This window comes from Triticum aestivum, chromosome 5B (genome assembly GCF_018294505.1).
Source record: "Triticum aestivum cultivar Chinese Spring chromosome 5B, IWGSC CS RefSeq v2.1, whole genome shotgun sequence".
Lineage (NCBI taxonomy): Eukaryota > Viridiplantae > Streptophyta > Magnoliopsida > Poales > Poaceae > Triticum > Triticum aestivum.
Window position 1 is genome coordinate 574641968 of NC_057807.1, and position 63386 is coordinate 574705353.

Below are 63386 nucleotides of genomic sequence, written 5' to 3' on the forward strand. Positions count from 1 at the left end.
GTCGTTGTTGCTAAACGGCTAGCCCTTAATCGTACAAAAGGCCCCATATGTGGAGGTATCTATGCCGCATGTCTTGCTAGACATTTTCAGATACCCATTAGGCACCATGAGGAAAAGGAGACAATATTGCCTCCTCACATTTTAGATTACAAGAGCATGGTAGCACATAAGTTTATTGTTGACAACGAAGATAGGATGCTCTTGTATAAACTTAGATTCAATAAGAAACACTTTGAGATTATTATTTTGCTTGCGCCTCTATTGTTTGATTTGCTTGCAGAAAAATTTCTCGTTACACCGGAGGCGGTGAACAAGCATCGAGCTCAGGCCACTCTAGAACCCGAACCTGAGCCGGAACCTAAGCTGGACCCTTATCGTGCATCATCTGTCCAGTGGGATCCGGAGATGACCAACCAGTGGTATCCTTATTATACCTCTCATTACACCGGAGAGAGTAGCGGCGGTCCTTGGTATTAAACCAACTTAGGCGAAAAGCCTAAGCTTGGGGGAGTACGTATTTCTCACCGACTTTACATTCATGTTCACACATTAGTCGTCGGTGCTCATACTCTTTCATTGTATTATCCATGCTAGTTTAAATTTCTTTTTCTAGTCTTCTTCTTGTGTGCTTGATAAACCTTGAGAAAAACCAAAAAAATTAGTTAGTTTAATTTCCATGCTTGTAGTAGAAATTAAAATGAAAATCCAAAAAGATTTCTAGTTCTTCTTCTTGCTTGTTGGGAGCTTTCCCGTGTAAATAGTTTTATTTTCTTTTCTTTCCTTTGGGGGTCGAGAAGACCATATTGAAAATGTTTAGTGGCTCTCATATGCATGATTGTTTATTTAACTTAGAGCCCATATTACTTGTCTTCTCTTTTGAGTTGAATGCTTGCAGATTCCAGCTTAGTCCAATGCACGTGCACTCTTATTATTATACACATCGTTCAGTCGTGCGAGTGAAAGGCAATAATGACGATATATGATGGACTTATTGGGATGAGAAAAGTTGGTATGAACTTGACCTATCTTGTTTTTGTAAATATGATGAGTTCATCGTTGCTGAGTCAGCTATTATGAAGTAAACATATTTGCAATGACATTTAGAGATTATAGTTACTTGTGCCATGCTTGATTAGCTATGAGTTATAATGGTTTACCTTGCGTGCCAACATGCTATTAGAATGATTATGATGTGGTATGATGGGATGGTATCCTCCTTTGAATGAATCGAGTGACTCGACTTGGCACATGTTCACGCATGTAGTTGAATCAAATCAACATAGCCTTCACGATATTTATGTTCATGGTGGATTATATCCTACTCATGCTTGTACTCGATGTGAATTAATTTTAGTGCATGCTTACGACTGTTGTCGCTCTCTCAGTTGGTCGCTTCCCAGTCTTTTGCTAGCCTTCACCTGTACTAAGCGGGAATACTGCTTGTGCATCCAAACTCCTTAAACCCCAAAGTTGTTCCATATGAGTCCACTATACCTACCTATATGCGGTATTTACCTGCCGTTCCAAGTAAATTTGTATGTGCCAAACTCCAAACCTTCAAATGAAATTTTGCTTTGTATGCTCGAGTAGCTCATGTAACAACTAGGGCTGCCTATATCTTCCATGCTAGGTGGGTTATTCTCAGAGGAGTGGACTCCGCTCCTCATTCACGAGAAAGGGCCGGTAACCGGGATGCCCAGTCCCATGATCCAAAAAGATCAAAGAAAATCAAAATAATTAAACAAAACTCCCCCAGGGTTGTTGTATGTTGGAGGCACTCGTTGTTTTGAGCAAGCCATGGATTGATGCTTGTTGGTGATTAGGGGAGTATAAACCTTTACCATTCTGTTTGGGAACTGCCTATAGTGCATTTAGTATGGAAGATATAGCCATCTCATAGGTGTTGCGTTGACAGCAAAAGTATACCACTCAAAATGTTATTCAATCTCTATTTTAAAATCAAGCTCTGGCACCTCTACAAATCCCTGCTTCCCTCTGTGAAGGGCCTATCTATTTACTTTTATGTTGAGTCATCACCTTCTTATTAAAAGCACCCGCTGGAGAGCACACTGTCATTTGCGTTCATTATTATTGTTTCATATTGTGTATGACTTGACTGGATCTCTTTTACCATGAATTACAATGTTTAGTCAGTCTTTGATCTTTAAAGGTGCTCTGCATTTATGTTTTGCGGTCTCAGAAAGGGCTAGCGAGATACCATTTTGTTATATCATGTTATGATTGTTTTGAGAAAGTGTTGTCATCCGAGTTTTATTATTATGGCTCGCTAGCTGATTATGCTATTGATATGAGTAATTGTGAGACCCAAGTGTTATTGTTAGTATGGTTAGTTCATAATATTTGCTGAAACTTGAATGCTGGCTTTTCATGTTTACAACAACAAGAGCAAACAGAGTTTGTAAAAGTTTTTCTTTATCACTTTCAGTTTATCAACTGAATTGCTTGAGGACAAGCAAAGGTTTAAGCTTGGGGGAGTTGATACGTCTCCAACGTATCTACTTTTCCAAACACTTTTGCCCTTGTTTTGGACTCTAACTTGCATGATTTGAATGAAACTAACCCGGACTGACGCTGTTTTCAGCAGAACTGCCATGATGTTGTTTTATGTGTAGAAAAGAAAAGTTCTCGGAATAACCTGCAAATCCACGGAGGCACTTTTTGGAATTAATAAGAATTTCTGGGCGAAAGAAATACACCAGGGGGCCCATGGCCTGTCCACGAGATAGGAGCCCCCCCCCCTATAGGGCGCGCCCCCCTATCTCGTGGGCCCACTGGACCTCCACCGACCTCAACTCCAACTCTATATCTTCCATCTCGCAGAGAAAAAAATCAGAGAGAAAGTTTCATCGCGTATTACGACACGGAGCCGCCGCCAAGCCCTAATCTCTCTCGGGAGGGCCGATCTGGAGTCCTTTCGGGGCTCCGGAGAGGGGGATTCATCATCGTCGTCGTCATCAACCATCCTCCATCACCAATTTCATGATGCTCACTGTCGTGCGTGAGTAATTCCATCGTAGGCTTGCTGGACGGTGATGGGTTGGATGAGATTTACCATGTAATCAAGTTAGTTTTGTTAGGGTTTGATCCCTAGTATCCACTATGTTCTGAGATTGATGTTGCTATGACTTTGCTATGCTTGATGCTTGTCACTAGGGCCCGAGTGCCATGATTTCAGATCTGAACCTATTATTGTTTTCATGAATATATGTGTGTTCTTGATCCTATCTTGCAAGTCTATAGTCACCTATTATGTGTTATGATCCGACAACCCCGAAGTGACAATAATCGGGACACTTCTGGGTGATGACCGTAGTTTGAGGAGTTCATGTATTCACTATGTGTTAATGCTTTGGTCCGGTTCTCTATTAAAAGAAGGCCTTAATATCCCTTAGTTTCCACTAGGACCCCGCTGCCATGGGAGGGTAGGACAAAAGATGTCATGCAAGTTCTTTTCCATAAGCACGTATGGCTATTTTCGGAATACATGCCTACATTACATTGATGAACTGGAGCTAGTTCTATATCACCCTATGTTATAACTATTGCATGAGGAATCGCATCCGGCATAATTATCCATCACTGATCCATTGCCTACGAGCTTTTCATTGTTCTTCGCTTGTTTACTTTTCTGTTGCTACTGTTACAACTACTACAAAAACCCAAAAAACATTTATCTTTACTGTTGCTACAGTTACCATTATTATCATACCACTTTTGCTACTAAATAGTTTGCTGCAGATACTAAGTTATCCAGGTGTGGTTGAATTGACAACTCAACTGCTAATAGTCAAGAATATTCTTTGGCTCCCCTTGTGTCGAATCAATAAATTTGGGTTGAATACTCTACCCTCGAAAGCTGTTGCGATCCCCTATACTTGTGGCTTATCAGTAACTCAGAGGCATTGGATGTTCGGCCCCAACATACTGGGACCAGAATAGCTTCTCCGTTGAGCTCCCCTCCTGGGCACGGTAGAACTCCGTGGCATCTGATATGCTGTGTGGCAGATCTGCGAATGCCCCTGGAGAGCTTCGAACTCGGGTAAGTAAAAGAAACGCCTCCTCCACATGTTTGCTTTGCATAAAGAATTTCTTACCCGCCGCTATCTTTTTGACCTCCTGGACTTCCTGCTGTGCCTTCTCGGCTTCGGCCTTGGCGTCTTTTATACTAGCAAGGGACTTCGCAAGCTCGGCCTCTTTCCCCTTAAGCTCATGCTCCACGGACTCGAACTTTTTACCGAGCTCCTGGAGCTCTTGTTGTACCTCACCCACTCTGGCATCTTGCTTCTCGCGCTATGTGCGTTCCAAGGCCGCCTTGTCTTCGGCCTCGGACAGCACTTTCTTCAGAGAGGCCACTTCGGTGGTGGCCCCAGTTACAAAATCACGATGCTTCATTGTTAGAATAACTAATTTTATATACCCTTTATTATGTGAGAGCGGGGAATTACTCACCTTTGCTCTCTTCGAGCTGCCTCTTCGTGAGGTCAAGCTCTCCCTACGCCTGCTCCAGATCTCGTTTTAGTCCGGCGATCTCGGTTGTGCGGACAGCAGCGGCAAGCAGCACAGCCTGCTTATTGACATTAACACTTATTATTAGACTCCCGCGGATTAAAATTGACCCTTCGTTCGGTTTTTCTTTCCGAACACCAAACAGAGTATCAGGGGCTACTACCTATCGGGTGGTAATTTCACATATTTTTTACTTACCTCAAAGCCTGTCAGGAGGCTGGTGCAAGCTTCGGTTAGCCCGCTCTTGGCGGACGAAACCTTCTGAATCACCGCACTCATAAGAGTACGGTTCTCTTCATCCATGGAAGCGCCGCGAAGCGCTTCCAACAAACAATCCGGCGCCTCGGGCACAACGGAAGTCCTCAACACAGACGGCCCGCCCTCCCTAACGAGGGGCTGCACGCCTGAGTCCGGAACCACTAAAGGCTCCGGAACAGTGTTCGGCTGAGAGCCCGGCCTAATGTGGCTCTCACCGACACGATCCGCGGGGATCTTGAACCCCGCGTGTCCGACATCTGGAATTCCGCATTGGGGTGTCTCCAGAATCACCTCCCCCCGCTCTGGGAGCCTTCGGGACAACACCTCCGTGTCATCCGCGGGTTGAGGAGTGGTGGCCGTCAGGAGCGAGTTCATCTCTGAATCGCTCAGGGATCCATCCGAAGAAGATACCTCAGGATGAACCCTGGCCGGACTGCATAAACGTTCGTTGTTATAAAAAGACTATGAAGTAAAGTCATTACAGGGTGCGTATACTTATGATCGTGCTAGGGGCTTCCCCCTAGGCAGCCACCCCTCCTCGCTATGGGCGGCCGTGGCGGAGTAGTCCGGAAGGGACACCTTTCCCTTCTTGGACGACCCAGCCTCCCCCTCCGGGGCGGCTTTCCTCTTTTTCTCCTTCCCAATGCGGGGAGGTAGAGTTTCTTTTTGCTTCCCCCCGCCTCCGCGGGAGGAATCTGTCTCGTCGTCATCAGACGACGTGGGTATGACGGCCTTGCACCGAGGGCCTTTTCCGGCCCCCTGGTCCGCCTTCTCGGGCCCCTCACCCTCTCCGGGTGGGGCGGTCCCTTCTTCTTCTTCCTCCCCTTCAGGGAGGAGTGTGCCTCGTCGTCTTCGAACGAGGCTTCTGGCGCAACCTTATGTCAGAGACCCTTTCGGATCCCCGGGGCCTTCTTATCGACCTTCTTCTCCGGCACCTTGTAGGGCACTGGGACCAGCATCTCCGTCAGGAGAGCATTAGCTGGGCTTTCTGGCAGCGGAGCCGGACAGTCAATCTGCTCCGCTATCTCCTCATAATCCTGAACAAATATGCACAATTACTTAAGGCTCCCCCATGAATATATTGGGAAGAACCGAATCCGGTGGTAGCCTGAGAACTCACCTGACTAGGAGGCCGCGCGGCGTGGAGCCCATGATCCTGGGATGTGGGAGGAGGTACTTCGGAGGCCTTGAACAACGCCTTCCACGCGTCTTTGTGCTTCATGCCGTAGAGCCTCTGAAGCGTCTGGTGTTCGGCCGGGACGAACTCCCACAGATTGAATGACCGCCTTTGGCACCGCAGAATCCGGCAAACGAGCATGACCTGGATCATGTTGACAAGCTTGATGTTCTTGTCCTTCATGCTCTTGATGCAATTTTGGAGTCCGGTCAGCTCTATAGATTCACCCCAGGACAGGCCCTTCTTTTCCCAAGAGGTGAGCCGCATGGGGGTTCCGGGTCGGAACTCGAGGGCCGCCGCCCAGTTGGCGTCGCGCCGCTCGGTGATGTAGAACCACCCCGACTGCCACCCCTTCACGGTTTCTGCAAAGGAGTCGTCAAGCCAGGTGACGTTAGGCATCTTGCCCACCATGGCTCCTCCACACTCCGCTTGCTGGCCGCTCACAATCTTTGGCTTCACGCAGAAGATTTGTAGACACAAGCCGAAATGAGGCTTGATGCGGAGGAAGGCCTCGCATACGACGATGAACGCCGAGATGTTGAGGACGAAGTTCGGGGCTAGATCATGGAAATCTAGCCCGTAGTAGAACATGAGCCCGCGGATGAAGGGGTGAAGTGGAAACCCCAGTCCACGGACGAAGTGGGCGAGAAACACGACCCTCTCGTGGGGTCCTGGGGTTGGAATGACCTGCCCGTCGTCTGGTAGCCGGTGCGCTATGTCTACTGCCAAGTATCCGGCCGCCCGAAGATTCACGATATCCTTCTCCTTCACGGTGGAAGCCACCCACTTGCCTCCTGCTCCGGACATGTTTAGCTATGCGGAGAAGACTTGGACTAGGGCGCTGGGGCTCGAGGGGGCAATTGTGGGCAAAGGAGGAAGAAGGCGTGGGTAAAAATGGGGAACTCTTATCCCTTTATAGAGGTGACGGAAGCGGTGTGCCTCCCCACTTGATCGTTGGGAAGCGCTACCTCCCAAGCGCCACGATTGATGGCATGGTGGGATTACCCATACCCATATTGATGACAATCCCGTGATAAGGGGACACGATCTCTGCTTTGACAAAGGAAACCGCCTCGCAATATGCGTTGTGGCTGGTTGTAGGAAAACGGTTCGAATAATGACCCGATCTTAATGACATGTCACGTTGTCTAAAAAGTTGTCGGTAGATTGCATTTGTGAAATATCACTCTCTCTCTCTCTCTCTACAGCGGTGTGTGGAGATCATTTTTCGGATCCGGACACGGTCTACGTGTTCGATAAATTACTTTGGAGTATTCGGAGAAGGAACCCGCCTTGCAATGCCGAAGACAAGACTGCGCGCCGGACTCATCGCCATTGAAGCCTGGTTCAGGGGCTACTGAGGGAGTCCTGGATTATGGGGTATCCGGACTGCCGGACTATATACATCATCCGAACTATTGAAGCGTGAAGATACAAGACTCGAGACTCCGTCCCGTGTCCGGATAGGACTCTCCTTTGCGTGGAAGGCAAGCTTGGAGATCCGGATATTGTGTTTCCTTCCTTATAACCGACTCCATGTAAACCCTAGCCCTCTCCGGTGTCTATATAAATTGGAGAGGTTGGTCCTTAGAAGGACAATCACAATTACAATCATACCATCATAGGCTAGCTCTTAGGGTTTAGCCTCTACGATCTCGTGGTAGATCTACTCTTGTACTACCCATATCTTCAATATTAATCAAGCAGGAAGTAGGATTTTACCTCCATCGAGAGGGCCCGAACCTGGGTAAACGATGTGTCCCTCGCTTCCTGTTACCATCAGCCTAGACGCACAGATCGGGACCCCCTACCCGAGATCCGCTGGTTTTGACACCGATAGAGACCTTGTGCTCCGACTGATCCAGCGAACAGCCGGCCAGCACAAGCTCTCCTCCCCTTGGGAAGGCCCCTTCGTCGTCAGCATGTCCTTGGGCAATGCCTCCTACTACCTGATTGATGCACAGAAGCCCAAGGCACGCAAGAGGGACGACTCTGGCAAGGAATCAGAGCACCCATGGAACGCAAATCTCCTTTGAAGATTTTACACTTGATGCAGTATGTACCATGCTATCTTTTGTATTAAGTACAAGACATTAGGTCCCCCAAGGTGCACTCGGGGACTACCCTCTTTTATCTATATGATAAGTTTTATGCCTATGAATGTGTTACTACATTTTTTTCCGCCTTGCACCGGGTTCGACCAGTTGGCCCGGGGGCTTGCCGCCTTGTATTATGTTAGTGCTACCTGTGGTCGGACAAGTAGTGTGCCGGCATCTAAGCCCTCTCTTGCCGCAAGCCGCAGCTTGCAGAGCGGCTGCCCGGCTGGCAACAGTCAAAGGCGGGAAACGGTGCCCACATGAAAAATGGCTAAGGACCAACGCAGTTACATAACATGAGCCGACTTCCCGCCTCGTCAACCGGATGTTGAGCAGCCGGCCGGCCGGCTTCTCACTTACCTTGCTACGTCTTAAAAAGCTGAAGTACTTGTCCTCCCAAAAACGGCTAAGCACTTGTCCCAGCCACAGTCCACAGAGCAGCTGTCCGGATGGCAAGGTGGTAGTAAGGGAGGGCGGCAAAGGAAAAGACCAAAAAGTAACCAAAAGCAAGCAAAGTCAGAATGCAGCACAAGCATAGCACATGTGGAATAATAATTACATAAAGCAAGGCTTTCAAGCCAGGATTCAACATAGTTTGAATACACCCCCAGTGGGTGGAACTGCGTGAATTTAACAAGTATTATTCCAAAGACTTCTAAGCAGGAAAAAGTAAAAAGATAAATTGGCCGCCTAGGCCAAGGGCGTTGTTGCCGTGTCCGGCAGGTCGGTGGAGTCGGCCGTGCCGGATGGTGGAGTGGCTGGCTCGTGAGTCTCGGCTTGGTCGTCTCCAACGGCAGTCGGCACGCTCACACGCGGCTCGTTGCTAGAGACGCGGTCGAGCTGAGGTTGTCCATCCGCTCCATCGTCTGGCGCAACGTCTTCGTCTTCCTCGTCCTCCTCGTCCTCGCCCTCATCGCTGGAGTCGATCTCCTCCGCCGAGTCCTCGCCATCCTCTGGGTTCAGCCCGAACATGTCCTCCGGCACCTCAACACCGTCCTCGTTTAGCTCGGGGATGAAGATGCTGGTGTCCGTGTAGTCGGCGATCGCCGCGGTGCGAAGAATGAGAGCGGGCCTCACCGCCACCAACTCCTTGTTGGCCTCCTGCCGGAACATGGCCAGGTGGGCTAGATCCAGCTCAGGGTACCACGCCCTGACAAACTCCAAGGACTGCCTGGTGCCTGACTGGGCCGAAGAAGCCTTCCACGCCTCGAAGCGGCCGACTACCACTTCCAGCCAATTGGTAGTCCGACTGGGGGTGCGCAGAGCTTGGACGTCGGGCCAGAGGACGGAAATCACCTGGGCTCCAACACGCTGCAGCCGGCGGAGCATCCAGTGAGCCGGCTGGAGACGGGCCTGGATGGCCAGGAGCTGCTCCTCGAGCGTCCGACAGGCGTTCGGCGCAATCTCCGCACCAACCTGCCTCCGTGCTTCGCGGTTGGCTTCGATGGCTTGGCTGGCAGCGATGGTGTAGCTAGGGAAGTACTCTGCATAAAGAAGTAAAAAGAACATGGAGTCAGAAGCCGGACCATATAGCAGGCGGCAGACGAAGGAAAGAAGAGGAAAGCAACTCACCATCGACCATGTCTTCGATCCGGCCGTAGCCGTTGTTCAGCGCCCTCTCTGCTTCGGCCCAGTTTGTCGCCTGGTTCTCGTACTTGGCCTGGAGGGCGGTCTCGTTGTCCTTCACCGCCTGAAGGGCCACCTTGTGAAGCTCCTCCTAGTCAGCCAGCTTCTTGGCCAGGCGGTCACGCTCCTGGGCCACCTTGCTGCACTCCTCCTCCTTGGTGTGCAGCGCGGTCTGGGCCTCGCCCAGCTGTTGCTGCAAGGCGGTGTTGGCCTCTACAAAGACAGCAAAGAAGAATGATTAGTAAGCAAGAAGGATAACAAGAAGTCGCCAGAAGAGATCTGGCCCGACTGCTCAGCACTCGGCCCGAATCTCAGGGACTACACCCAGCGGGTGCGCTGATGCGCCCCCACGAGAGAGGGAAGGCGGAGTACTTACTCCGGCTTTTGGACAAGTCGGCGGTCCGTAGGGTCAGCTCCCGAACATGGGAGTTGAAGGCGGCTGGGCGGAGATTATGAGAGTCTTGCAATAAGGACAACAGACAAGAGAGAACAAGTCAGCACCCGAGCCTACTTAAAAGTTCCAGGCCGCCTGCTCAGCAGCCGGCCCGGAACTCGGGGACTACACCCAGTCGGTGCACTGATGCGCCCCCATGGGAGAATACATGAATAAGAAGCAAAAAAGCAAGAAGCATACTGGGATGGCCGTTCGCCTTGCCAGGAACTCCTGGTTGTAGTTGTGGAGGGCGGTGGCCTGAGACTAGAGCCGGGCTCGAAGGTCCTGTGTTGTCGCATTCAGCACGGCCGTCCCACCCCCAGGCGTCCACTCCGGCGAGCTGATGCTGGTCGCCTCCAACTCCAGGGCTGATGAACTTGCGCCCCTGGCCTCCTGCGGATGTGCCGCAGAGGCCGCCTTCTCCGCGCACCGGTGTGCCGGAGATCGAACCACGGGCCCACCCCCGCCGCCGGTCTGCCGCCAGCCGGCAGCGCCAGTGGTGCGCTGGGCTGACTGCCTTGGTCCTCGACGACCGGCGCTGATGGAGGCACGTCTGCCCCCAGGGCGACGCTGTCGCCCCCCGCCTCCCTCTCCATGACTGGCTGGTCGCCACCGGCTCATTCAAGTGGCACCGCCAAGTCTTCGGGTGCGGGTCGCATGGCGCGGATGGGGACGACGAGTTGTGGGGGTTGGCTGAGGGTGGCCTCTTCCGCCTGCGCCTTGGCCGCAGCATCCGCCTGGGCCTTGGCGACGACATTGGCTTGTGCCTTCACGGCCTCGTCCGTCTCCTCCTACGCCGCCTTGGCTGCCGCCACCTTCTGCTGCTCTGCCTCCTGCTCCTCACGCGCCTCCTACGTGTTCCTCTCCATCGCCGCCAGGAGCTCGATGCGTGGGCCCACATGGCAGGTGTTGGCGGAGCCCTCCGCCGTCCCAACCACAGAAGCGGTGCCCGATCGCTCAGGAGAGAGCGGGGCTCTGATCAAGCAAGCAGAAGGAAATTCATAAGGGCGTTTGTAAGAAAATAGAAGATAAGCTGCGATAAGGAATCAGCACTTACACAGACACCGTTGGGGGCTCCTTCATGACCTTCCAAAAGCGGTTCAACTTCACGGCCGCCTCCTCCCGCTTGGTCACTGCCGCTGAGCCCCTGGGCTTCTTCAGCCGGCTTCCGTACATCGATAGCGTGGCCCGACGTTTATGCGCGTTGCCTTAGGCAGCCAGCGCGGCTGATGAGCTCGCGCCCGCTGGGTTGGAGCTGGCTAGCGGCGCGGGGCGGCCTCTTCGTCATCATCATCCAGCCAGTCCTCGAAGCCGCCTCCAGCTCTGGAGCCGCCTACATCGCCGCCACCGCCTTTGGCGTTGTCTTCCAGGGCGGCCGCCCCCAAATCGGGGTCGTCCGCGTGGCTCACCGCTCGGTCGGGGAGGTATTCGTGGTTCTGCCCTGCGGTGCCGCCTGCCGACTGGATGATGGAGTTCTGCTTCATGGCCGACTGGTCAGACGGCAGATAAGAACCCAGCAACTAGAAAGAAAAGAGAAGAAGTGAAGACTCACCGAAGGCGGCGGATGCGCGCGCTAATATGGCTCTTTGCCGCCTCCGGTAGCTTGCAGTTCGAGATGTAGTTCACCAAGTGAGCCACCTCCGTGTGTGGCATCTCCTTGGTGCACATCCGGCTTGGGTCCCGATGCCTGCTCATCTGGCATATCATGTGTGGCAGGCCTTGAAGGGGGAGCACCCGGCGTGCCACGAAGGCGGTTAGCAAGTCCGGCCCCGTGAGGCCCTCCATCCTTGTCATCACCTTGAGCCGCTCGATGGCTGCGACGAAGACGGCCGACAGCGTCTTGGGCCAGTATGACCAGTTGGCGCGAGATCCAGTCGGCGAGCCGGCTGCATAGGAAGGCAGGCTAACGAAGTCGGCCTCCGGGTGGACGTTCTTGACATAGAAGTACGACTGTTGCCACCGCTTTACCGACTGTCAACGTGATGGCCGGGAAGGGTTTCTCGGCAGGCGACCTCCGCACCGCGATGAAGGCGCCGCACTGCACCGCTACCCCCTTGGTGACGGTACCGAGCTTCATGCAGAAGAACTCACCCCAGAGCTCGAGGGTGGGGAGGATGTCGAGGTAGCCTTCGTAGAGGGTGACGAAGGCGGAAAGCAGCACCACCGTGTTTGGCGTGAAGTGGTGCGGCTAGAGGCCGTAGAACTAGAGGAAGGAGCGCAAAAAGCTGCTTGCCGGTAGGCCGAAGCCGTGCAGGCAGTGCGACCTGAAGATGATGCGCTCGCCTTCCTCCGGCGCCAGGGAGATCTCCCTTTAGGGTGCCAGCTTAAACTTCACATAATCCGAGATGGGCAACCGTCGCGTCCGGCGGAGGAAGTCGATGTGGTCCTCATGAATGTTGTACCCGTCCCATGCTCCGGAGCGCGCCATGAGCATGTGAAGCTTGATGGAGGGGCGGTGCAGCGACAAATGCGTGGACCCGTGATGGACCAGCAGTGCAACGGGGTGGTCGGAGGCGCGGTGTGGCGACGAACAGCAGCAGCAAAGGGAGAAAGAAGGAAGAGGATGACGAAGGAGGAGGATGATGCGCATGCGTCTGCCGCTCCCCTCCTCCTCCTACTTATAGCCCCAGACGGCGAAGCCGAGGGGGCGGGGGTGGGGAACGTGGGATTAATTGCGCCCACGCCCCCATGACCCCGTGTTTATCACGCCATAACGTTGTGCATTAACCGCAAACGGAACGCCAACCGTCCGCCTCGGCCCCAACGGATCTGCTTGTGGGCCGAGGCGCGGTAGTGGCGGGCCCCAGCCGGTGGCGACGTCCCGTCACGCGCGTGGGCTGGCAGGATGATCCAGCCGGTTGGTGCCGCATGGCACGCGGACAACGGGCGGTCGGCTCGTCGCCCCGCACACGCGCCACCTAGATCCCGCCTTCACGTTTTGAAATCATCAAGACGGCGTGCCTGGTCGTGGCCGACTCATAAATGTCCACTCTTTAGAGTAGGAAGCTGCTAGGGCCTCTCGCCCTTTTCAGCCGCGATGCCCCACCAGCTTCGGGGACTACTGTCGGAGTAAATGACCACGGGTAGCCTTATCTGCTCCCCATGGCGCTTCAACACATCGGGCCGACTATGCCCCTCTAGCGTCCAAGACGAAGGGCCGCCTTCCCGTGGCCGGATGGTCCAAGCGGCCGACTGCAGGAAGGCGGCAAGGCTCAATGAGCGGTCCTAAAGTGGGCTGACTCCTATCAGGCAGCCACAAGAGTGGCCGACCCCTAGCAGGCGACCCACCCATGCACCCTCAAAGTTTGCACCCACATAATGGCGATAAGACGGGGCGTGGCTACAGTGCAGCCTGCCACCCCTGAATCCCAGAACGGGCGTGGCCACAGTGCAACATACCGGGTGGCCATCCCTTGCCCGGCACGTCACTGTTGCCACGTTGACTATGACATCATCCATGGCAGAGCAGCCATGCTCCCACGACGGGCTGTCGGCACGGCCCGCAGGCGGCGGGCCCTACTTGCCAGTGAGATACCAGAAGGTGGCATGACCAGACCAGTCGGCATAGGGGGAGGCCGGCTCCCAACAGCCAGCCCGCCCCTCCCCTAGAAGTTTGTGCACCATTAACCAGATAAGACAGGGTGTGGCTACAGCGAACGCCCGCCAGGCGGCAGCACTGTAGCCATGCTCGCCCCGACCAAGCCACTGTCATCAGGGGAAAGGCTACAGTAATGAGCAGCCGACAGGGCCCACAGGCGGTGGGCCCAGCCTATCGTCCTAGAGCCCGGCAACCGGCGGGACCCACCAGTCGGTGGGCCCCAGCCGCCGGCGGAGAAGCCGGCCACCACAGGCACTGACGGCCCGGGCCTCCACCCGGCCGAATTACCATTGTACCCCTGGGGGTAGGCCTATATAAACCCCCTAGGGCACTCATGCAAAGGGTTGATCTCTTAGAGTTTCCCACACACACATAGAGAGAGGAGTAGAGCTAGCCTTGCCCTTCTTCCTCCTCTAGCCAAACAGCTCAAGGAGCAACTTGTAGCTACTTGTTGATCTAGTGATCATGCGGAGACCTCGCAGAGCAGGACTAGGGTTGTTACTCCTAGGAGAGCCCCGAACCTGGGTAAGATTCGCCAGCATGCATGCCTTCGTCTTATCCCGTTTCCACGCACCGACGACGTCTTGCTAGCTCCCATAATGATTAGACATCCTTTGGCATATGTTGCACCAACCACCCGACAACCTCGCTGCAGCGACTTCTGGCGGACGTGGCGTCGGCCAGCGCAGCGTCACGTGCCACTGCGGCTTCCGCGACCTCCTTGTTGCCATCCACGATGGCAGCCTCGGCTTGGCCCCAGGCCGCCCTGATGGACGAGTCGGCCTAGAGCCACCCCGAGATCAGCTCTAGGCGCCCCGTCGCCGCACACCCGTCAGCACCTTGAAGATCAGCCCGGAGTTGGTCTAGCGCGGCGTAGGCCTCCTCCAAAGTGTTGGGCCTGGCAGAGGAGCTCTAGTTCACCGGCGTGAGAACCCGGGGAGGAGGTGGCACTGGCGCCTGGACTGGCGCTATCGCGACAACAGCGAAGGTGGGGGGCTCCGGGGCCTTCGCGCCCTCTGTGGGCGCGTCAGGAACCGACGCCCCCGGACTTTGCTATGTCGCAGGAGCGGCATCCTCCTTCTTCACCCTGGGGGCTAGCCTGGCCGTCAGGAGAATGACATCGTGAGCACGATGTCATGACAGAAAGGCAAGGATGAGGTAAGGTACTTACTCGTCGTCGGTGATGTATGCTCTTTTCCTGCTCAGGATGGCGGCGCCCCCAAGCTTCTGCAGCAAGGGCCTTGCCGCGGCCGGAGGCCCAGCTGGATGCACGACGGGAGGCCCCGGAGCGGCAGGGACAGGCGACGAGGTGAGGGCGCTGCACTGAGGCCGTGTCGACCGTTTCCCCCTTCGGGGCCTCGCGGATCAGCCTCCGCAGCGGGGTCCTCCCGTACCTCGTGACGACTCCGGTGGGGCGTGGGGATCCCCCAACCAAGCCTTCCCCAGCATCGTCATCGTCAGGAAGATCTCGGAGGAGCTCACTCTGCCCCAGAAGAGAAGTCTCCCCATCCCTTCCAGGGTCGCCTCCGAGTCCTCTTCCTCTTATGCGCCCTCTACGGAGACCTCGCCGGAGGACACCGGCACTGGGGAGTCGGGAGGCCCGGACAGTACAAGCCCCCGCTCGTTGAAGACCGACATGGTGGCGGCCAGCTCCGCCCTGTCGTCGTGGCGATACAGTAGAAGGTGGGCCATTGGGAGGCCGCCTAGATCCTTCCCGAGCAAGATCTGCACGGCCTTGCCCAGCTCCTTGCTCGTCGGGTCCCCTCGGCACAGCCGTACACTACTAGGGAAAAGCCTATACACAGAGGTATAGCAGTAGCGCTGGTTAAAATAGGGTGCTACTGCTACTTTGTAGTAGCGTGTTCCAGAAAAGCGCACTATAGCTACAACTATAGCAATAGCGCGTGTGCAGCAAAAAGCGCTGCCACTATAATTCCCACCGTGTTGGTGGTAGGCTAGGAATAGTAGTAGCGATTCCGCGTAAAGTGCGCTACCACTATGGTCATTGTTGCAGCGTGTTTCCTGCATAGAGCGCTACCTCTAAGAAAGAAAAGAAAAATGAAAAAATAGAAAAGTAAATGAAAATGAAAGAAGTAGGAAACAGAGAAATGAAAAAAAGAAAATGTAAGGATAAACAAAAGAAATAATTGCTTCCTGTAGCAGTAGCGTGTCCTGCTAAAAAGCGCTATAGCTAACTTAGCTATAGCGCGTTTCCGAAACAGCGCTACTGCTAGTTCGACTTAATCACCCGCGGGCTCAACATTTTGCTAAGTCCTCCTTTCCCCCCTCTCCCCCCTGTTCCCCCAACTCCTGTGTCGCTGCCGCTCGAGCCCGAGCCTGCCCTCACCGCCGCCGCCCGAGGACGCCGTCAACCTCACCGCCGCCGCTCTCGACCTCACCGTCGCCGCCCTCGACCTCACCGCCACCTCCCGAGCCCGCCCAGGACTGCCGCCTCCTGATCCCAAGCCCTTCCTTGCCGTCCCTACCTCCATCGCCGAGCACCTACCCGCTAGCGTCTCTCCCCTCTCTGTAAGCCCCCCACCCCTCCCCCACCCCCTCTCTCTCTCTGCTTTTTCTTCCTCTGCCATGTTACTTAGCAGTAGTGTAGATGTTAATTAGTACTAGTGTTCATAGATAATGATTTTTAGTAGTAGTAGTAGTAGATGTTAATTAGTAGTAGTGATGGTATTAGTTAACTAGGTCAGTATGGTTAATAGTAGATGTTTTTTAGTTAGGGTAATAATAGATGTTAATTAGTTCAGTAGGGTTTAGTTTTTGAATTGAGTTTGTTTAACTAGATGTTAATTAGGGCAGTAGGGTTTAGTTTAGAGTAGAGTTTAGTTCAGTAGTTAACTAAATATAATCTATATTTGGTTTTTGAATTGAGTTTGAGAGAGCATGAGATTTGTGTAGATTTTATTGAAGTGTCAAACACTAGGAGATGCAAATTTGAAGTGGTCAGGATATATGCAAATTCCTCAATTGTGTTTGCACATGTTTATCTACTGTTGTAGTTTCTCATGTACATAATCTTAAGTGGTCCTGTTATATGCAACATAGAAGTGGTTCGATTGTGCCCAAGTGGCCTTTTGTTGTTTCCAGGGAATGAAGCGAGTGGCCTATGTTTTGCCGGAATGTTGATTCATTTCCGTTCTGGCAAATTTCAGGTTCTCGATTTGTCCACTTTTTAGCAAAGGTCATGCCGAAATTTTCCGTGAATTCGACATGACTTGTGCTACAAACTAGGACATACCGAGTACAAACTACAGACTGAGACCGGCGCCGAGACTGAGACCGGTGCAGAGACTGAGACCGGCATCAAGACCGGTGCTGAGACTGAGACCTGCGCTGAGACTGAGACCGGCGCTGAGACTGAGACCGGCATCGAGAATGGCGCTGAGACTGAGACCGGCGCCGAGATTAGCGGAGCCGGTATAGAACCAAAAGCAAAGAGGCAACTACTTCCTAACAAGCTTAGAACTACTAGACTGGTGATACACGGAGGTGGACGACGGCATTTTTGAGCTAAACGCGCCAGTGGAAGCACGCGCGTGCTACGGCAATCAAATAGGTTGCATCCTACGGACAACCTCCACCATCAACGATGAGAAACTATAGAAGATAGATAATATGAGGCCCTCCCTCCTAAATAAATTACACCAGATATTCTTGTTCCCGGGCCGGAATGAAAAGGATTATAAAGGTCCAAATAAGGAACCGGCAATGAAGAAGATAAACAAACACACCATGACCAAGTTTAGCAACGCGTTGGCCACCTGGAAAGCAAGGGTGAAACATCAGATCGTCAACAAAAAGGAACCCTACTCCGAGATTGTAAAGGATAATCCGACAATCATGGAAGAGCACTTTGAAATATTCAAGGCGGCTTGCGAGGCCGAAGCTGCCAAGAAGTGCTACACCAGGAGTATACAACGGCTGGCCGGAGTGTCAGACCCATGTGTACTGGTTTCCGGTTTCCGAGCGGCGGCCAGTAGTTAGTTTAGGTTCATGCTAATGCGAGAGAGGGATACGAACTCATGTACTGCATAGTTCCGCTCTCACTCATAGTGATAGCTCTTCTCGCATATATCATTGTTTAGATGGATGACGATGTAGTTACAAGTAATCAAGACTTGTATCACTATTTTCGAGATGATGACGAGAGACCACTTTGTGTTGGATGATGATTATGGTGATGACATGATTTGATGAGACTATTTGTATGTATATGCTATGATTACATTTGTATGTGTATGATATGCTAAAATATTATTGTATAAAGCCTATTAAAATACAAAACAAATATGCAGAAAAAAAAATAGAAACTAATAAAACTAGCAGTAGCGAGGGGAATAAAGTTAGCAGTAGCGCTCCCTTACCAGTAGCGCTTCCTGCTAAAAAGCGTTGCAGAAAGTAGCAGCAGTGCTCTGCACTAAAGATCGCTACTGCTAGCCATGTATAGCAGTAGCGTGGGATGACACGCGCTACTTCTATATGTTAGCTGTAGCGCCTTATCAGTAGTGCGGCATCCTGCACTGCTGATAGGAAAAATACCCGCACTATTGCTAGGGTTTTCCCTAGTAGTGGGAGGTCATCTTATGCGCCCTTAAGGTCCCACATGGGGTGTGAATGAGCTTGGAGAGGGGCCAGGCACTGTGTCAGGAACTCCCGACTGATGATGGCCCCTATCAGCGCCTCGGAGCCCATGTATGCCTGCATCTTCTTCAAAACCGGTGCCGCCGGGGGTCGGTGAGATTCTCATGAGACCATCGATCCAGCTTCTCCGGTGGCCTAGCCGAGCGTGGTGGCTTCGGGCGTCCATGTGGATCCACCTACGCCGGAAGTCGTCCACCTTCTTCCCAGCCTTCATGAACACGTTGCCGTCATGGAGCGAGACAAAGGAGACATATTCGGAGCACTGGTTTGAGTCGTGCGTCCAGACGGAGAAGAAGTGGCGGAACAGCGCAATAGAAGGCTTCACCCCCACGAAGGCCTTGCAGTAGAAGGCAAAGATCGGCAAGAGGGGGACGGAGTTGGGCTAGAGGTGAAGCGCATGGATCTGGTAGTGGTCGAGGATGGTGAAGAAGAACTTGGAGAAAGGCGGGATGAGCCCCGCAAAGATGTTGTGGAGGAAGAAGGGGAAGAATGTACCCGCCAAGGTTCCCCGCTCGGTGGAGCCAACCCGAAGCTCGGTCTCTCTCCCCTCGTTGTTGTTGCTCGCCGTCAGCAGGAGCACGGCGGCGAGATGCCCGGCTTCGGTGATGGAGGACGGGTTGAGGGCCGATGCGACAGAAGGAGCGGAGTGTGTGGCCGCACCAGCAAGCTTTGCTTCCTCGTCCCTCATTGGTGAGGGGCTCAGGAGCAAGTACTTGGTGGATCTGGAAGCGCTCTTGGCAGGAGAAGGATGAGATCTCGAGCAAGGCGAAGGGAAGGCAATGAAGGCTTGGCTGCGGAAGTTGGCCTTTTTGTTAGCCACATTAGTTGCCGAGGCAGCGTGGGGAAGCGGAGATGCCATGTCCCATCAAGAGCCACGCGTCGACTCGGTCCACAGGCGATTGGGGCCCGCGGTGCTCTGCACTTGACCTTTGGCTTCGCCTCGAAGCCAAGTGCGAGCGCGCCTTGGGCCCAGGGGCTACTGTCGGAGTTCTGGTAACCAGGGTACCCAGACTTGGTTGCCTACGGCCCACGGTGTGGCTCCATCGATGGCCTGGTACGGCCCATCTCCAACCACGACAAGGCAAGACCGTCAGGAAGGGCCAAGCCTCGCGACGTGGACGACATCAAGACCTCCTGAAGGAGAGGCCTCACCAGGCGGCCTCCTGAGGAGCGGAGATTTCTATGCAAGCCCTCACCTCATGAGGCTGGGGTGACACTAGCCATGATGACCAAGGCCAGGCGCGCGCTAGCGGGCGCAGAGCGGCAGGTTTCCTCTTTGGTACTAAGGAGCCAAGCGCAGGTGCAGAGTCCCAAGGAATCAGCCAAAGGTTGTTGTTTGCGTGCAACAAGACTAGGACCGCCAGAACGGCAGGATGGATTTCATCGCCGAGCCCACCACGACGTCATGATCAGAAGCTTTGTACGCGAAGACCACCTTTCGTCAGGATCAGATGTACTACTTGTCCCCTTTCAAAATTGGCCACTGTGGGATCCCTTCCCGCCTAAGTTTCGGGGGAAGAGGACCGGGGCCATTATAAATATAGCCTAGCCACCACCATAGAAGGGATCGGACCCCCAAATACCGAATCCCTAGAGCTCATCACAAGAACGAGCCTCCTGAGGCTGTCCTTCCCCTTATACAAGTTCATCCTCAGCCCCCGCGAGGCTAATCCACCACAAAGCAGGAGCAGGGTTTTACACCGCAAGGTGGCCCGAACCTGGGTAAATTGTCGTGTTTGTTTCCTTCCTGTTCATCGAGCTAGGTCGTGAGACCAGCGAGTCGGTCGGCTTGAGAGGTTGAGTTCTTCGCACACGCCCCTGAGTTCGAACCTTTCTTAGGTCTGCGGAGCTCGGAATCCGACAAACACCGATTCTAAATTTCGTTCCCATTTTATCACTTCTGATCATTATCTGAGCTAAAGGTGTTAAATGGCATGTGAAAAGACAATTTTACCCATCGCACTAGTATGTCGCCATCTTTTTCCAAGCCCCCTCCCCCTCCCTCTTCTCCACCCCAAGTGGCCCCCTCCTCATTTCTCTTCCCCTCCAAGGCGAGCATCACCCCCGAGCATGGTAGTAAGCAAGGCGAGCACCAATGCCAAGAGGCTGTGATGGCAGTGGATCTGGATCAAGGTCCTCCATTAAGCTAACAATGACACTCCAAGATGGTATGAGGCAAAGCCTTTTAGTCTTGTTTAGCTCAACCGCACACTGTACATAAGAATCCCTACGAGGAGTTAACAACGAAGCTGATGAAATGGTCTTGATACGAATATCTTTCATCTTGCTCTCCGGTGGGTCCTCTTCTTTGTAAAGGGAGGTGAGGACGTTGGGTCCATCATCGTTGGCTAACGAGCATGTGGGTTCTCCTCCTGTGAGAGGGTGATCCACGAGTACCCATGACCACTGAGGTAGGGTTAGGTAAAGGGCTTTTGGCTCAATGAATCCAATGGTGGTGGCAATGCCGATGAAAAATAGCCCCTCCTCCCCATGCTCATGCGCCATCTCAATGGTGGTGGGCATCTCATCTTTTTTTCTTAGTTTGAAAAGTTTCAGGTTCCTTGGAAAGGTCGTTGAGGAGGTAACGACAAACGTGTTGTGGTTTTTGGTTCACCAGCCTCGCTCCCCACATGGCTGCTACCGCTCTTGAGTGGTCAGGAGGCTCGTGAGAGCGCATATAATAAGAGGCTTATAGATATAGCATGCTTGCATGTCTCCTTTGTCTATGTAAAGGACAAAACCAAGAAAAATGTGCCCCAAAGTAAACAGAGTAAATGCAAAGGGAAGAGAAAAAAAGGAGAAGGAGGAATAGATGGCCAACCTTATTACCAACTCATTCTATGACATGGCAACATTACTTTAGCCTATATAAGAGTCCGTTGACGCATCGATGTTAGCATCATTGAGAGGGAAAATGAGCAAGAATGGGCACAACAGATGGCGGCAGGTGGCTACCGGGATGAACTCATGTTGATATAAGTGTGCGCCCATGATAGACTCGATTTCTAAAGTTTCATTAATATTTGTTATGCACTAGTGATTTCCCTCGCCAGGTCTCGAAACCAGCATGATCATGTGCAAGAATGTCCTAAGCATCTTCTTCTCATCAATAACGAAGAGCATCCTCACACAAATACCTAATTCTCCAACACATTTGAAGTGTGGTATGTGTTGTTCATCATGTTCTCCTCACGAAACCAGGCTCGAGTGATGCAAGATTGGTATAAGTTATCGACTCTAAAGAAGGTCATGACTTCCTCTGTATTTTCATAAGATAAAGGCACACGCTGACACCATAGTGGTCATTGACACGCCCCTCGATGACAAAGATATGGTGGTACATGATCACTGGACTGGGAGCTAAGTGTGATTATTTTTTCAAGCCGATGACCAATCATAATATTGATGTGGTAATCCACAATTATTTTACTATGCTTGTAGAACTTTCAAGCTAGTCTTGGACATAAGCGACGCGCCGGAGTTAAAGTCCTCCATCAACAACTTCCTGCAATAGTCCAACGGGCATAGTGTGGTTTATATGCTACTTAGCCAAGACTTATAAATTTTCTTTCAGTGATTATACACATGCAACATCTTCACCTCTTGAACCAGCACAATTATGTTTGGGGGTTGCCCTCACATCTATAGGAGGTATTAAACATTACATAAATTTCTCAAGTATTGCAGTCGCTATACATGGACTATTTGCTCAAGGAAAGAATGGTGTTGAGCAATGAGCATGCCTTTTACAATTTCCAAGCACATGTCGAAAAATACCTCAACACCAAAATTTTCTCAATTCGTTCAAATTAGGGTGAAGAATATCATAAGTTGCATCGACACTTCCAACAAAGTGGGATCACACACATTTTCTCGTGCCCTCACCCTTTGCTCAAAACGTCATTTTCAAAAGCAAGCACTTGAACATTATTGAGGTTGGACTTTCCCTCCTTCCTCATGTCTTTCTCTTGTTTTTTTTGGTGAAGCTTTCCCTTATGGCATGCTACCTAATGAGTTGACCCAACAAACTTCTGCAAAACAACAACACATTATACAATTTACTTCTATTAAGTATGTTAGCTTCTTACTTTTGCAGCATAGGGACAATATCATATGAACAGAGAGTCTATGATTGATCGTGAACAAGCAAACATTACAAGTGCATACCCGCAAACCATTTCAAGGAAAGATGTGGAGATATGCCAAAACAATAATTAGGTGGGCTAAATCATCCTAACAGGAAGCGTCCAATCGATCAGGTGATTATTAATGTTGGTACTTCTCCCACAAGTCTTCTAAAGAAAAAGAGATGTACAATATGATCATACCCTTCGTGAATACATGTGAAGCTCCTAGTGATGATAATAATTTGAAGTGTCTGAAAGATTTGAAGCTTGTTTTCTTCTTAGTGTGTGGCCCATCATCGAGGAAACAACTTCAAATCTTTCTAACCCTTCAAATTAGTAGCATCACTAGGAGGGTTGGTTGTATTGATGAGGTATATAATCAAATTCATACTTTTTTTCTTCATAAAACATTTAGGAGAATACCAACATTCTTAGTTGGTGCATGATCGATTGATGCTTCTCATTCAGTATCCACATTGTTTCTTGAGAGGAGTCGTGGGAAAGCACTTAGGCCCTGTACAATGTAGGTACTTAAGTTGGTGCTTCAATAAGAAAACCATTTTGTTGCCAGCCTGCTTAGCACAGGTGCTTAGGACGAGGCACATAAGCAAACTTTAGCTCCCGGTGCTAGCCGGTGCTTTCCCTTCTGTGAAACTACAGTTAACTCGGGTCCACCTTAATTAAAGCAACTTAGACACCCGTATGAAGCACCTAGCATTGTAAGGTACAAAATTTCTGAGATACAACTTCTCTCTCTCTCTCTCTCTCTCTCTCTCTAAGCACCGCTGCCTGAACACCCAGCATTATATAAGGCCTTACATTGGTAGGCGGTTCATGATTATTTAGAGGCTTTCGATCATATGATATTTTTGTGTTTTGAGAAAAGGAAAACATATAACATATTCAATGGAGGTAACTATTATAGGTGGTGAAGAACAAACAACACACGTGTTGTTCCGTCACTAGAAGAATTTTTTTTCAAGCATCGTTGATTCTAAAATAAGAATAATATTAAGGCCGTCTAGAATTTTGCTTTTGTTCTCTTCATGAATCCCCAGAGCAACAACATAGCAAGTACCAAAACACTCACTAGTGTGATTGAGGATCATTACCAAGTCTGAATCTTGTTTTTTATCAACCCTCTTAAATTAAGCAATACTCTCGTTTGTACTACACTAATTTGAAGGCTCCAGCTCATATATGTGTGTGTTAACACTATTTTTTGTTCATTCCAATCATTAATGTACCATCATATACCTATATAATTTCACCCCCAGCCGGATAGGGATGGCAAGACATGCTTTCATGTTATGGTAAGCTACTCATTCACCCAAAAATTCTCTAGTGTCCATAAATGCATTGGTAGAGTAAGACGCCCAACTTCACCTTCGGCTGCTAACGAGTTTGAAAAGGCTGGATATGCATAATGTATAGACAACAAATTAAAAATATTATTATTTTGCTAATATGAATACTTAGTTAGAATATATGAAGTAAAGAATAGTGGCAATAACACTCACTTAGATACTTACTTCGTTCATGCCCAACCCTAGTTGGTAGAAATATCCGGAGTTCCCTGTGAATTGATGGAAGAACTCATCATTTAGAAAGATTATTTCTATTTGATCAAGGTAAATTTCAATGTGTTTGAAGGAACACTTCTAGTCTGGGTCATGAAGAACGCTCCTATATCCATCGTCGGAGAAGAACAAAAGCATCTTTAACATCAAATGTGTTTGATATATGCACCGATGTATCTAGATATCACAAACCCAATACGGCGGCCGACTATCATGTAAAAATAATAGAAAATATGCACATGACATGACTAATTATCATGTTAACTATTGTAGTACAAAACGTATGTGGAGTCAGTTTGAGGTGTTAGCCCGTCATAGAAAGCACGCAACAAAGTCACTATCTACATTCTTGATGCTCGGTGTGTATTGCATTAATAGCTCACACTGAATGAAGAGTGTTGCCATAAAATGGCAAGTGGTGAAAGTATAAGGATTCATTATGCGAATTGGAAGAACTCCTCCTGGAAAACTTACATAATGAGATGAAAGCAAAAGAAATAAAAAGGACAAGTGCATCATTCATGATGGTTGGTAAAGGCATAACTATTGTATCAAGGAGACCCTTATCATATACTCTTTTTTTCTAAATCCACATGTAGTTTCAGCAACACATCTTGGTATGTACGTACAATCCGAAGAACAAAATTAACGTAAAATTTGCATGTTTATAAATACTTACTTGTTGAATCACCACGATGAGCTCTTTCGGTCCCTGGTTATTGGCCAAGGAGGATTCACCACATAAAGATCATCTTTGATGTCGTTCTTCAGGCTAAAATGGTATCTACCTTGGTGTACCATGTGAAAGAGGGTGGGGAGTTTGCTACATCACCAAATCATAGCCATGATACCAACTAGTTGAATTTGTCACCTTTGGATGCACATCATTGATTTATGGATTGGATCTTCGCCTTTGTTTTTGGATCCACTATGACCACCTCTTTATTGTTTGGGATCAGTTAATTTTTTATCAAATGTCTCCTTCTCATCGCCCTTAAACGACGTAAGGGTTACACGATGGTGGGTTCTCATAGTTTCACGCCAAACAAGTTAGGATGTATAGAGGCGGTGTAGTAGACACGTGCAAATCTCACCTGAGAGGCACATAGAGTACGTGAGGCATGCATTGTATCTAAAGGATGAATTTACATGCCAGGAAGGGCGTCCCATGAATGCCTTGCCTGAGGCATCGATGTTCCCCATGCAATAGTGTGGGCCCTAAGCCGACGTGTTGGCAATTTCCTTGCATGGATGTTGATGTCAAGGCCCTTATGCCTCCTCTTCCTACCACCCCTTTTATTTCTTAATTTGCATCAATGTTCAGCAACATGACTTAGTATATACATATAATCTAAAAAGCAAAATTAATGAATATAATTTTGAGGTCCCTCTTGCTAGAAATTATTTTACCTTGGTGCGTCACCCCAAAGTGGGTGGCGCTTTATCACCTAGTATATCACATCTAGGACACCAACCAGTCAAATCTCTCACCTTTGGATGTGTGTCACCATTTGTGGACCAGATCTTCATCATTTTCTTTATATCCATTGTCTTCCGCCATGAACATTTATTTAGGATCCCATAACTTCAATGGAGGGAAGAACACATGATGATAGGTTGTGGAGGTTTAGCAGTATCAACACGAAACGAATTAGGGTGCACATCGGAGGTGAAGTGGATGCGTCTAGACCTCACCCAAGAGGAACATGGAGTAGGGGAAGCAAGGCCAGATCTAAAGTGGTGGTACCGATGGGAGGGGGGTATGGATGAAGGTGGAAGCGAAGGAGAAAGGAGGGTTGGCGAGGAAGAGGGATGGCGATGGCAGCGGGGGAGGGGTGGAATGATGAGAAGAATGACTATTAGGGTTGAGTTTATATAGAAGTGGGGTTTGAGAGGAAAGAGCCATCACCGTTTGATATGGATTCGATTGTGCTAATTTCTTTAATATAAATCTGCAAAATAAATTATTTGAGTGCTACGTAGTAACTCCTATTTAATAGACATGAGATTTCCCAATTAAAGCGCAATCACCACAATAAGCCTCTTACTATTTCTCGGGAAAAAATGTGTTCTTTCAATTTCGTTAAAAATATTATTTTCTTGCCAATAGGAGTATTACCACTATGAAAGGAACAAACATTGGTCCTTTTTTTTAGAAAAAATGTCTCTAGCACCCCACATGGTTGTTCAAGAAATTTTGACATTACAGTTTTGATGTTAAATAAAACCTCCCAAATACCACACCAATGCCAAATGATATACTCCTAAGTCAGAAGTATATGTTGGCAATCATCCGCCAACGACATGCTTGTCCTCTTGCCATCCTCCATCTCCTTGTCACTGAATCAATTGTCGTTGTTGGTTCCCATGGCGCCCATGCTCTTCCAGAATCTTTGCCGCTGCCTATCCACTCAACCTAAAAAAACAAAAATTAATGATATATACAATCTAAAAAGAAAAAATTAATAAATAACCGTTTTTAGTTCTCGATAGCTAACAATTATTTTACCTTGGTGTACCACCCCAAAGTGGGTGGGAGATAGTGCTCCATCACCTGGTATATCACATCTGGGATACCAACTAGTCGAATCTCGCCTTTGGATGTGTGTCACCATTTGCGGAACAGATCTTCATCCTCTTCTTCAGATCCATCGTTTTCCGCCATGAACACTTATTTAGGATCACATAACTCAATGGAGGGAATAATCCATGATGGTGGGATATGAAGGTTTGGCAATCTCCATGCGAAACGATTTAGGGTGCATATAGAAGGTGAAGTGGGTGCGTGCAAACCTCACCAAGAAGAACATGAAGTAGGGAAGGCAAGGCGAGATCTAAAGTGGCAGCGCTCGTGGGTGGGAGGTATGGAAGCGAAGGGGAAAGGAGGGTTGGTGAGGAAGAGGAATCGCGGCGGCGGCGGCGAGGGATGGGAGAGGGAGGGTGGAATGATGAGAAGAATGGCTACTAGGGTTGAGTTTATATAGAGGTGGGGTTTGGGAGGAAAGGATCGCCACTGTTTGGTATGGATTTGATGGTGCTGGTTTACTTTTACATAAATCTGCAAAAAAAATTGAGTGGAAAATGCATAGTAACTCCTACATACTAGACAGGATATTTCCCGATTAAAGTGCAATCAGCACAATAAACCTCTTATTTCACAAGCAAAAAAAAACAATTTATTTTTTTCTTGTGAATACCGCTATGAAAGGAACAAACATTGGTCCTTTGTTTTAGAAAAAAGCCTCTCTAGCACCCCACATGGCTATTCGAGAAATTTTGGCATTAGAGAAATTTTGGCATTAGAGTTTCTAACATCATAACCTGAACCAGACTTAAAGTTGGTACGTACACTATAGTACTGTATTTCTTAGACGGGAAACTCAAACGCAGATTTTTCTTGCGTACAGAAATACTCGACCCATGTTTTTCTTCAAGGAAAGAAAAAACACTCAACTTGAATGCATTTGCTCACCGCCTCGTACCCAAAACAGGTAGGGCAGCGATCTGCGCCGGTGCACCGGCCCAACTGTTGGGCCGGTCGAGCCCGAACCGTCCGATGCGGTGCGCGCCAACCGTCAGATCTGCGTGCAAGTGTGTACCTAATGAACCGTTGCAGCAAAAAATGAAATGTATGTTGCAACTGTGCTAAGACGTGCCACAACGAGGAAAACAGGGGAGCTTGGATCCCCCCGCGTCTGCTCGTCCCCAACCCGCGGCGGCGGCGGCCGGATCCGCCGGTTTTTTGTTCCCCACGACCGAATCACCTCGAGGAGGGGCTCCCTCATCTATCAAGCTGCCTTGTACTTGCTTCAACCATGTCATACATCCGTAACGACCTCCTTGCCGCCATGGATTTGGGCTCGAGCTCCGCTGTCGTTCATGGCCGAAGTCCACTAAGGAGGGAAGACCCTGGTAGTAGTGGACCGGTGCTGCAACGGTACTACAACCCTGGTGTGGTCTTCCAAGATGCAGCACGGCATGGCCGGGATGAAATTGATCTGGTATGAATTCCAATTGCAACCCTAGATCATTTTGTTCACAAAAAAATATTGCAACCTTTGATGAGCATGGGATTGAAAAGAGATGTTGTCAACATGCTTGTGCTTGTTTTTTGTGTAATATTGCTAAGATGTTGTCAATTAATGCTAGTAAGATGTTTCTTCCTGCTGGCTGCTAATAAAATGTTACAAGCATGTGTTGCATTTGCTACATGCTATTTGCTGGATGTTGCATGCTGCATCCTAAAATGCTGCATGCAGGAATTGTTTTGGGGTTATGATTGCCATGTTGCGTCCACTTTTTTTGTTCGCGCTTTTTGCATGTTTTTTCACGAAGCAAAAAAAATGACTTGGGTGCTAATTTTGTAGCAGAATGTTGCTGTTGAGCCATCAATTTTCCTTGACGATGATATGCAAAATGTTGCGCATGAAGAAGAAGAATATGGAATTGATCTGAATGATACTCCCCAAAATGATAGTGACGATTTGTTGCAACTGAACACCGATGGTGTAGCTCCAAATCATGGCAATGCCCGTGTGGCTAGTGACAATGCCAATGGAAATGCTGCAACACTTGTTGATGAACCGGATGAAGATATATCATCACAGCCAGTTGTCCCTTTTGTTGGAATGGTTTTTGACAATGTTGAAGAAGCTCGGCGTGTTTACAATGAATATGCCTCGAAGATGGGCTTTGGTACTCGCATTGTCACATCAAAACATAGTAGGAAAAGCAGCTCGGATCAGAAGTGCATTCTTATCTATAGAGTTTTTGAGTGCATACACTCACGGAAAAAATCCTTCGAAGAATGTTGGTGGTAGCATTTCTGACGGAGCTGCCACAAATGAGTGTGAAGATGTTGATATGAGCTATGCGAGTAACAAAAAATCTCCAAGCAAACAAGCTGGCATCTATATGGATGTGAGCGACAAGAGGAAAAGAAACCGGTTGGAGCGGTATGATTGCAAGGCTCGTATGGGTGTTAACCTCAAAGACGGTAGCTGGGTTGTGACAGTTTTTGAGGCCGATCACACACACCAGCTGATGTTGCAAAGGGGGCGTCGGAGATTTTGCCGCTCTCACAGAAAGATCCCAGATGCAGACATGCAATACATCACTTCACTGCACTACCGCAACATATCAACGGCTAATATGATGGGCTTGCTTGGAGATGCACGGTGTTGTGATCCGAGGAGTTTGCCGTATGTGAAGACTGATGTGACAAATGCAAGAGCAAAGCTGCGAAGGGGCCTGTCAGAGCGTGACTTGGAGCTGACAATCGAGTACTTTGAGAGAAGACAAGTGGAGAATCCCAACTTCTTTTTCTCGAAACTACAAGAAGATGGAGCTGTTAGGGCGCTTTTCTGGGTTGATGGGAGAACAAGGGCCCTGTATCCAAAGTACAAAGATTGTGTGTTTTTCGACACCACATTCTGCACAAATCGCTACAACTTTCCCTTTGCTCTGATTGTTGGCATTAACAACCACACACACACTGTTTGCTTGGGGTGTGCTTTGTTGCCTGATGAGACCATTGAAACTTTCAAGTGGGTCTTCCAGCAATGGATGTTGGCAATGAATAATTATCATCCGTTGAACATTATGACTGATCAAGACCAGGCAATGGCTACAGCCATCTCAATGGTATTTCCAGATTCAAAACACAGATGTTGCAAGTGGCACGCCTTCCGGGTTGCAAGGACAAAACTAGGGAAGATGCTGGGCAAGGATGAGCCTTTTGCAGAAGCATTTTATGGTTGCATTAATGGTTCAGATACCGTTGAGGAGTTTGAAGAATGGTGGAAGCAGATGGTCGAGTTGTTTGGTGTGGCTGATAAGAAACACCTCAAAAACATGTGGAACAGCAGGGAGACGTGGGCTCCTGTGTACTTTAGGAATAAGTTCTTCCCATTCACAGGAAAAACTGGACGCTCCGAGGGCCTGAATTCCTACTTCAAGACTTTAAATCATCATGGAGACTCGGTTTGGACATTTGTGCAACAGTTTGAGCTTTGCCAGGAGCTAATGCTTGATCTTGAAGACAATGCGGGCTTCATCAATGAAGCGATGAGGCCGCCACTCTGGGGCAAGTAAGTCCAAAGTCATGTAGCATTTTTTTAGTTTTCCAGTACAGTTTGGTTGCAGCATTTGAATGAAACATATGTAGCAATTCTTATTGATGTTGGAAGCTTTTTTGTTTTGCAGTTACAACATTGAAAAGCAGGCTGCAGATTTCTATACCAGAGAGGTATTTTCCAAGTTTCAGAAACTATTGGCTAAATCAACAGGCTATGGGCTGCAATACCAGCTGCAAGGGAATGTCGTCTGGTTTCGCCTTGTTGCAAATGATGGCATCAACCCTAAAGTGTACACGGTGCATGTTGCCCCTGAAGATCATACATACATGTGTAGTTGCAACATGTTTGAGATGTGTGGGCTGATCTGCCCACATATCATCCGTGTCATGGTGCACCTGAACGTGCAAGCAATACCTGCGAATTACATGCTTCCAAGATGGTCTAAGAGAGCAACCGACCTTGCACCTGAACCGGGCGATGGGCATAGAGCTATGCATTTCGGCGTCCCCACGACAAACACCCTAAAGTTTAACTCTCTTTGCCAGAAGTTTGGGAAACTTGCTTCTGATGCATGCTTCAATGATGAAGCTTATAGTTTTGTCTCTGGGCTAATTGATCAGGGCAGTGTTGGGGTTGCTGCGATTAAAGCTAGAGCGACCGATGGGGTTGCAGGAGACGAAGAATCCCAAGGTCGTGCAGCAAATGAACAAGTCTCAGGGGGTCCAAGTACAGGGCAGCAGGATCCACCCCCCGTAGGACTACGAAACCCACCAAAGTCAGCAAAAAAGGGGAGGCCAAAAGAAAAAGAGAAGGATAGGAAGCCACTAATTGAGCTTCGAGAAGATGAAATGAAGAAGAAAGCAAAGAAGGACGCAGCGAAAACGAAGAAATCTCCAAAGCCAATGGAAAAGAAGACCCCATGCAAATACTGTGAAGATGAGGATCACAATGTGAAGAACTGCCAACTCCTTGCCGCTTTTCTTGCTGCGAGTGCGAGCGCGAAAGCTCTGGGTGTCGGCCCAATCCTTACACTTTAGGATGTTTCGTGAGGGAAAAAAATGATGAATTATCTTGTAACACCCCATGTCTTATGAATGTTTGTGTTTTAGGATTGCAACATATTACTACATGTGTGGTTTCAAAATGCAGAATGTTGGTTTTTTAATTATGATGGTGCCAACTTCTATTTATTTTTTTTGTAAAATAGTACTCAATGATTGTTGTTACCACAGCTTGATTCATTTTTAAAAAGGAAACATGGTTGAAGCTTTTGAAAAGCATGGTTGCAGCTTTTGAAAAACATGTTTGAAGTTTTAAGGAAACATGGTTGTAGCTTTTGAAAAACATGGTTGAATCTTTTTGAAATTATTGATGAAGATTTTAGGAAACATGGTTGAAGCTTTTTCAAACAATGGTTGAAGCTTTTTTTAACATGGTTGAAGCAAAAAATATTTGTTGAAGCTTTTAGGGAACATGGTAGAAGCTTTTTAAGACAATGGTTGAAGCTTTTTTTTAACATGGTTGAAGCAAAAATAACAAGTATGAAAGGGAAAAAGCCTTGAATGATTTGATTTAAAGTGTTGATTTTGCTATGCAGCAAGAGTTTGGGAAGGAAGCTTATTTACATTATGCTTCCAGCAATAATATCACAGGGATGTAGCTAATTTGCAGGTAAAAATGTAGATTTTTGCCCTGCAACAAATCTAACAGAAGGTTGTAGCTATTTTTTGTAAGCTTCCAACAATTTGACTGTGACAATGCAGCATCCACATATTGTTTTCATGAAAAAGGTTTCGAGGGGAAAATTGCACAGAGATTCCCTTGAAACTTCTATGGATGAAGCTCATAACCAGCAAAACAATAAACGGTTGTCAATGCATGATCATGTTGGCAAGCAGAAGATCACATCCATTAAAACGGAAGAAGTGCTTCATCCAAAGATATCAAGTTATCATCGGTTTACATACCAAAAGAACACATATGTTTACCGAAGGTATCATTAGGGTACATATGAACGCGCACTACTCTAATACCATCAGAACGCTACCACCTCAGACATGATTCTAGACCTAACGAAAGAAAACGAGCTTGATCGTCTTGAACCCTCCCGCAAATTAAGCCGCCAACTCTTCCTTGAATGCCCGCTCCATTGGGACATTGTTCATTGGGTGAGTGCAAAGGTTGTGCGCCACATCCATGCGGTATTGCGCCACGTCTTCCTGTAAAAATGAATGAAAAAATTAAGCAAGTATGATACTAATTATTCTTGTGTTGCATGAGTATTGAAAACAAAGAAAGTAGATTGCAACAAAATGACAAAGAAAGTACCTGATTGAACTCTTTCATTGACTTCCCATCAAAGTTCTCCACATATTTGAGCCCGAAAAAGCCGCAATCACATCTGTGAGATAAAAAAATTTCTCCTTCATAGTTCCGATGCATAGTTGAAACAACAAATTGTTGAAATGGAACACATGATTGAAGCAAAATTCAAAAAGAAAACTCACAGATTATCTTGCTTTGGGTAATCCTCTAGGTCAACACGGGCGAAGGATCCAACATTGACATTGAATTAGCTGTACTCTTGTGCGAGGGCTGCAAAGTTTGTGATCTACAACCGAAAAACACGCACCAAAGTTTGAAAAAAATAGGATGAGGTGTGTGAAGATGACAACAGGGCATTTATGTAGATGAATCAAAGGGAAACAGAAAAAATAAAAATAGAGAGCATGAGCCTATCAGGTTATTGGCCTGCTTCTTCAAAGGAGATTGTTTCCCTTTTGAATGGATTGAGTCAAATACATTCCACTGCTTGTATAGCAAGTTTGCGCAAACAATTATCCAATGCTTTTCATGAACAATTGTGACAAAAAGCTGTAAAACACAAAAGAAAGGCAAAAAAGGTACTCAGAACATGTAAAAAATGTTACAGCCTAGTAGGAATGAACGTAAGCTTTCCAATGTTGTAACTGCAAACAAAAAAGCATTCAACAACAACTAGAATTGATACATATGTTTCAAAGAGATGTTGTAAACATCAATAATAATTGCTACATATGTTTCAAGGAAAAGCTACATCATTGGATCATGTTTTGAAAGTATTTGTGGTGTGAAACAAAAGTAGGCTCTCGAGAAACTTACAAGGTCATATTTATTCGCCTTGAACTTTGTCATAGCCCTTTCAAGCTCGGGTATGAGTTTTGCTGGTTGGAAGGTTGTTGGGTCTTGTTTTAGTAAGATCTACTTGAAAGACACCTCAAAATGGTTAGTGTGTGTTGCAACAAAAAATGTGAAGAAAAAAAGGAATGAAGCATTGCTTGTTTTTGCAAAAACTTACCCCCGCGTGGACTGAGAACATGTATTTCTTCAGATTAGTACCACTTGCTGCACGGGATGCTACGTTGTTCATCTCGATACATAGGGACATAACCTCATCATTCATATCCCCGCGAGGCTTGAAGCATACCAGGAATTTCTTGTATCCAATGTAAAATCCACCTATCTTGATGAAAGGTGTCCTGTTACCATAGATGCAACCGAATGAATCATTTGTTTCGAGCAGAAAAAAATAAAAAACAGAAAGCAAAAAGAGATAGGGCTTAGGTATCTCACACTTGTTCATTGGCATGTGATCTCCTCAATGGTTTCCCATGCTTTACATACTTCTCATACGTGGCTGCAGCTGCATCGACCTTTTGCTTCTTTGCCTTGGTATTTTTTACGGCTGGAACTTTGGCCATCCTCTTCTTCCTAGTGTTCTTGTCATGTGTGCTAGGGCCACTGCTTGCATCAACAATTTGCTCTTCTGTAGCGACCATCTTAGGGGTTGTAGCAAGCAACAAAAATGGATGAGTTTGCAAGGGATTGTACAAAATAGAATTTGCTGCGATCACACGTATGTAGCGAAAAAATGACATGGAGAAAAACAAAAAGAAATGATGCAGGAGGAAGGAAGCATACTTGGGCTGTCATCATCGTCTGAAACAGGGAACACGGGGATGTTTTCAAATATGGGGCTGACTGCCCTCTTCTTGGTTATAGGCTCATCCGTGCAATGCATCATCTCGTACTCTTCGGAGCCCTTTGGGAACAACTCACAGGATGGCTCGTCGTCCCAAATGCCAGCTGTCGCACTCCTAGGTGCATCATAGAAGAGTGGGGGGCTGTGAGGTGAGACGTTGCCTTCCATATCGAAACTCACTCGTTGTTGCTCAGGAGTTTCAGCAGCCTCGGTTGCAACTTGTTGCTTCAATCCGGTGACTTCATCCTTGTTAATGCTAGGTGTTGTATCTTCAGCTTGAGCTTGAGCACCAATGCCAGCATTTGCAGCTTTACCATCATTCTCTTTTCCGCGACATTCGTCCATGATAGGTGCTTCAAAGGAGAAGTTGGGCTCACTGGTAGCTGTGATGGCGTCTCCAACATCACGAAGGAGGGCTGCCATCCGGTTGCACTGCAATCCCTTTAAACACTGTCCAAACTTGCCAACAACATCATCCACCTCCGATGCAAAAATACCCTTGTGCGTGTCGTAAAGCATTTGAAACTGAGTTGGTACCTACAAGAAGGCAAGTATTGAACATTTTAGTCATATGTATGGATGTAAAAGAAAACACAAATGTGGGTGTGGCACATTAGAGGTATGGATGAAGCGATAAAACAAGTAGGTATGATGTTGTGTTACTACGTATCAGATAAAGAGTGTGACTGTAGCAATTTACTGTCAACTATGTAGGTAGCAAATTAATGATATGGATGTAGCAAAACTATGACATGGTTGAAGCAAAGACAGAATGTAGTTGTAGCACACTAGACATATGGGTGTAGCAAAAAAGCATAGTATGTATGAACTTGAACAACATATGAAGCAAAAACAGAACATGGTTGTTGCACATCAACATGAAGGATGCAGCAAAATAAATATACACTTGCAACTGGGTATAATAAAATAATGCGAAGCCAAAGGTAAACAGGAAATGAATACAATGAAAAAGATAATGTACCCTTAGATCTTGCATGCTAGGGAATGATTGCTGCAGCCAATCATTGAGCGATGATGATAGATGTGGTTCAGCGTCAACATTTTGTTGAGCCTCATTTGATTGAGAGTCCTTTGCTTGAATTTCAGCACCTTGAATTTGGCTGCCTTGGCCACTAGTTCCTTGGCCACTAGGTGCTTCAGCACCAACTTCCTGTCCCACAAGTTGTGCTGCATAGGGGGTGTTGCACAAACTCCGGATCTAGGAAAACAAAACATGAGTGGCATAAATAAGAAAGCTTCCATAAACTAAATTGGAAAAGCAAAGATTGCTACATGGGTGTGTTAATACTCATTGACAAAGGAAAATACATAGGCGGGATGTAGCAAAATTACATGGGTGTGTTTCCCGTAGAAAGGTTGGACAAGAGTGAGCTTGTTTTTGTCAACTTTATCCAACCACTCAAAATCCTTTTGGCAAACAAAACGCATCCTTGGCACGGAATAATCAATAGCATGCTCATTTGGGAGGCCAGCCGGGATATCAACATGATCCATGTATATGATCTGCATGGAATGGAAAAAGGACATTAGCCAACAAAAAACATAAAGGCATGAAGGTTTCATGCAGCAAAGGGGAAATATGGAGGTATTTTGTAATGTTGCGTTGCATACCGCTAACATGGGAAGGCATGAAGCAATCTAAAACTCTTTTTCTGTGTTTGCTTGCATCCTCTTCTTCTCTTGAAAGACTCCAACCTCCTCCATAGCTCGTGCCAACAAGTGCTCATCCCAAGCGAATTCATGCACCAAAGACATATCTTCGAGGGAAGCAAGATACTCGAGATTCACCATATTGCCCGTGCCTGGGCACAAAACTGTTGCCAACGCAAGGAGTGCCCAAGTCCTATTTATCATAACCACGTCCTCCTCACTGCAACTAGTGAGCAACTTGACAACATGGGCGATTGGAGCCCTGTTCCCCTCCTTGTAGATGCTGCGAAGATCATGTTCATCACTCTTCTTTAGAAGCTTCACGGGTCTATCACCGGATGGCACGTTGAAAATCCTTTTCACCATAAGCTTGCTGAAGGTGATAGATTTGTTCTTGTGTTTGAACTCAGAGAGTACGTGATTCGTGTTCATCGCAACAAACTCAATGAGCTCATGGGGCACCTTGAAAGACCGGATGTCCAACAAGTCTCCAAACGGTCCCTCCCTTATGATTCTCTGTTTTTCCGGTGATATTTGCTTCCCAATCTGAGCCAGCCTTTTTGAGTTAAACCTTGACTTAAAGCCACATAGATTGCCTTTCTTCTTAATCTTCTTCTTAGCCTTCTTACTCCCCTCATTCTCACCAGAGTTACCTTCAACATCTACAAAAAAGGAAAAAACACAAGTCAATAAAACCATAAAACCATACCATCAGAAGTTAGGAAAAAACATACATGAACACCTAAAAAATTCTGACAAACCTATGAATTCAGGGATGTTGGGTTGCGCAGCAGAACGAGTAGTGATTCATTGGCAAAAATATATAGTGCATATCAGACATTTTGAAAGTCATACTTTGTAAACTATCAACAACATCTAGAATACCAAGTTGATTCCATTAGGTTCATCATGAAATGCATTATCATGTCATTTCTAAACCGACTCAACATCCCCATCAATTCTCCAAAAACAATAAGCTAAAAACATCCCTGGACCTCGATTAGTCAAGTACCTAAATCCCTTGGCGGCCAAGGAAAACCTGCTAATGATTGGGTCAGCAAGACATCAACATGTAGAAAGAGTTGTGGTTTGCTTCCCTGGATCAATCCAATTGATGAATGCTACCAGATTCAAATTCACCACCGCGCCAACTCCCTCTGCCCGCGGGAACCCCACCCCGGCCCCTCCCTCTGTCCGCGGGAACGCCACCCCGCCGCCTCCCTCGACCGCGGGAACGCCACCCCGCCGCCTCCCTCGACCGCGGGAACACAAACCCATCCTCGTCCGCGCCGGCGCCGGCGGCGGCCCGCGGCTAGCGACGCCCTAACCCTAAATCCAACGGGGGAGGGGAAGAAAACAACGAAAATGGAAAGCATTTGGGCTCGAGTTACCATGGGGGGGGGCATAGATGGCCGGAGAATGGAGATCCGCCCTGGGCTGCCGCCGCCGCCGCCGCCGCCCTGCGCGAACAAGCACGTCGCCCGCGGTCGCCCTGCCTCAAAACGAAAGATAGAGCGGATGCAGCAAAAATCACTTTGGAAGGGATAACTACGAGCGCGTTAAAAAAATCCGATAACACGTGGCGCAACGGTGTCCTTGGATCAAAAAGAGATCGAACGCACGGGGCGCGACCGACGCAACGGTTCGGCCGGCGCCCCGGCCACAAACACTTCCCAAACAGGTAAGTGCCACGAGGGCCAACGGAGTGGAACAAAATCCAGAGGTTTCCTTTCCTCCTCTGAACAAATCTCAGCTTCAGTGGTGTTGTATACATACATACATTGATACCCTATACGAAACCTTATTCAAATTTATAGAATGATAAAAGTTTTCAATTCGCCCCGATGATATACTAGTAAATAACACAGTATCGAACACATGGCTCAGAACCAAATACAACCAGAAGGCGGATGATAATGAAGTGATCATCCATCGTCCTGTCGTTAGCAAGGCGGATGAAATTCCACGCACTTGCGGAAGCTCTGTGGACATTCTTTCTGGGGCACAGTGCATCCAATACTGTCAACAGACAACGGTGTCAGTTAACTGTCAGGTGTCGATGAACCTAACCTTGCGAAAATCATTTCTTCGGATTATTTCTCGTCCGTTTCCTTGGTCTAGAAAGCAGCTTGAGCATGTTATCGGTCAGGTCGAGCGGGGAGTCGTCACCCTCATCCTGGAGCTTCGTACCGGACGTTTGTGTCAACCATCCCAGCGCTTCTATCGCGGCGTCCCTCTCCGCAACCTGCTTGTTCCTCTTCGGCTTCCCGACAAACTGCATCCCTTTGAACTCCACCATGGCCCTGAACTCGTTGGTCTTGAGGTGCTTTGTCTTGTACTTTGGAGGCGTGTGGCCTGCCCTCATCAGCAAGGTCTGCAGCAGGCTCTTGGGGTTCATACCATCCTTTATGATGTTGCTTTTGCTGTCTTCGTTGTCCCGAAGCCTAGCTCTGCTCGTTTCGCGGCCGAACACAAACCTTCCTTCACATAGGTCGCCTGCAGCAAGCTCTTGTGCAGCAAATAAAATGTACTTGCCTTCCTTGTGAATGTCAAAGGTTGGGTCTTCAAGCTGGATTTGGGAAAATTGCCACATTACAAGCACAATTAGTATATACACCAGACATGGTAGACAAAAATAAGTAAATTGGATACTCAACAACTTTATTTTTAATTTCTTACTGGTGACACGTATATTATAAAGTAACACATGCTTTATATTCAGAGGTAACAACATGATAAATATTATAATCACTTTTCCCTTGTTAGCTACTAGAAATGGCAGAGGATTGTGATTTGGTACATAAAGTATCACCGAAGTTTCTTTTACTTATTATTTGCTGACTCAGACAAAATATCTTGTGAGATGAAATCTGTATAAAACCTTCCAAATTAATTGGCTGCAGCACTTTACCTTCTTCTGTACAAGTTTATCAAGTTCTTCTTTAAGTTGCAGGTAGCACTCTGACAGGCTGGGATCCATAAATAGATCAATGTAACCATCAAGCATCTTCAAATGCCCAGCCTATTACACAAGTTAGAAGGCATAGATCAGTGCAACAAAAAATGCAAAAATACAAAGACAAAGCATTTGACAGAATACTCAACATACCGCACTTCCTTTTGTAACAGCGCCACCAAATAAGATGAGTATGGAATCTGATACTCCAGTTGAATCACGGATGAAGACAGCATTTACCTTCACCTTCTCACCAAAGACCAGCCATGGATAAGGGATGGTCTGGTACTTAGCGTTCACAGAATTCTGAACAAACCTTAGTGTCAGAGTACTCAGATATCAACATGTCTGAAAGATAATGTATTAGACGGGGTGTTGGACATGAGCATTTCAGGACGCTCCTGTATGCACTTACAGCATAAACAAGAACTTGGCCATCATCCATGGTCTTGAAGGACATGGAGTTTTCCCTATGCTGCAAAGGAATGCTAAAAATTAATTGAACTGTCTTCCGTGTAATACAAATGCAATGGAAATTGTTGGCGGCTGTTTACCACAACAGATGATATCCCAGGAAAAAGCCCAGAACAAATTACACCACGAACTAATGATTGATTATGGCTCAAACTATTGTTTGTATTTGCATCAGAGTCTATCAAACCGGCGTCCTTTAAGATATAGCTGAATTGCTTTCGAAGAGAATGAATGGCTTGTAGTGTTTGAGCAGAAAGGAAATTCCTCCAACAGTACTCATAACCAGATCCTTCCCTCTCAGCATCCTTCCATCCTTCATAAGCTCGGACAAGGGCCATATGATCACTATAATCTTTCGCTGAGAATCTTGATTTTGCAGTTCCTGCCAACTAATAACAATGACAAAACTATAAGCTAAGCCTTCTTAGCTGAATGAAAAAAAAAGGCTTCGGAATGAACGGAACATAATCAATGCATAGGGCATAGCTAACAGCCACCGTGTGTACGACTGTACGTATTGGTGGTATTTAGATTTTCCTAACTTTTATCACAAAATTCATAGGTAAGAGAATCATTTCAAAACAAAAACTAGTAATTAAGATATAGTGAGGCAGTGGAAATTAAAGTCATACATCTTTCTTGTCCTGTGGCAACAGGAAAGGATCCCGAGCACTCAATCCAGCAACCACAGTAAGTATAGGGTCAATGCAACGGAAAACTGCACCCATTATAAGCATCTTCCCCAACTTCGGATCAACCGGAAGCATGGAGAGGTATCTTCCTACAAAGTTGAATATGTTTCAGTGCCAACATTTTTGCAGAGTTTGGAAGAAATCAGAATACAAGGCATACCTAGATCAGTAAGGTTCTCGTTCTCATCTAATGATCCGATCATCTTTAGGAATTCCACTGCATTTTGGACCTACATATTCATCATGTGGTCAGGAAACAAAAATGAAAAGGATAAAACTGAACCCTTTACTGCCTACTTAAAACAATAACGCATAGAGTTATAAGCCATGTAAGAGCCCAACAAATGTCAAAAGTTCCAAGATAGAACTAAATCATGTAGACGCAAAGGCAAAGAGAGAAAAGGAATGTCCAAATGCTTAATTATGATTTCAACACATACGGCTCGTGGTTCTGGAGGCTGCAAAGCAGCTGATAGAAACTCCCCAATGCTGTCAACCTGCAAACTTTTTATCTGCAAACATAGTGAATTCAAAGGAGTCCTGAGAAGCTCTGGAAGCTGGTACTCTGCAAATGCATCATATACACATCTGGGGTAGAGATGATAGCATTCTCCAGGTTGGACACGACCAGCTCTGCCCCTCCTCTGCATGAAGATATTGGGGGAAAACATGAGAATTGTAGCAAAGAACGATGACCTATAAACAAAAAGTATTGACTATTGAGTGTGATCATATCGCCCAATCAAGACTGTTACGGTCAAGATAGGTTCACTGTTATACAAAAAAATATTCATTGCTAGAAAATTTCTTTCTTGTAACCAACAATAAGTATATATTGACCACCGAAGCAGAATAAAGATGCTTTGACTAAAACAACTTCATGAAAGGAACGGGAACATTGACGTGCTTGTTGAGGCATACATTATTATTAAGCAAACAAAAGAAAATAATGGGGTGCTAAGAAGATAGGCCTTTTGACTTGATACAAACCAATGGGCTAAATTTCGTCAAGTTAAGACCACAAATGACCAGAACCCCATATTAAGGCATGCCCTCATGGCCCCGTACAGGCAAATCATATAAACATGGTAAATAGCTGGCAAAGAGACGGTCAAACATAATAACACAATGATACATAACTCGCAAAGACAAGAGTCTCACTGGTCAACATATAACATACAGAAGGGAAACATTGCTTTGAGCTATGGAAAGAAGCTGGTGCTAAAGATTACCAAAGATTTCCAAGTACGTGACATTTACCAAAGATTGAGTCGAAGAGAAAGTGCTGGTGACTAAGAGACTGAAAAATTGAAGGATTACCTGACGGGAAGAAGCCTTTGAAATCCATGAGGGGAGTAAGCAGGGAGTGTTGTTTAGAGCATCGTATGTGGTTTCCTTTGCTTTTCCACAATCCATGACGAAAACAATGTCATTTATGGTAATACTTGCTTCTGCCATGTTAGTGGCAAGTACTACCTTCCGAACATTAGGAGGTGCCTTGTCAAATATTAGCCTCTGCGGAAAAACATAATATTAAATATAGATGTGAACGGCAAATAATTATACGATGCACACAGGATGCTACGGATATAATGGTATATGCCCATCAATGAACTAGTAAACAAGGTGAATCTGTGTATATAAGATGCAATTACACAATAGAAGAGGTATCTCAGATCCAGCGAACAATTGGCATCACAAAGCAATCATTTCAATAAGAAATGCAAAATTAGGATCAATTACCTGCTCAGAAGTAGCCATGGAACCATGGCAGGCAAGCAGTAACACTCTATTTGGGTCACCCAGCAACGGATGCGCTTTTAATTGATCCTTCAAAGAGCTAATGTCATCCCATCCGGTCATAAAAACTAAAACTGCACCAGCTCGCTCTTTGCGACATATGTGGCACAGAACAGCCTCTATGAGATTAAACCCTATGCAGTCAGGATTCCAGTTTGCCAGAGAATCACGTGTCCTTGAGCCATAGGTTTCAAAGTTTGAATTTTGAAGGGCATCCTGCATATTACAGTAACAATATCTGAAGAAAGTTGAGGAATAATTGCAGTCATTAATCTCTATATAGAACAAGTACCTCAACAAGTGTAGTGATTTGATTTTTCCTCTTTCTGGGTAATAGCTGTCTCTGAGTCTTCCACACTTTATCTTGGCCATAATCGTCAAGTTGATTACTTGCTGTCATCTTATAGCCTGTCCTCTCTAATATGTCTTCCAGAAAATGCGCCCTCACTGGATGTGTGAATCCCTGAATTCAGGGGAAGAATGCAACGGACGCAAGATCACTTACACAGTTATACCAGAGGTACACAAGCTGGCAGATGAGCATTATGTATATAGAGTGACATAATTTACATTTTTTTAAATAACAACTCACAGGAATGTGGATAGTTGGCGCTCCTCCAAAATAACTTGAGAACAGTTCCGCGTTTAAAGTAGCACTCATCAATATCAACCTTAGATCGCGGCGCCGTGACAATAGGTCCTTTAGAACGATCAATAAGAAATCTGACAGACCAAAGCAATAATAATTTAATTATTGTCATGAGTTAAATGGGGAACAAAACCATCATAAGGGCAAATAATAAGGTCTTCAGACACAACCTTCATTCATCCCTCTTTCATGTATTTCATCAACAAATACATGAGACACACCATTCAAGTTTCGGTCACTCAGCAATCGCCTTAGTAAAATACCACTGGTGCAGAAAAGTAGATGTGTATCTTTTCCTCTAATTCCCTCCAATCGAACTTTGTAGCCAACCTATTAAAAAAGCTAGTGTTGTATGCCAAAAATTACAATGGATATGGGCTACAATAACAAAGGTAGCAAATCGGAAGTTCCATCTTACCGATTCACCAAGGTTTTCTCCTCTTTCGGTGGATACTCTTTCTGCAACAGCCATTGCAGATATTCTTCGTGGTTGTGTACAGATTATGTTACAAAAGGCCCCTCGGCCAGATTCTATCTCTGACTCCAACACAAATTGAGGCAACTGTGTTGTTTTTCCACACCCTGTCTCCCCAGAAATAACTATAACCTGGCATGCACAGGAATGGTCAGATAAATAGAAGGACAGAAGGGAATTGCAACACATTTTTCCACTGAGTGCACAAATCTCATAAGTTTCTCCCAGACAAGTGTACCTGATTACGTGCAATGGCTGCTAGAAGCCTTTCCTTCTCCTTGTATGCTGGGAGTGATTTCCGAAATTCTACCATCTTAGCGCCTTCAGGTGATTCCTGTTATTACAAGCAGATAAAAGCTTCATCCAATATTTCCATGAATCAGCAGCTCGCGTACAGACATATAAATGAATATATAAGAAATGGTGCAGAAGGTATTTGTAAATCATGCCTTTGTTTCTTTCCTCTAACATAAACTAAGCTGTATGCTAAAAAAATAGAAATAAAGCTATGCAGCATTCAGATACTGTGTGGATTTTATCATACCTGCCAACTTCTTTGAAAATTGCGCATCCTAAGACTCTTCCTCTGAAGGATCTTCTCCATGACCGACTCGTCCAGCAGAGGATCCTGCTTCTCATCCAAGTTCACATGCTCAGCTTTCTCAGAACCACTTTCTGTCTTGCCACTGTCTTTATCAAATGGCAAGAGCGAACGGTCAAGGTGCTCCTGCACAAATCCTTCAACCCTCCTCTGCAAGCTTAGCGGGATCACCACCTGTGTGTTTCCATGCACAGCAAACACATACACACCATTCAAATGAAACGCATTTGCAATAAGAGAAAGATGTGTGATCTTGCCATTGGACTCACCTCTCTTTGCGGGCGCTTGTCGTCCAGGTCCGGCCTGTAGTTCGGCAGCGGGACCTTGCTCGCAACAATAACCTTCCCATACAGCTCACTGTCGTCCCACAGAGGCAGCACCGCACGAAAGATTCATCAACATTTCTGTGACTGCATATGAAATTAAGAACTGGGAGAGCAGGTGAAATTACAGTACAGAACCTGTAGAGCCCCATCCTCTTGGCGAGGTTGGCGATCTGGTCATAGTCCCGGCGGTCCCTCCGGTCCCTGGATATGATCTCCTGCTCCTCCGCATTGCGCTGCAGCATGCTCAGCTTCCACCTCCACTCGTCGATGTTCGCCACCGAGGACGACGGCTGCGGTTAGCATTTGGTGTGAGAGGCAGCGAACGAGCCGAAGAAAAGGGGAAGAATTATTTTTTCTACGGGCAGCATAGATAAGATGTGCCGCCCGGCGGGAGTGGAGTATACCCGGTGGTCCTCGTACTCGTGGTCGTACTCGTCGTCGGAGAACTGCTCGACGGCGCGGCCCCCGCTGTAGCCGCAGAAGGGCCGTCGGGAGAAGGCATCCAGGCGGCGCGGGAGGAGGAGGAGAGCAGCGAGAGGGATCGGCGGCGGCGGCGGCCGGCTGAGTGGGCTAGGGAGTGGGACGAGGAGGATGCCCAGCCCGCGCCGCAAGACGCGGCGCATGCTAAGGTTGGCTGGTTGGCTGGGCTCTACTGCTGCGGCGGCGCGGGCATGGCCGGCGTCGGGGAAGGGGGGAGGAGGCGGCGGCTTGGCTCCCTCCGTTCAAGCTTGGGCTGGTCCTTCTGTGATCCACGGGGCTGCCTTACTGGGCCATAAGAAGAATGGGCGGCCTTCGGTTCTTTACGGCTCAACTGTCAAAATGGGCCTGTGCATCATTCTTCTGGAAGAAAAAAAAACTCGTTCCGGACCGTTCGCGGCTCCCGGATCACCAAACCTCTCTTGGACTCAAAAAAAAAAACATCTCTCTTCTCATAAACAAACCAAACCTCTCTTTTCCTCATAAAAAACAAAAACCTCTCCCAAATGTCTGGACCAAACTGTCCGACACTTTTAGACATCCAACGACGGTCACCATAATTGTCCGAACCGGTCATGCCATCTGAAATCCCCAAAATCAGCACCAAACTAGAGGAGGTTTGCGACAGGCCGAACGTCCGCATGTCGGATTTCGGAACCCCGGCCAACCCAAAAATCCTATCCAAAGATCTCATTCTTTCACTTCATCCAACCCCATGTGCTTTATATTCACGCTCCCAGACTCCGGCATCGTTGTTTTACCACTCCGAACGTTGCCAAGACCTTGTCGGCTCCACCCAAGTGGTCGCCCAACTTTGCCTACGCCGTCGTTCCGCCCACGATCCAGTTGCCTTTCAGGTAGCCCCGATCCATTACGGACACCACACCCGGCGAGTCTTAAACCAAAGGCATAGCCAAAAAAATTGACGCTCTCATTGTTTACTTTGAAGCAAACACGCTGGATTTGAACAAGGATTACTTCTACGAGTTCATGGATTCGCCGGATGATGATCAAACGACGATGATGAGAGCGATTCTTAAAGACACATAGCATGCGGCGGAGCATGCTCTCGACTTCAAGGGTTCGGCACCGGGACATATGATGTTGCATGACAACTACTTTCAAACGCATCTACCAAGGTGTCAGGGCCTATGATAATTACTTTAAAATTGAAGAAGGATGTCGTTAGAAACATTGGGTTCTCTGGTTACCCCAAGTGCACGACTGTTATGAGGTTGCTTTTCTATGGCATGGTCGCAAATTTGTTGGATGACTACCTCCGGATGTCTAAAAGCACATGTATCTAAGCCATGATCAAATTTCTACTGTAGAAATCAAGGTGTTTGGACCAGAGTTCTTATAAGAACCAAATGTCACATACATAACAAGGCTCATAGCACTTGAAGAATCAAGTGGGTTCCCGGGTATGCTCGGAACACTAGATTGCATGCACTGAGAATGGAAGAACTATCCATATGCTCAATGGGAGCAATACCAGGGCCATTGCAAAAAGAAAAAAAACACCGTCATTCTTGAAACAGTTGCGTCACAAAGATATTTGGCACTCTTTTCTTTGACATGCCTAGGTCTCACAGTGCATCAACGTGTTGCAAATGGTATCTTTTGTTTGCAAGGTTGTGTGCGGGGCGAAGTCCTTGCGTGCAACTATACCATAAAATGGTCATGATACAACATGGGTACTATCGTTTTGATGGTAGCTAACCTTCGTGTGTGACATTCGTCAATATCATCTATGAGCTGAGAGGTAACAAAAATATCACTTTACCCAAAACACAAGGACCTCAAAAGGATGTGGAGGGGGCATTTGAAGTCCTCCAAGGCCGTTTTGTAGTTGTTCGCAGACCTGCTAAACTATGAGAATGCAGAGACATTGTGGTAGGCGATGACAACTTTGTGCGGTCATGTGCAACATGGTTGTGGAAGATGAGGGCGAGGGAGTTCGCCAAGGTCTGGAATTTCAAGACATGGGTGAATGCAAAGCTTTTCTTGTGGAGCAGAATTCGACGACGTTTCATGATTTTCTCCAAGTGCGTCATCAGTTTCTTAGTCGAGGAAATCATGTGCAGTTTCATAATGATTTGATCGAGCATCTGTGGGCATTTCATATTGATAAATAAAACATTTATCCGAATAAGTTAAATTCAAGTCTGAACTATTTTATTACAAAAATTTGTGTTTGAATTGTAATTTTTATGTTTGAATTATTGTTGCACTGAAATATCCATCTTTCTATTATCAAAGAATTGTGATATTTATTTATTTATTATTTTTCAATACTCTAGGCATAGGAAAAATAACTGAGTGGCCCGACACTAGATGAGTAGGGTTGGGTGGCCGATGTCTTTCCCGCTATCCGCAGACACATTTAGTGCCATGTGGTTCCGCGTTGGAGTTGCCCTTATCTTACTTTGCAACATATAAAATTGTTGAGGTGACGGAGAAAACCAAAGAAAATGTCTGCCTTTCTTAATTAAGATATGATATTGTAGCACGATATCTCTCACCACATATTTAGATATATCTAGTTACTAGAAATAGAACTAAGAGATAACCCATTGTATATATATTTGTATTGTTATCTCTAAATTGCATCTTAGAGTTAAAATAAAATCGCCTGTCAACCACTGTATATGACTTTAGGGCATTTTTATTACTCAAAGGAGCCTATTTAAAGAAAACATATTAGGATGTGTTATAAGATGGTCTTATCTCGCGTCACCCACATATCTGAATAAGTTTACAGTGGGATTGTTTGTTATTGTTATGTCTAATATTTTTTGGAATTAATGAGCTCAAAGACCCCAAATTTCACTGCTTATGAAATTGACAAAACATCATTCTGCTCTCACATCTTCATCTATTAGACGACACACAAGCATATCATTTGTACAGCCCACACAAAAAAAACATGCACAAAATAGGAAATCCAAGACATAGTTCTAGTTGAAAAACTCTTACAACTCCAAGCCATACATCTAAAACAGGGAAATCACATAAACGAAAGTATGCACGACAACTGCTTAGATCATCAAAGGCTCAAAGAGCCATCCCAGAGCTTTTTGGTCTTTCATCTTTCAACCCTGTGCACACATGGTGCCCAGCCAAAACTCTTGTGGGACAGTTTAGTTGCCACCAAAAGTAACCTACTCTATTCATGTCACATATAAAACCCCGATAATTAATGATTGCATTATCCTATATTTGTGGGGTGAAGGTAACCTCTTTTTTCTTCATATACTTGTCTCTCTTCCAACTCAACAATTATATTTGGTGGCACTCCTGCTCTTATATGCATGTTTTTTAGTACTATGCATAGACTCAGATCTTTGGAAGGAAAAAAAAGAATGTCCAAGATGCCATAATTCTGATTTTTTTTAAATCAATACTATCAAGTAAGGCTTCTAAAATTTGATTACAAACATGTCCAAGATGCCATGTTTTCAGGAATTGATGGGACCAGTAACCTAGCCACAAACATGAATCCCTAAACCATACTCCCTCCGTCCGGATTTATTGGGCTTCTTAGCCAAATCTGCAGGACCAAAGGAGCCTCGTATGAAGAGATCCTACTCCAATAATTAGCAGGCGTTAATTATTACCGAGCATTTTGGAAAGCACAAAGTTAATTCCCCTCCTTTGGGCTACGCAGGGACGCATGCACATGCATTAATCCCAGCCGCATGGGCCCATGCATGCCCAATCAAAAAAGGATGGAAATGCATGGATTGGCTAGTCTAGCCAGGCTGTTCCATTTTAATTGCACCAACCTGTAATTACGTTAGTTTCTCTTGTCAAGAATCGAGGAACGACTCATTGGTTCCATTTACAGGCCTCAGAAACAGGGACGCGCTAGTGTTGCTAAGAGGCACAATAAACCCGGACGGAGGAAGTACTAGCAAAGGCTCATTTAGACCATTTAGTTGTCAGCCGGTCCTTTTCGTGTTCTTCAATGCTCATGAAACTAGGATGGGTGGGTGCGCGCCCGCACATGAGGATGGGGCAGATCTTTTAATATCCACCGAGCTTCAATTAGTTTCGTTCTGTATCACTGAAGTTTTATTCGCAAAAAGAAAAGCTCTCGCTCCGACCCAAAATTTCAGTTCAAAAATTGAACTAAAATCACGACACTTAATTTTGGACCGGAGGAAGTATATACTAAAGTTTATATACGACACTTGTTTTACAGAAAGACTGTTTGGCTTGGTGCAGAAAATTGGCTACCAACATAACTGGCCAACCATTCGAAACTAGTCCCCCCGTTACAAAACCATCTTTTGGGCAAATTTTGGAGCTGCCAAATGTTAGCACGTACTACGGTGAAAAGCAAAGCTGGCCAGCTAACAACCATTGGCCTGTGTTTGTTCTCACCTTGCTTGGAGAAGGTGGGCGCTCTTCAACGTGACGGATGCTAGCAAAGCAGAAGGGCAAAAGATAAGAGGATGAGGTCCATCATCTCTGTCTGTCGTGCCAAATGAGGGATTATCGTTGGCAAACCAGATAGGCATGTTTTGTTTTGGCTTTTCATTACGGGTGAGCAGTCGCTGCGGCCGATAGCAACGGGGGGCGGCACGAAAGCCATCTGCCAAAAGGAAAGCAAAGAATTGAATCGTGATCACCAAAAAAGAGAAGGAAAGAATTGAAAGCCGGGGCCACCCAGCAGCGAGAGGGCGCAGAGGGAGCGAACGCACGCACGCAAGCCGCACATGCTCGACGACGGAACGGAAGGTTCTGTCACCATTCCGTTGCGGGGGCAGAGAGAGAGAGAGAGAGATTGACGGATCATGAGGACCGAGCTGTCCGTGGGCCTGGGCAACCACCGCCACCACCATCGCGACGCTTGACCGAATCAAATCGAAACCAGTGGCCCCGCGCGCGCCCGTCCTCCCCCTCAGACTAGACTAGTCCCCTCGGCCCACCGTAGCCTAAACCAAACAGACCCCCCACCGGAGTAGACTGGACCAGCCGATGCCGCGTCATTATTGGGTCGCTAATCACTTTTGTTTAGGGAGCGCTAATCACCTTTTAAGGAGCGCTAATAGTATACTAGACTAGTAGTCGTAGAGTACAGGTCAGGGGAGGTGGCGCCGCCGCGAAGCAAACTCAGCACGCCAGCATGTCGCCCGAGTAAGACCCGCCTCCCGAATTGACCCTCCTGCCCCTCGCTCCCCCGCCCAGCCCCCCGCCCGCCCACGCTCCCAGGCGAGGGCGAAACGGGCATCCCGCTCGGGGGCCCAGTGGTGGTACTATCGACCCGGCCTTTTTTCTCGGCGACCAACGCACGCACGCGAGCGAGCTGCTCGAGGGAGAGAAAAGTAGCCAGCCAGCCAGCCAGCCAGCAGACAGAGGCAGCGGCGAGAGCGAGCACAGCCGCGGAGACAGACAGACGCACGCACGCCACGCCATTACAAATCGCCCCCAGCGAGCGAGCCGAGCACCAAACCCTACCCAACCTCCACCTGCCAGCCAGCCCTCCCGCGGATCCCCGCCCTCGGCTCGCGTCTCGTCTCGCCGGTCTTTTTTTCTCTCCCGCCGCCGCGCCATGGAGGTGAGTGATTTTTGCCGCTCTTGCTTTTCCGTGCGGCGCCGTCGTCGTTGTTTTTCGGAGTGTGTCGGTCGCTGACGGGCCGTGGGTTGTGGTTGCAGGAGGGGAGGAGGGGGACGAGGACGGTGCGGGTGCGGAACATCTCAGATCTGGCCGGGGAGAGGGAGGTGCGCGAGTTCTTCTCCTTCTCCGGCGAAATCGACCACGTCGACATCAGGCCGTGAGCGCCCGCTCCCTTCCTTCCTGAATTCCCCTCCCCACTTGTGTCCCGTCTGTCTAACCGCATTGCGATTCTGGGCTTGCTGCTGCAGTGACGGGGCGGCGGCGGGGAGGACGGCCTACGTCACCTTCAAGGACGCCAAGGCCCTGGAGATCGCGCTGCTGCTCTCGGTATGTATGGCCTTGCCCAATCATCCGATGCTTACTTTCGTCTGCGCAATCTGGTTGTGCTGCTGTTGTCAATTGCTATCTACAATGAATGATTTCGTGTGCTGTCAATGTCAATGTCATCGTGAACTGTAAATAGTGTGGTAGGTATACGCAGCTGTTATGGCTTTTGCATTGGACCTAATTTTTTCCCCATCGATATCAGTATTGAAGTGTGTTTTTCTGGAAAGGAAATTTATCTCCATGATAAATTGCACTTGGGGACAGTTGACATGGATGTAGAAATTAGGAGGAATAGAAATCTTTCACTCTAATCGTTTTGCCCTCTTGTGGCATTCTGTTTGCACTGTGAGCTTTTTTCACAATAGATGAACATGACCAAACTTAGGAAGGAATTGGAAACCACATTTGAATTTCATTGCTTTTAAATCATTTGGTAAGATATGCTGTATTGTCATGTCCATCAACTGGCAATATGATGGAATGGCAGTTGACACCGCTACTTGTTTGTTTGTAAAATCTGTAGAGGCCATTGACCATGTTTGAGTAAAGAAGAAGGAAATTAGTATTTTAATAATGGCTGCTTTGATTGCCACAGAAGTGTGCTGCATAATATACTACGAGTTTGCCGTTGCAATTCTTTGACTTCGTGATCTTTTTTTGTCCTTTGAAGTAACTAGCATGCCAGTCATTTCTTTATGTGCACATGTCCTTGCTCCAATCAAGGGGCCTTCCAGGTTGACAGGTCTCCAGTGAATTTTTGTAGTTGTATATTAGCTCTGTGTCTATTTCACTGTTTTACACATCACCACGTTCCATATATCTGCATAACTGCAAAACAAATAAATGTTGATAAGCTTCCCCATGCATGATAGTGTGAAACATTATAAATAATATATATTCTATTTCTTTTTCAGGGAGCAACAATTGTGGATCGAGTTGTGAACATAACCTCTGCTGAAGATTACATCTACATCCCTGTTAATGAACAGGTGCACTATTCAACGAATTAATGTTACATAAATGGCAGTACTCTATTCGTCCTTTTTTCATAGAGAGGTCCATTTTGAAATCATGCAGCAACTTGTGGTGAATGAGGCGACAAGTACAGCTCCTACTGCAGATTTGGAACAACCTACTGAGGTGCCTTTGAATTCCAGTACATTTATGTTTCTTTCGTTTCTCTTTGTAATATCACCTACACCCCATCAATCACGGGCCACTGTGTGGAAATCTGCCCCAAATAAAAATGAGAAAAATGAGAACTTTGGTTTATCTGCTTATATGTTACTGTAGTGGATCATCCTTGTTACTGATTACTCAAGTATGACCCTACCATGTAGGCCAACACAAGCCCCACTAGTGTTTATGCCAGCAAGGCTCATGATGTCATGACAACTGTCATCGCAAGGGGTTCAGCAATTCGACAAGATGCTGTGAACAAAGCTAAATCATTTGACGAGAAGCATCAGTTAAGGGCTAATGCATCAGCTAGGATCAGTTCCTTTGATAGGCGTGTTGGCCTTTCAGAGAAGTTAAATACTGGGATATCAGTCGTAAATGAAAAGGTGAAGACTGTGGACCAAAGGTTACATGTTTCTGACAAAACAATGGCTGCTTTGCTGGCTGCAGAGCGCAAGCTAAACGATACAGGCTCTGCTGTGAAAACTAACAGGTCTCTTCTTTTACATACCTTTGCCATTGTTCACTTAATCAATTTGATGTGTGTTTTTATATCAGCTCGCGATTTACCTATGTCCTGTATGGCTGATCCTTCGCCCTCATTTCCCCTGCTTGTAGGTATGTGTCTGCTGGAACAAGCTGGCTGAATGGTGCCTTCAGCAAGGTTGCCAAGGCTGGTCATGTTGCTGGCTCAAGAACAAGAGAAAAGTTCCAGATAGCTGTGTCAAATATATCAGCCAAAGTAAGTCAGTAATAAATTTTACGGGAAATTTATGACCAGAAAGATAAGCAGTGTTATTAAAGACATGTAGCAATTCTAAGAGCTGCCTTCTGCACTATTTCTTGTTGTCTAAACTGTGACGAAGCAGAACTTTATTTGCATTATTGCTGTTATAACCAGTATGCCCAATAGCATACCATTGCACCATCCTGCTGCTGCCAGCGCACAGGTGATTCAACTTTGGGAGCTAACCGATCATAGTTCTAAACTTCAAGCATTACACGCAATTTGTTTCCATTAGGTGCTACCCTGTTCTCCTGAACAAATGTGCTTTTTTTTTGCGACTGGAACAAATGTGCTTTTGAAAAGCCATTTTTAAGTGAATCCACCATATGCACATTTTTTTTCTCTCTAGGATATATTTTGTCAAAAACAGTGTGGTTTATTTGCAAGCTTATTTGTGTCACAACACTGTTTGTTGCTTCTCATGCTCTAATTCAATGTTTTTCCCTCTTTTGCTGAAATAGGGGCCAGCTGTCGTTGCTTGAGTTTGTTCTGGAGCTCCTCTTCCTGGGGAAAATCTGTTGGAAACCTTGAGCAAGCACCTTCTGTTGGTTGTGTCATCAAGCTGTGGCTTGTAACTGTGTATTTCTCTGTTTTTTTTTTCTTCTTCTTTGAGGAGGTTTTAACTTTCAGGGAGTTTGTCAGATTTGGTACATAGAGGATCTAAATTTTCTTTAGAATTTTAGAACCACTATTCTTTTTAGTGTCGGTGTTCAATTGATTATAGGTGGCAGTGGCACTTTGGACCATGTTTGGTGTGGTTTCATGATTGTCATTGATGGCCCATGTGTCATGTTTCTGCTTCTGCAGAAATTGTCACTCAAATTGAGTAATTTGGAACATATGGAACTGCAATGCTTCTTTGTGTACACATTCATCTTATGCAGTTAGTATGCATTTAAGTTTCAGTGCAAGCATGTCATATTTACGATATATTTTGTGATTATTAATTTGATTAGATTGCTTTGGAACAACACACCATTTTTCTTCTGCTCCAGTAATCTGTCACATTCAGATCGTTATGAACTTAGTGCACCCTTCCTTTTGAATGCTTACAGTAGTGTGAACTTATTAGTAAAGAGTGCTCAACTGCCCATGCATAATAAGTTTCTTCGAATAAGTACTCAATCCGATGTGGCAATTATGTACTTATTCCTTCCAGTTGCCGCCCTTATTCGTTCTCTTGTGTTTTCTAAGTTTGCGGCAGCGTTCTGCTGAATTAACGATGGTTGCAACGGATTATCGATATGCATTTGTTTTTTAGTTGTTGGGGACAGGTAACCAGTGTAAAAAGGGAAAAATGGAAGTCCAACGTCGATCTTGTTGGCTTAGAGTATCTCTAGCAGACCCCTTATATCCCACTAAACTGTAAAATAACCATCAATTTTCAAAACAACCATCAATTTTCAGTTTTGAACGGAAAAAGTAGCCCGAACAGACATCTTATACACCTTTGACCTTTAATTTATTTTAAGGGGTGCGGTAAAAAGCTCCCACGATGCAAAAACATAGTTTCCGCGTTAGTTTCTACGGTGCCCTGTATTAGGAGAAAGCAGTTGGCGGGAACCCAACTGCTACGGAAACATCTCCATGACCCGTCCGTGCCGCCACGGACGTCGGCCACCCGTCCCCGGCCGCCGCCCGCTGCCCGCAACAAAGGAGCTAGCTAGATAGCTACCAGGAGCTAGCTGCGGCGATGAAGGAGCTAGCTCAGCGGTGATGGACACTCGAGGCGCTTCGTGCGAGCCGTCCTTAGACGCTGGCGGCTACGGTATTTGGCCGCTTCGTGCGCTGTTCGCCGGCTTCGTAGGAGCGAGTTAACTGACCGTGGACACGGACAAGAGAAAGAAGAAGACGTGGGAAATAAAAATTTAAACAAATATTCGGTTTTACAGTTTAAGTGTGAGGGGTCTGTTCGGCCGCAGCTCAAACCGACCATAAAACGCATTTTCCGCGAACTGAAAACGGCGCGTTTTCAGTTTCGTGGTCTAAGGGTCTGCTAGAGATGCTCTTATGCGCGCCTGAGTAACCACAAGCCAGCCACAACGAAAATGGCCCCGACCACTTCAGACTTCAGCACCCACACCAGCAAGAACCACCCATATCGATACCCCGCCGCCGTTGTAGAGGCGACCGATGAGGGTTGACGCCGGCAAACATCTCCATCGTCCAGTCCTTGCTTGAGCGAGCCAAGGGCGCGCCTGTGAAGATAGCCAACGTATCCGTGCGAGCTAGCTTCCTTCTAGGGTCTGTTTATCCGGAAAAAAAGAAGGCATGTTTCGCCACACGTCCCCAGGTGTGTGTTCGGACCGTCCCATATTCGCGGGTATCTGGTTGGATGGCTAATTTTGGTCCGGGCAATGACCATACTCTGTCCGCTGAAATGCTTGAGAAGAAGGATTTGAGCGGTCCGATTGCTGGTGCTCTCACCATAACAATATGACATAATTAAAAAAAATGGATTACAATATGACACATCCAGCCTGGGTCAACTACGGGGTTGTGTGGTGACAGCGTGCTGCTGAAATAACAATGTTTTTTTTAGAGAAGGCCGTCATGACTAGCTTTATTAACTTAGATAGGAATTACATCATCCATAAGTTTTGAAATTAGACATCCTGACCATTCATTCGTCCATGTACTAGAAGTCTTATTACAAAAACTATAATTGGCTAGCACATGAGCCACTTGATTTGAATTACGAAAGCAATGCTTAAATTTGACCTTCCCAATCAAAACTGAAACATCCACACATTCAGCAAAAATTGCAGCAGCTTCATCCCACCATCTTGATTGCCCCTCACATGCTTCAATCACGATCAATGAATCCGATTCCGCCTCAACTCGTGGGAATCCCAAAAAAGTTTGCAAAGTTTAGTCCATCCCTCAATGCTTGGGCTTCAGTGGTAACCACGCTAGAAGCATAAGGAATGAAAATACATTGTGCTGCTAGAAAGATCCCTCTATCATCTCTAATCACCGCTGCTGTGGCACCAGCACCTTCTTTAGCATGAAAGGCAGCGTCTACATTCAGCTTTACAAATTTGGGGTCAGGTTTCTTCCATCTCTCTTGCACAACTGAACTCTTCTTTACGTTAGCCTGCTAAAAATTGTTAGCAATAGCAAGGATAGACATAGGCCATTTAAACGGTGGTGGAGGAGAGCCACCGTGAGTAAATTGGCGCCCGATCCACCATATGTACCAGCCCCCGTCCGAACTACTTGCTTGATATTCAGACTTGGTTTCAGCGGGACCATGCTTGTTGGGGCTATCAGAAAATGTTCTAGGATCACAGATCCTGAGCGATCTACAATCTTTGCCTCATTAATAACGTATGAGATACCAAGACGACTCCAAAGCTTGGTCGCATGTACACAATCGAACAAAAGGTGCTTTACATCCTCAGCCCCGTGATGGCATATCGGACATGATCCATCTGTACCCACTTGCCTGTTGGCGAGTATAGATTTTAGGGGTAAAATTCCATGCAGAGCTCGCCAGCCAAAAATTTGAATTTTACGTGGTATTTGAAGCTTCCAAAGGATGCTCCATACTATTATAAATTTTAGGGGTGCTGGACCTCCCTGGCTGCGATAATATATTCGCTTGTGCTCTGTAAGTATGTGTCCACTGTGTATGATAAGCAGAACGAACAGAGAAAATTCCTTTTCGGTCCGGATGCCAAGCTATGAAGTCATCAAAAGCGCTGTAATTCAGTGGTATTTCCATGATCCTGCATACATCTACAGGGTTGAAAATAGTTCTAAGCAATGCTTTATCCCAGTTACCACTCGTGGGATCAACTAGATCATTGACAGTATCTAGGATGCTATGACCTCGCGGAGATATAACCTTCCTGTCAGCACTTCCTGGAATCCAAGGGTCGCTCCAAATGTTTACATTTCCCCCCTACCAATAAGCCATATATACCCTAGCTTAAAAGTTTCCAAACCCTTCATGATACTTTGCCAAGTGGAAGAAGCACCATTTTTCAGAATGGCTTGCAGCTGTAAGCTTCCATTAGGGTAATATTTTGCCTTTAGCACTCTTGCACACAATGATTCTGGGTTAGTAAGGAGTCTCCAACATTGTTTAGAAAGCATTGCCAAATTAAAAGAATATAGGTCTCGAAAACCCATTCCACCTTCACTTTTAGAAATAACAATGGTTAGATTGGATCATGGACGTCGACGCGCATATTTTATGGGTTAGTTCTTGGGCAGGTAACCAGCATCGATCCTTTTGCTTTACTCGAACGCGCGCTCCGAGTAACTAACTAGAAGCCACAATCAGTAGCCAAGTTAGTACCACTCTCCAAGAAAGAACATGGCCTCTACCACTAGCAGTAGCAGCACGACGAGCAGCAGCCAGAAGCTGCGTGTCCTGCTCATCCCCTTCTTCGCGACCAGCCACATCGAGCCCTTCACCGACCTCGCCCTGCGCCTGGCCGCGGCGGCTGACCCCGGCGCCGCCGTAGAGGCGACCGTCGCCGTCACGCCGGCGAACGTCCCCATCGTCCGCTCCTTGCTCGAGAGGCGTACGCATGACGCAGCCGGATCTGAGGGCACGCCCGTCAAGATAGCGACGTACCCGTTCCCGGCCGTGGACGGCCTCCCGGGGGGCGTCGAGAACCTCGGCAAGGCCGCCCCCGCCGACTCGTGGCGCATCGACGCCGCCGCCGTCAGCGACGCCCTGATGCGCCCCGCGCAGGAGGCGCTCATCAGGGAGCAGTCCCCGGACGCGCTCGTCACCGACCTGCACTTCGTCTGGAACGTCCGCGTCGCCGAGGAGCTTGGCGTGCCGTGCGTCAGGTTCAGCGTCATCGGCGCCTTCTCGTCGCTCGCCATGCGCCACCTCGAGCTCCTTGCCCCGGACGTCGCCGGCGGCGACCCCGACCCCGACGTCGTCGCCGTGGTCCCTCGGTTTCCGGGCCCTCCGTTACGGATACCGAGGACCGAGCTGCCGGAGTTCCTGAGGAGGAAAAAGGAGGTCGATTGCTCCACGACAAACCCCTTCTACGCGGCGCAAGCCGACTGCTTCGGCCTCGCCATCAACACATTCTCGGACCTGGAGCAACACTACAGCGAGATGAACATGCGCGAAGGCTACGTGAAGCGCGCCTACTTCCTAGGGCCTGTCTCGCCGCGGCCATCACCGGCAGCCGTGGGCGCCGGCGGCGGCGGTGGCTGCATCGACTGGCTTGACTCGAAACCAGGCCGCTCGGTGGTGTACGTGTGCTTCGGCAGCTTCGCGCCCGTCTCGGACGCCCAGCTGCGCGAGCTGGCTCTCGGGCTGGAGGCCTCGGGAAGGCCGTTCCTGTGGGTGGTGAGGGCGGAGAAGTGGACTCCGCCGGAGGGATGGGAGGAGCGTGTCGAAGACAGGGGGCTGATGGTCACCACCTGGGCCCCGCAGACGGCTATACTGGGGCACCAGGCGGTGGGCGCGTTCGTGACCCACTGCGGGTGGAACTCGGTGCTGGAGACGGTGGCGGCGGGCGTGCCGGTGCTGACATGGCCGCTGGTGTTCGAGCAGTTCATCACCGAGAAGCTGGTCACGGAGGTCCTCGGGATCGGGGAGCGGCTGTGGCCTCATGGCGCCGGCGTACGAAGCACGAGCTGTACAGAACACGAGCTAGTCCCCGCCGAAGCTGTGGCGCGGGCAGTGACCGCGTTCATGGCCCCTGGAGGACCAGCGGACGCGGCGAGGGGCAGGGTGATGGACCTCGCCGCAAAGGCTCACGCAGCCATGGCGGAAGGAGGCTCATCGCACCGTGATCTGCGGCGTCTGGTCGATGATCTCGTGGAAGCAAGAAGTGCCGCTGGAGCGACCAATTAAGTCAGTTCAGGCACCCATTGAAAGCCCCTTTCATGTTTAGTGCCTAGTTACTACAGCTCAATGTTGTCATGGACTCGTGGCATCTCGGATGTGCCTACTTAAGTTTGTAAGTACAGTTTTTCCAGCAGTAGAAAAAATCCACGCTTGAATTTTACCGTGCACAAAGTGTTGGGCTGTAAACATCTTCCGTTTTCTACTACTTGGATAAGAGCATGTTTTGGACAGTTGAAAAGAACAACGGCGGGTCAGACTATTTTTAACATAGAATCGTCTGTTATTTCATAAGATAGATACTTCGTAGATAGAAACAGACATGTATAGGTATTTGCTAGCGTATAAGAGCATCTCCAGCCGCGTAAAGCATGACGCGCTACAAAAGCATTTACGGCGTTGTAGTCATGAGATTTTGGGCGGCGAGGAGCGCTTACTCTAGCGCCCGCTGCAAAGTATAGCGCGCACGAGCCGTTCTAGCAGCCGCTGCAAAAAAAACTGCGCACGCGCTCTAGCACAAACAATATATGCACTCCAAACATAACCAAGGAGATCAAATACAAACAAAATAAATCAACAATAAATAGTTTAATTTTATTACAATTCAAACAAATAGTTCATCTTGCAATACAACAAATAGTTCAACAATATACAACATCAAACATACAAGTCATGATGCTCTTTGTCAGCCATTTCATGCCCGTCACTCCTCGATGAGATCCTTCTGAAGACCATCACGCGTTTCGGCACGCCGAATGGCATGATAGAAGGCAACAAATCGGGCCACCCTCACAGCCCTCCGTCGCACTCGCACGGGATGTCCCAAGAGCTCATACTGAGAGTAGTCTAAATCTTGGCCATGCTTATTCTCGATCATCATGTTGTGCATGATCACACAAGCGTGCATGATGTACCAAAACATCTTTTGATCCCAAAATCTAGCCGGCCCTCTCAAAATGGCAAGTTGGGCTTGCAAAATCTCAAAAGCTCTCTCAACATCTTTCCAAGCCGCCGCCTGAGCATTGTGGAAATCAAGATTTTTCTTACCTTTCGGTTTTTTCAACGACTTCACAAATATTTGCCACTTTGGGTAGATGTCATCCGCAAGATAGTAGCCATAGTTGTATGTATGACCATTTGCTGCAAACTTCATCGGTGGCAGTTCACCATTTGCAATCTTATTCATGAGCGTTGATGTCATTCAAAGACCAGGCACTCCAAAAAAAGCATGCCAAATCCAAGTCTCTTAATCAGCCACCGCTTCAAGGATTATAGTGGAACCTTTTCTTGGCCGTGGAATTGGCCATGCCATGCCTTAGGACAGTTCTTCCATCTCCAATGCATGCAACCTATTGAGCCAAGCATACCTGGGAACCCGCGAGCTTTGTTCATCTCCAAAAGCCTTGCGACGTCTTCAACATTGGAAGATCTCAAATACTCTAGGCCAAACACTTGCACAATTCTGACCGCGGAGCGCTTGACACACATGATGGCTTGACTCTCACCCATGGCCAAGTGGTCATCAACTGGATCAACCAAAATATCGTATGCCAACATACGCAAAGCGGCTGTCACCTACTGAAAGGTGCTATGCGCGAGCTCTCCGTCGGCATTCCTCCTTTGCTGAAAAAACCGATCATGACTCGCCAGTTTCTCTGCAGTGCGTCTGAACAACTCGGTGCTCATCCTAATCCGGCGCCGGTAGTACGACTCAGGTACACGGGATTATCCACAAAATAGTGCCTCATCAATCTGTTGTCGGCATCGATCTTATCCCTCCAAATTTTCTGCCGACCCATAACCGAACCATCGTACTTCGTTTTTTATTGATGTGCATAGCTAGGATCATTGCAAGGTCCTCCTCTTCAATATCAAATTCTTCTTCGGAAGAATCATATGAGAACCCATCTACAATGTTGAATTTAAACTAGTCTATAAAAACTACAAAAAACATGCACCAAATTCATGTAAAAAATGTGAAGTTGAAGCAATACATACCTTGCAAGCGTTTTGTCGAACACCTTGTGGGCACCGAGCGACAGTGGGCGGCCGGAGGCTGTTCGTCGAAGGAATGACGCACGCGAGGGGCGGCGGCGACTAGAGGGAGACGGAGGAAGCAGCGGCGGCACAGGGAGAGGCCGGGGAAGCGTCGAAATGATCGCCGGAACAAATGGGATGGTGCGGGCGGCGGCGCCAGCGCCTGGGTTGGGCTAGGTGGAAGTCGCGAGCGGGCGCTCGAGTGTGCAGCGCGCGGGAGCGTGCGTAGCAACGCGCGATAGCACTTCGGACCGCGCGTTGAACTACTTATGCCGCGCGCACGGTTTTTGCGCCTTGCTGAGCTCTCGGAGCGGTTGCGCGCGCACAAAAAATTTAAAATTTACAGCGCGGCGATTATATAGCGCGGTTGTTGGAGATGCGAGAAGGGCGTGACCTAGATTGCATCGGAATAATAAATCTCACTGCGCCTCGCGCCGCCATTTGTGCTCGCCTCTCCCGAACGCAGCAGATCAGATCTCCCGCTGTCCACCTGCATGTCTGCTGTAATCCATGTGCTTGCGCTCGCCGCTCCCTCGCCCTGTCCAGGCGCAGGAGTAGACCCTTGGATCCGCTGGTAAATCCACAGATTCAGGTATTGTTCAGCGAAGCCCCCCCTCCGGCGCGCTCTGTAAAATTTGTTAGGTTTCACGTGTCTTGAGAGCAAGGCCAGGAGGCTTAAGACGGAGAGGATCAGATTATTCAGTTTGGAGTTAATTTGGAAAGGATGAATCCCCGTCGCTTTGTGAATCTTGTAGTGCATGACCGCAGCCGTTGCATCTACTCGCTGCACCGGCTGGACGCCATGAAGCACCTCTTCTACCCGTCAGCAGAAGCGCTCAAAGCAGCACAGGATGCAAGAACGACGACCAAGAAGAAACCATCAACGTTAGAGCGCCTGTCGGTTCTGCCGAAGCCGGAGATCAATTTTCATCCCAAGTGCAGTGTAACAGGTAGTAGTACGATCAGGGATTCCTTCTCTCTGCTCGGAAGAGACGGCATCGTCTTCACCGACTCCTCCGGCACGACGGCACTCTACAGCACCGTCAATGGCACCGTCGCGACCATCCCTCGCACCGCCCGTTCACTCACGGGCCCTTACTGCATGAACCTCCCCATGACCCAGGCCAACGATCCCGCCGACCGGACTGAAGAAGAGCGAGGATCTCTCTATGTCATGGACCTGTCAGAGCACGTCAGTGTAGACGATCGCTTCCAGGTCCTCGCCTGCCACCACCACGACGGGTGGCATTGGCGTGCTCTGCCGGCGCCGCCATACGTCTCTGGCTACCCTTACGACTTCGGAAGAACGACTTGCTACACAGTGGTCGACAGCTCCACCATCTGCATGTCCTCCAAGCAAGGGGGCTTCGGCACGTACGCCTTCGACACGGCGAGGAGCGTGTGGAGGCAGGTCGGCAAATGGGCCCTGCCCTGGTGTGGCAAAGCTGAGTACGTCCCTGAGCTCAAGCTCTGGCTGGGCTTCTCGCTCCCCGTCGGCAGCCCCCCCGTGGGCACCTTGATCTCGGCGTGCAGCCCCCCCTTTCCCAGGTTATGCGCCTTGGACCTCTCCGCCATGGACGGCGCGGAGCAGCCACCGGAGCCGCAGGGTATTTGGGATTTTCTTGACCTGCCCGAGGATAACAAGAGGAGGATGATGAGCGAGCTCCATCTGGTTAACTTGGGCTCTGGCATGTTCTGCATCGCCACGCTACTTAGGAACTTGTTGCGCGTACCTGCACCATACTTGCCACTGACCGACGATGAGGACGACTCGCCATGCATTTCAGATGAGGACAACATGATAGATCTCCTTTGCGACGAGATTGTTATCTTAACTGGAGTGAAGGTGGAGAGATGTTGCAACGACGGCGAGACTCCTCTTCAGATGATCAAGCACAAGTCTAGACGTTATGACTTAAAACAATATACCATGAAGTCCGTGCTCTAACCCTTTTTTTGGGGGTCAAACGGATGATATGCTATGTTATTTTCATGCAATGTACGAGACATTCAATGATTTCCTTTTTTCCTTTTAAGTTATTTTTGTTAGTTCGTTTAACCAACTATTATTGTATCCTTGCGTGTCTCTGGTTAATTGCCAGAGTTTCTGCTGCATATCAAAATGTCTATTGCGAGTAATAAACTATTAAAAATACATTTGAATGTCAAATGAATGAACTTGGTATCTGTGGTGCATTTCATATGATTGTAACTGTGCAGATGTCTTTACTCATATGAAAACTAAATCAAACATGCTGTTCATAGTACTAGTTCTTGTGATCAAAGTCCTTTAGCATTTCCTGAACCATTCACTACTCAAAAAGGCAGGAACTTCATAAACAAGGTCACTGACCTGATTGATCCTGCTACAAATACCTGGGATGAAGACCTAGTGAAACAAACCTTTCTACGAGAAGATGCAAAGGTTATATTGCAAATTCCAATTCAAGGGCAATGGCGCCTGGCCGGAGCCAAAGCTATAGAGCCCCCGTTTGGGGATCGTGTTGTGCGATAAAACACCAGGACAGGACCGAGGCCGTGGTGCGGCCCCCTCGATTTCCTTTTCTCTTCGTCTCTTTTTGTTCTGTTTGGCCCCTTTGATCACTTGATCAACGATTGTTTTCCATATGCTCCCTTCTAAATCAATTGAAGCCAACCAAGCTGGATCTTTAAAAAAAATTCAAGAGTACACTGAAGATTTCATAGCGTGGCATTACGACAAAAATAATTTTCTTCGTTAAATCTGCCTATAGATTAGCAGTGGATAGCACAGCCCGTGAATCTCTTGCCGGACTAACTTCCTCCTCAAGTGCGGATGAAAACTTGGGTGGTTTCAATTGGCCAAATTTATGGGCGCTACACCTCCCGGACTACCACTGCAAAGGAAACTATAGTGCAGAGGTATGGAATTTGCTGCCCTCTCTGTTTTAGGCCGGATGAGGATGCCGGGAGCTGTTTTGTTAAATGCAAGAAGGTAAAGGAGGTGTGGAGGAAAGCTATGTTGGAACATGTTAGACTATAACTAATTAATTGCAACGATGCCATGAGCTTCATGGATACAATTTTGAGCTCACACGAGGAAGATAAATTAAAACATGCATACTTCTTTGGCGTTGGTGGCACCGGAGAAATAGGGCAAACATGGGAGATTCTATAAAAACTTCTGATGAGATATGCTCCTCAATTAATTACCATGCCATGAATGTTTTGAAGGAGAAGAAAAGAGAAGGAAAACAGAAGCAACACAGTACAGAGAAATGGTCCTGGCCTCCACCCGGAACCTTGCAAGTTAACACAGATGGTGCGTTT

General features: G+C 47.5%; 3 protein-coding genes and 1 pseudogene across 3 annotated transcripts; 2 read left to right on the forward strand and 2 right to left on the reverse strand.

The window, feature by feature from the left end:
- Window positions 1-32316: 32316 nt before the first annotated feature.
- On the reverse strand, window positions 32317-37125 carry LOC123115049 (uncharacterized; annotated as a pseudogene).
- Window positions 37126-37553: 428 nt separating this feature from the next.
- LOC123113315 (DExH-box ATP-dependent RNA helicase DExH3) lies at window positions 37554-44571 on the reverse strand. Its single transcript, XM_044534512.1, has 19 exons — window positions 44225-44571; window positions 43956-44110; window positions 43764-43851; window positions 43438-43668; window positions 43132-43227; window positions 42837-43025; window positions 42589-42748; window positions 42362-42492; window positions 42062-42232; window positions 41713-41985; window positions 41290-41484; window positions 40410-40613; window positions 40130-40199; window positions 39910-40058; window positions 39358-39666; window positions 39219-39278; window positions 38957-39109; window positions 38759-38869; window positions 37554-38416 (listed from the first exon to the last, which is right to left on the reverse strand). Exons 1-19 carry the CDS (start codon window positions 44441-44443, stop codon window positions 37928-37930), a joined length of 3453 nt encoding a protein of 1150 aa, XP_044390447.1. The 5' UTR covers window positions 44444-44571; the 3' UTR covers window positions 37554-37927.
- Window positions 44572-49630: 5059 nt separating this feature from the next.
- LOC123113316 (binding partner of ACD11 1) lies at window positions 49631-53068 on the forward strand. The gene is made up of 8 exons (XM_044534513.1): window positions 49631-49863; window positions 49962-50080; window positions 50172-50250; window positions 51165-51239; window positions 51328-51390; window positions 51591-51922; window positions 52048-52171; window positions 52678-53068. Exons 1-8 carry the CDS (start codon window positions 49858-49860, stop codon window positions 52696-52698), a joined length of 819 nt encoding a protein of 272 aa, XP_044390448.1. The 5' UTR covers window positions 49631-49857; the 3' UTR covers window positions 52699-53068.
- Window positions 53069-56280: 3212 nt separating this feature from the next.
- On the forward strand, window positions 56281-58238 carry LOC123116980 (UDP-glycosyltransferase 73C4-like). Its single transcript, XM_044537840.1, has one exon. The coding sequence runs from the start codon at window positions 56541-56543 to the stop codon at window positions 58047-58049; it is 1509 nt and encodes a 502-aa protein (XP_044393775.1). The 5' UTR covers window positions 56281-56540; the 3' UTR covers window positions 58050-58238.
- The last annotated feature ends 5148 nt before the right edge of the window (window positions 58239-63386 follow it).

What these genes read in the sequence shown, in the direction of transcription:
- LOC123113316 (XM_044534513.1), top strand. An exon ending in GACCACGTCGACATCAGGCC is followed by an intron (nt 50,081 to 50,171) that starts GTGAGCGCCCGC and finishes TTGCTGCTGCAG; the next exon opens with TGACGGGGCGGCGGCGGGGA. An exon ending in AGATCGCGCTGCTGCTCTCG is followed by an intron (nt 50,251 to 51,164) that starts GTATGTATGGCC and finishes TTTCTTTTTCAG; the next exon opens with GGAGCAACAATTGTGGATCG.
- LOC123116980 (XM_044537840.1), top strand. Translation starts at nt 56,541, where the DNA reads ATGGCCTCTACCACTAGCAGTAGCAGCACGACGAGCAGCAGCCAGAAG.
- LOC123113315 (XM_044534512.1), bottom strand. Translation starts at nt 44,443, where the DNA reads ATGCGCCGCGTCTTGCGGCGCGGGCTGGGCATCCTCCTCGTCCCACTC. An exon ending in CGCCAACTATCCACATTCCT is followed by an intron (nt 42,233 to 42,361) that starts GTGAGTTGTTAT and finishes CCCTGAATTCAG; the next exon opens with GGATTCACACATCCAGTGAG. An exon ending in CGAGAACCTTACTGATCTAG is followed by an intron (nt 40,059 to 40,129) that starts GTATGCCTTGTA and finishes TCAACTTTGTAG; the next exon opens with GAAGATACCTCTCCATGCTT.